We start from the raw sequence: 72,089 nt of genomic DNA, 5'->3' as shown, positions 1-72,089 counted from the left end.
ACATGTCCGGTGCACCAGAGGACTCCAAACTCAAACTCGTCACCTTCGGGAAATTCCAGAGGCAACTCCGCTATAATTCACCGGACTGTCCGGTGCACACCGGACATGTCCGGTGCTCCAAGGAAGAGCGGCCTCCGGAACTCGTCAGCCTCGGGAATTCATCTCAGCTGCTCCGCTATAATTCATTGGACTGTCCGGTGTAACAGCGGGCCAACGGCTACTTCAGGCGCCAACGGCTACCTGCGACGCAATAAATGCGCGCCAGCGCGCGCAGAGGTCAGGCACGCCCATGCTGGCGCACCGGACACTATACAGTACATGTCCGGTGCGCCACCGGACATCCAGGCGGGCCCATGTGACAGCCCTCCCAAGTTATCAGGCCCATATGCACCAATCCTTGCCTTAATGGCCTCAGATGGCTGTGCACATGTACCGGATAACTTAACAAGGCTATCGAGTTCGCCAACTGGAACTCATCATCCCAAGGATCTCCCACATAACAGGTATATTACAGTAATCACATTTGATACACACACATTGGAGATAGAGCGGAAGACTTTTACAAAGTACACTTTACATTCCAGAACTCAAGTTTTACATGGTAGAAAGAGATGTATTTATTACAAGTCCTGATAGTACTCGAAGTGCATAACTTATTACAATAATTGGAAGGGTGAAGCCTTTCCATAAAATATATACATAAACATTCTAAGCTTCAAGTCATCCACATGAAGTAACTAACCCAAAGATAAGGGAATAAACCTTCTCCTACAAAAACAACAAGGGATAAAACCCTGAGTACACAATTACTCAGCAAGACTTACCCGACTAAAGGAAAGACTCTCAAGGGTATGCTGGCTTTTGGGAATCAAGGTAAAGCTCATCAAAGTTCAAGGACTCATTTTGCAGAAAAACTTACTAGAAGTGGGTCCTTAAGCCAAGTTTTATTTCACAAGTTAGTTTATTACCTGAATCTTCTAGCCTGAATCTAGCATTTTCCTAATCTAGATCATTCACTTGACCTACACTAGGTTGCTTTTACAATCCAAATTTTGTTTCTCTTGTTATCTACGATGAAGGGCAGCGATCCAGTCTTCATATCCGAGAAGTAACGGCGATCCGAATCGATTAATACCCAGCTGGGGATCTCCAACCACACGACATATGCCTCCCTTAATTGTTTTGCACATGTCTACCATTCCCACGGATCCTTCACCACATGAACAGGTCCGCGCCACCCGAGAGCACACCACCCCTTTTAGGCGGTCCTTTGCCAGGAGGGTACGTGCCACTCTCGCCATCTCTCCACTCCCAGTGCGCGATTGTCTTTTCATGTATGGAATAGCCGGGTTCAGGCTTGCCCATGACGAGGTATGTGGCCAGATAAAAGGTCCTAGATCATCAGGCCAACAATCGGTACAGTCCTTAATCGACACAGACGGGCGACCTTTCCTGCTCAACGTCTGGTCCCATTTTAAACTATTTCAAAACTTTGGCGCCTGACAGAGGGGCCATGCCTGGATAATGAATTTATCAACGTCTTGATGCCTTCATTATCCCAAGCCCATTTTCTTTTTGTAAAAACATGAGTCACAGATCAAAAAAAATATTTTTTCTTAGTCTATCAGCATGACTAAGCATCTCTAGTTTTTATAAAACAGGTGACAAGGTGTGGTAATCAACCTTTCAAGGATGGTAATGCATCAAGAGTTTAATCAATCAACTCCTATAACCTAATGCAGCATATAAGTGATAAAAATTTTGTAAACACAAGGAAGGTGGCAAATGCACCGGGGCTTGCCTTATTGAGGAGAAGATCTCAGAATTATTCTACTCTGGTAAGTAGTTAGATGAAACTCCACCACTGGATCAACAGGCACTGAAGTGAACTCCTTCAGACATCACTTCTTTTAGGTGTTCTACAAGTCAATACATGTAGATGAATGCTTGCTATGGTATGGAAATGCATTTCATAAAGAAGGTGACAAACAACACATCATGAGTACACTTTTCTACAAAGTGCACGAAACTAGCCAAAACACTAGAGGATTTCCAAGGGCACTTCAAGACATCTTCACTTACAAATCTCCAGGGAACTAATCCATGTTAGACTTAATCCAAAACTCAAACCTTCTTAAGCAACTTCATTGCTTAATTACCCAAGGGTAAAATCCTCTTCCTTTTTGTGGCAACAATCTGTTTACTGAGCAAATCACTTCTAAACAAATTCTAACTTGAACCAAGTGCTCAACTGGTCAATACAAGGTTGTCCAAAAATTTTCATAATTTTTGGAACACAACTTTTATTTCTAAAAATCAAATAGTCCTTCTAAGAGCATTTGTTATTCCCTAAAATTTAGTGTATGCTGTAAAAACTCTAAATCCATTTGTAATAGGAAGTATATGATTTTACACACCTTGATCGGGGAACCATGAGGAGACCGGTCGATGGAGAACTGCGATGCGACGACGTACACTGGCGGCGAGCCCTCCGTTCCAATAACCATGTAAAAAATTTGGCCACAGTGAGGAGGAGAATTTGGTCACCATTATTGTCGATACCATGGTGACGCCGTGACGACGGCCTGGCGCAGTCGAGCAGTGAGTCGATGGCACGGCATAACAAGTGGAGCACACAATGATGCGAGGTCGGACGAGGGATCGATGGCCGACGACCAACAACAAGTGTGCAGCGACACACAGCACGGACCGGGAAGAGCCGGAGATAACGTGCGTGAACCCCAGGGGATTCGCGGCGTGGACTACACGCCAGGGCGAGGTCCGAGAACGCCAACGAAATTCTGGACGTCTAGAACGGTGGATCAGGGACGAGCGCCGGGGAGCTCACGCGTGTGAAGAAGCTCGACACCAATATGATGCTGTTCTGGCGTCGAGAGGCGAGGCGATGGAGAGCCGGCGTGAGGGATGGATGAACACGAGCGACGGTGATGAAGACCGGGCGTCGGTGAGGTGACAGGAGTTGGTACACAGGGCCTGGCAAACATGGAGATAAGAACGATCCCTTCCTTTCCCCCCCCTCCGGCTGCTCTTTATATGGACACAGAAAAGCTCCAACAGTGGCTGGTTTCAGGGAATAAACAGCGAAGGATACTTAGGAGATGTGGGCAACTGCATGGGCGTGAGTGCGTGGCTCCATTCCAAGCATCCACGCTGGTCGCATGGACACAGCAAGGCAGGAATAGGGTAGATTTTTTTTTGCTGTTACCTCCCACCGAGCACAACAGATTCAGTCGCCAGAATAAATGCCTTTCAATTCACCTAGGATATTTCAGTCCTGGTTAAAGTCTGAACCGACCCTGCAATTCATCTCATCCCTATCTCTTCCTCTGCACAAAAGTGAAACACGGCAGTGACCAAGAAATCTTCTGCAGATTAATAACGTGAACTCCATCACATGACTGAACCTTCTCTGTTCAGCCCCCCTTTTCCTTTTGGACTGATTTCGAGTGCCATGAAATTGTGGCAAATGAACCCCCCTTTAACACAGATCTTCTTTAGCATAATACACACCAGAACTCCCTAGAAAAACTAGTGAAGGTACAATGTTTCTGCTGTTTTCAGTGTGCACTTAACTGCCCTGAACTTCTTCAGTTTACTGCAGAAGCAAATGCAGTCCTCTATTTCTCAAATTTCTCCACACAAACAAAGCTACCCTCCCACAGCAAACCTGTTTACTGGACATTAGTCTTTCACTTTGTTGTAAACTTCCAGGGTCAATACCTCACAGGTTTCGAGTTATAGAACCCCAAAGTGAGGCATATCACCCAAGGACCATAGTTTCAGTTTACTGAAAACTGAACCCAGAATTTCAGACTGTCAAGGCAACTTTAGGGGTATTTTACTACTTATTTTGCATGGTACCAAGCTAATCATTGTTAAGTAAACTTGTTCATCTTACTTTGCTCTCAAACTTTTCTACACAAGGTAGGACTCAGAACCTCATAGAACAATTTCTATAAGACGTCAAAGTTGGGCCAATAAATCTGAAATCCACACCTGATGGCTGAACAAATTTCAGACACATCTATTGACATTTCAATTTTTGGGCAGCCTTTCCTCCCCTTTTTGTGTGGAATCAAACCCCACTCACTTAAATAAAGTTGTTCTCTAATATATGGTCTTCAAGTTTTCTGCAGAAATTTCAGTCCAAAACCATATAGATTAATCACAACAGAGCTCCAAACCAAGCACTAAAATACTGATTTCAGACTTGGGCTATTGTTCCAAATCTGAAAATTCAGAATTCAAACAGCACCACTTTGAGCCACTTTTACTCCAAGTTGCATATGGTTTTAGGGTTACTACACTTAATAAAGGTTGTTCTCCTATAGTTACTCTACAAGTTTGTTATAACAACTGTTTCTAAAATACTCATGGATTAAAAGTTACAGGGATTCAAAAACAAATAAACAAAACTGTTCTGGGCTGATTCCAACTGACCCAAATCTGAATTTTTGCAAATTACTTCAAATTCTCCCACATCACTTGGAGAGCTCCAAATATGAAAATTGTTCACTTTTCCAAGCTCCACAATTTTGATATATGAACTTTTAGCAAAACATAGCTAGATCTTAAAATCCACTTTTGGGCTAGTTTAGAGTTGAAATTGAAATTTTGGACCTAGTAAAATGTATTCTAGATGTATCAAGCAAGATGATGCTAATGCATATGATGACATGTCAAAGTTTTAGTTCTCGTAACACCAGGGGTGTTACATTCTTTCCCCCTAAAAAGGAATCTCGTCCCGAGATTAAAACTCCAGGCTAAGGAATGGAAAAGGAAACGCGTCACGATCTTATTCTACCTTTGTTCTTACAAGGCAGAGGTGTGCCCCTGTTGGTTTACATCAAAGACAAATTACGCAAGGCCTAAGTTTTACAGGAATCTAAAAACTGAGGAAAATGCTCCATTAGATAGTCTTTTGATTCCCAAGTAGCCTCATCTTCGGAATGTTGGTTCCATTGTACTTTATAAAATTTGATGATTTTTCTTCGTGTGACTCTGTCTTTCTGGTCCAGCACCCGGATAGGATGCTCAGAGTAAGTCAGATCAGGCTCGAGGTTGACATCTGAAACATCTACTACTTGTTCGGGGAGTCGGAGACATTTCTTCAGCTGAGATACGTGAAACACGTTGTGCACAGCTGAAAGACTTTCTGGCAGTTGCACCTTGTAAGCCACAAGTCCACACCGCTCAAGCACTGGAAATGGACCAACATAGCGAGGTGCGAGTTTTCCTTTGACACCAAATCGAGTTACGCCTTTCATAGGTGACACCTTTAGATACACATGATCACCAACATGGAAAATCAAAGACCGACGTCTCTTATCGGCATAACTCTTTTGACGAGATTGTGCCATTTGCAAATTCCGTTGGATCACTTGAACTTTTTCTTCAGCATCCTTTACAAGATCAGGCCCAAAGAAGTATTTCTCTCCTGGTTCTAACCAATTTAACGGTGTTCTACACCTTCGACCATAAAGGGCTTCAAAAGGTGCCATCTTAATACTTTCTTGATAGCTATTATTATACGAGAACTCAGCCAAAGGCAAGCATTCATCCCACTTAGCGGAGTAAGCGAGAACACAAGCTCTTAACATATCTTCTAGGATCTGATTCACCCTCTCAGTTTGACCACTGGTTTGCGGATGATAAGCTGAACTGTGAATCAGCTTGGTACCCAAAGATTTGTGCAACTCTGCCCAAAACTTAGCAACAAATTGCGGACCCCGATCCGACACGATGGTCTTGGGTACACCATGCAAACTCAGAATACGAGCAATATACAACTTAGCATATGCAAGTACTGAGTTGCTTTTGTTTACTGGCAGGAAATGAGCCAACTTGGTGAGACGATCCACAATCACCCAGATAGAATCATACCCTTTTGATGTTTTGGGTAAACCAACAATGAAGTCCATGCTGATATCTTCCCATTTCCAGGCTGGAATGGGCAAAGGTTGTAATGGCCCGGCAGATTTCAAATGAACGGCTTTCACACGTTGACAAATGTCACACTTAGCCACATACCGAGCAATTTCTATTTTCATCTTAGTCCACCAAAACCTTTGCTTCAGATCTTGATACATCTTATTACTTCCTGGGTGAATGGAATACCGAGACAAATGAGCTTCGTCTAGTATTTGTTGACGCAATTCAGGTACTTTTGGAACTACCAAACGGTTTTGGAACCAAAGAACACCATCTTCATCAATTCTAAAACATGTAGCCTTTTCTGCTTCAACCCGTTCTTTAATATGGGCTATACCCTTATTCACTTTTTGAGCATCAATAATTTGGCTCTGGATAGCTGATTCAAGAACAAGATTGGCTATAGTTCCATGCTGAATTATTCCCAAATTCATCCTTTCCATTTCCTGACACAAGGTGACAGTTAAAGGTTCTGCCAAAAGACAATTACACTGAGATTTTCGACTTAGAGCATCTGCCACCACATTAGCTTTGCCAGGATGGTAATGAACCTCGAGATCATAGTCCTTTATCAACTCTAACCATCTTCGTTGCCTCATATTCAGCTCGGATTGGGTGAAGATATACTTTAAACTTTTATGGTCTGTATATATATGACATGTATTACCCAGCAGATAATGGCGCCAGATCTTGAGTGCATGAACAACAGCAGCCAATTCAAGATCATGGGTTGGGTAATGCTCTTCATGACGTTTGAGTTGCCGAGATGCATAGGCAATCACCCGCCCCTCTTGCATAAGTACACACCCAATGCCAATGCCCGAAGCATCGCAATAAACATCAAATGATTTCTCAATATCGGGTTGAGCCAATACTGGTGCTGAAGTCAACAACTTCTTTAGCTCTTCAAAAGCTTTGTTGCACTCGGATGACCACACAAACTTGACATGATTCTTGAGCAACTCAGTAATAGGCTTAGCTATCTTAGAGAAATCTGGAATAAAACGACGGTAATATCCCGCCATTCCAAGGAAACTTCGGACCTCATGCACTGTAGTAGGTGGTTTCCATTGCAAAATGTCCTTGACTTTACTTGGGTCGACCGCAACACCTTCGGCAGACAAGATATGACCCAAGAACAGAATTGTGTCCAACCAAAATTCGCATTTACTAAACTTGGCATATAGTTGATGTTCTCTTAACCTTGTCAGAACAATACGCAAGTGCTCTGCGTGATCTTCTTTGGTCTTGGAGTATATCAAGATGTCATCAATAAAGACCACCACAAACTTGTCAAGCTCGGGCATGAACACCGAGTTCATTAAGTACATGAAATGTGCTGGAGCATTGGTCAGACCAAAATACATAACCAAATATTCATACAAACCATATCGGGTAGTAAAAGCAGTCTTAGGAACATCTTCAGGACGGATTCTTATCTGGTGATAACCCGATCTAAGGTCAATCTTAGAAAATACTTTGGCTCCAGAAAGTTGATCAAACAACAAATCAATACGAGGGAGAGGATATTTGTTCTTAATGGTCACCTCGTTAAGTGGCCGGTAATCAACACATAACCGGAGTGTTTGATCTTTCTTCTTCACAAAAATGGCAGGACAGCCCCAAGGTGATGAACTTGGGCGAATGAACCCTTTGTTGAGCAAGTCCTGCAATTGAGTCTTTAGTTCTGCTAACTCCTTAGGTGCCATTCTGTATGACCTTCTAGATATAGGTGCAGTACCTGGCTGCAATTCGATCACGAATTCAACGTCCCTTTCTGGAGGCAAACCAGGTAAATCTTCAGGAAATACATCAGGAAATTCTCTGACAACAGGTATATCTTTCACCTCTTTAACGGTAGCAGCACATACTCTTTCTACTGCTCTCCTTGGTGTCGATACCTGGATCAACAACTTATACTTACCATTAGGTGAGTCCAACTGTATTGTCCGTTGCAATGCATCGATCACCGCCCCATGCTGACGAAGCCAATTCATACCAAGAATCACATCTATATCTTGATTTTGAAGAACTAGCATGTTGGTAGGGAACATGTGACCAACCAACTTTATGGGTATCTGATATACCATCTCTTTAGTATGCAAGAGTCCTCCAGGAGATTGTATACAATACCCAGTATTCACCACTTCCATAGGCAACTGGTGCTTCAACACAAATGTCCGATTTATGAAGGTGTGTGAGGCACCAGAATCAAATAAAATACTTGCCAAATGATTGGCAACCGGAAAAGCACCCATCATAACTGGTTCACCCTCAGGAATAGCTTTGATTTTGGTATAATGGACCTGACCCAGTTTAAGAACAATCTTATTCTTCCTTGCTTTTTGCTGGCTACTTCGAGGGGGATTCACAAGTGATTGCCGCGCATCCACTAGCTTAGAGAAGCGACAATCCTGAGTAGAGTGTCCTGACTTACCACACTTCTCACATGGTTTGGCACTGGATGGAATATTTTTAGAACGGATGTCTAGGACATCCGGCTTAGGTAGAATGAAAGGGATAACAACCTGCCTTTCGCATGACTGCGGTGAGCTAGGCAGCTGGAGTGGAGAAGAAAGAGGATAATAAACAGGTTGATAAACAACCCTCCGGTACCGTTTGACTTTACCAGAGGATTCCTCCGCAAATTTCTTTCTTTTAGACTCTTGATGAAGCCGAATCTTGTTATCACCCAAAACAGCCTGACTGACCACTTCATTATATTTTTCAGCCAAACTGGTTGCCATCAAGCACTGGAGCTTCTCATTAAGGCCACGCAGGAAGTAGAACTTTTTCTTCTCATTGGTATTCACAAAATCCAAAACATATTGGGATAACCGGGTAAACCTCTCAAAATATTCCATTACACTCTCTTCTTCCCCTTGCTTCAAATCTAAGAACTCATTGAATTTGATTTCCATCAGGGCTTTCGGAATATAACGTGTCCGGAATACTTCCTGGAATTCGGCCCAAGAAATTTGATGCCCGTCTGGCTGTAGCGCAAGGTATTCTGCCCACCAGGCTCCAGCTTGACCCTGAAGTTGTTGTGCTGCGCACTGAGTTTTCTGAACATCATCACAACAGATGAGTCCCAATTTCTGTTCAATGGTTCGAACCCAATCTTCTGCCTCCAACGGATCTTCCGCTTTGGAGAATACCGGTGGTTGCGTGCTGAGAAACTCTTTATAGAGGATAGCAGCATCAGAACCATGATAACCATATGGAGTTGATGTTGTAGGCTGAGCTATTTGCTGTAGAACAGCACTCACATTCGCAAGTTGAGCCACAACATAACCCAAAGTTGATGCCAGAGGTGGATTGGGTGCATTGGCATTCCTCTGGGAAGCACCATGATCCTTTCTAGAACGAGTCCTCATTCTGCCAATTAAAAAGGCAACTTAGCTTCCAACCTTCACGAATAGGAAAGACAGGATAGAAAAGTAAAGACAGGTAGCATGAACAAGGTGGATAAAACACGCACTAAGTCGGTTACACTGGGGCTTAACTTAAAAGTTATATGTCATGATGCATGCTCGGCCTATTCGTCCTCACAATTCTTGCCAACTCAGTGGCTATCATGTTCTATGGCGGTGGCATACCTACTCACTCCGTCATTGATCACTAGTCGCACTTTCCTATTGTTTAGTTAGTGTACCTGCAGAAAATTGCATTATAGTTGTGGGTTAGTGGTTAGCATCCTAAACTAAGCCACCTTATAGTCATTAGTTTTAACCACATACTATTTGCACTTCTACTATCAGGCTTTGCTTATCCATTATTAAGTTTTCCAAAGTAATTTGGACTCAAAATCATTTTGAAGTTTATCAAAGGATTACTTTAATATCCATGCTAATGGGGGATCGCTCCGATACCACGTTGTGACAGCCCTCCCAAGTTATCAGGCCCATATGCACCAATCCTTGCCTTAATGGCCTCAGATGGCTGTGCACATGTACCGGATAACTTAACAAGGCTATCGAGTTCGCCAACTGGAACTCATCATCCCAAGGATCTCCCACATAACAGGTATATTACAGTAATCACATTTGATACACACACATTGGAGATAGAGCGGAAGACTTTTACAAAGTACACTTTACATTCCAGAACTCAAGTTTTACATGGTAGAAAGAGATGTATTTATTACAAGTCCTGATAGTACTCGAAGTGCATAACTTATTACAATAATTGGAAGGGTGAAGCCTTTCCATAAAATATATACATAAACATTCTAAGCTTCAAGTCATCCACATGAAGTAACTAACCCAAAGATAAGGGAATAAACCTTCTCCTACAAAAACAACAAGGGATAAAACCCTGAGTACACAATTACTCAGCAAGACTTACCCGACTAAAGGAAAGACTCTCAAGGGTATGCTGGCTTTTGGGAATCAAGGTAAAGCTCATCAAAGTTCAAGGACTCATTTTGCAGAAAAACTTACTAGAAGTGGGTCCTTAAGCCAAGTTTTATTTCACAAGTTAGTTTATTACCTGAATCTTCTAGCCTGAATCTAGCATTTTCCTAATCTAGATCATTCACTTGACCTACACTAGGTTGCTTTTACAATCCAAATTTTGTTTCTCTTGTTATCTACGATGAAGGGCAGCGATCCAGTCTTCATATCCGAGAAGTAACGGCGATCCGAATCGATTAATACCCAGCTGGGGATCTCCAACCACACGACATATGCCTCCCTTAATTGTTTTGCACATGTCTACCATTCCCACGGATCCTCCACCACATGAACAGGTCCGCGCCACCCGAGAGCACACCACCCCTTTTAGGCGGTCCTTTGCCAGGAGGGTACGTGCCACTCTCGCCATCTCTCCACTCCCAGTGCGCGATTGTCTTTTCATGTATGGAATAGCCGGGTTCAGGCTTGCCCATGACGAGGTATGTGGCCAGATAAAAGGTCCTAGATCATCAGGCCAACAATCGGTACAGTCCTTAATCGACACAGACGGGCGACCTTTCCTGCTCAACGTCTGGTCCCATTTTAAACTATTTCAAAACTTTGGCGCCTGACAGAGGGGCCATGCCTGGATAATGAATTTATCAACGTCTTGATGCCTTCATTATCCCAAGCCCATTTTCTTTTTGTAAAAACATGAGTCACAGATCAAAAAAAAATATTTTTTTCTTAGTCTATCAGCATGACTAAGCATCTCTAGTTTTTATAAAACAGGTGACAAGGTGTGGTAATCAACCTTTCAAGGATGGTAATGCATCAAGAGTTTAATCAATCAACTCCTATAACCTAATGCAGCATATAAGTGATAAAAATTTTGTAAACACAAGGAAGGTGGCAAATGCACCGGGGCTTGCCTTATTGAGGAGAAGATCTCAGAATTATTCTACTCTGGTAAGTAGTTAGATGAAACTCCACCACTGGATCAACAGGCACTGAAGTGAACTCCTTCAGACATCACTTCTTTTAGGTGTTCTACAAGTCAATACATGTAGATGAATGCTTGCTATGGTATGGAAATGCATTTCATAAAGAAGGTGACAAACAACACATCATGAGTACACTTTTCTACAAAGTGCACGAAACTAGCCAAAACACTAGAGGATTTCCAAGGGCACTTCAAGACATCTTCACTTACAAATCTCCAGGGAACTAATCCATGTTAGACTTAATCCAAAACTCAAACCTTCTTAAGCAACTTCATTGCTTAATTACCCAAGGGTAAAATCCTCTTCCTTTTTGTGGCAACAATCTGTTTACTGAGCAAATCACTTCTAAACAAATTCTAACTTGAACCAAGTGCTCAACTGGTCAATACAAGGTTGTCCAAAAATTTTCATAATTTTTGGAACACAACTTTTATTTCTAAAAATCAAATAGTCCTTCTAAGAGCATTTGTTATTCCCTAAAATTTAGTGTATGCTGTAAAAACTCTAAATCCATTTGTAATAGGAAGTATATGATTTTACACACCTTGATCGGGGAACCATGAGGAGACCGGTCGATGGAGAACTGCGATGCGACGACGTACACTGGCGGCGAGCCCTCCGTTCCAATAACCATGTAAAAAATTTGGCCACAGTGAGGAGGAGAATTTGGTCACCATTATTGTCGATACCATGGTGACGCCGTGACGACGGCCTGGCGCAGTCGAGCAGTGAGTCGATGGCACGGCATAACAAGTGGAGCACACAATGATGCGAGGTCGGACGAGGGATCGATGGCCGACGACCAACAACAAGTGTGCAGCGACACACAGCACGGACCGGGAAGAGCCGGAGATAACGTGCGTGAACCCCAGGGGATTCGCGGCGTGGACTACACGCCAGGGCGAGGTCCGAGAACGCCAACGAAATTCTGGACGTCTAGAACGGTGGATCAGGGACGAGCGCCGGGGAGCTCACGCGTGTGAAGAAGCTCGACACCAATATGATGCTGTTCTGGCGTCGAGAGGCGAGGCGATGGAGAGCCGGCGTGAGGGATGGATGAACACGAGCGACGGTGATGAAGACCGGGCGTCGGTGAGGTGACAGGAGTTGGTACACAGGGCCTGGCAAACATGGAGATAAGAACGATCCCTTCCTTTCCCCCCCCTCCGGCTGCTCTTTATATGGACACAGAAAAGCTCCAACAGTGGCTGGTTTCAGGGAATAAACAGCGAAGGATACTTAGGAGATGTGGGCAACTGCATGGGCGTGAGTGCGTGGCTCCATTCCAAGCATCCACGCTGGTCGCATGGACACAGCAAGGCAGGAATAGGGTAGATTTTTTTTTGCTGTTACCTCCCACCGAGCACAACAGATTCAGTCGCCAGAATAAATGCCTTTCAATTCACCTAGGATATTTCAGTCCTGGTTAAAGTCTGAACCGACCCTGCAATTCATCTCATCCCTATCTCTTCCTCTGCACAAAAGTGAAACACGGCAGTGACCAAGAAATCTTCTGCAGATTAATAACGTGAACTCCATCACATGACTGAACCTTCTCTGTTCAGCCCCCCTTTTCCTTTTGGACTGATTTCGAGTGCCATGAAATTGTGGCAAATGAACCCCCCTTTAACACAGATCTTCTTTAGCATAATACACACCAGAACTCCCTAGAAAAACTAGTGAAGGTACAATGTTTCTGCTGTTTTCAGTGTGCACTTAACTGCCCTGAACTTCTTCAGTTTACTGCAGAAGCAAATGCAGTCCTCTATTTCTCAAATTTCTCCACACAAACAAAGCTACCCTCCCACAGCAAACCTGTTTACTGGACATTAGTCTTTCACTTTGTTGTAAACTTCCAGGGTCAATACCTCACAGGTTTCGAGTTATAGAACCCCAAAGTGAGGCATATCACCCAAGGACCATAGTTTCAGTTTACTGAAAACTGAACCCAGAATTTCAGACTGTCAAGGCAACTTTAGGGGTATTTTACTACTTATTTTGCATGGTACCAAGCTAATCATTGTTAAGTAAACTTGTTCATCTTACTTTGCTCTCAAACTTTTCTACACAAGGTAGGACTCAGAACCTCATAGAACAATTTCTATAAGACGTCAAAGTTGGGCCAATAAATCTGAAATCCACACCTGATGGCTGAACAAATTTCAGACACATCTATTGACATTTCAATTTTTGGGCAGCCTTTCCTCCCCTTTTTGTGTGGAATCAAACCCCACTCACTTAAATAAAGTTGTTCTCTAATATATGGTCTTCAAGTTTTCTGCAGAAATTTCAGTCCAAAACCATATAGATTAATCACAACAGAGCTCCAAACCAAGCACTAAAATACTGATTTCAGACTTGGGCTATTGTTCCAAATCTGAAAATTCAGAATTCAAACAGCACCACTTTGAGCCACTTTTACTCCAAGTTGCATATGGTTTTAGGGTTACTACACTTAATAAAGGTTGTTCTCCTATAGTTACTCTACAAGTTTGTTATAACAACTGTTTCTAAAATACTCATGGATTAAAAGTTACAGGGATTCAAAAACAAATAAACAAAACTGTTCTGGGCTGATTCCAACTGACCCAAATCTGAATTTTTGCAAATTACTTCAAATTCTCCCACATCACTTGGAGAGCTCCAAATATGAAAATTGTTCACTTTTCCAAGCTCCACAATTTTGATATATGAACTTTTAGCAAAACATAGCTAGATCTTAAAATCCACTTTTGGGCTAGTTTAGAGTTGAAATTGAAATTTTGGACCTAGTAAAATGTATTCTAGATGTATCAAGCAAGATGATGCTAATGCATATGATGACATGTCAAAGTTTTAGTTCTCGTAACACCAGGGGTGTTACAGCCCAGAAGTCAGAGCTCCAACGGTCGGAACCCAACGGCTTTGGTGACGTGGTTGTCGCACCGGACATGTCTGGTGTGCACCGGACTGTCCGGTGCACCATCGAACAGACAGCCTCACCAAACGGCTAGTTTGGTGGTTGGGGCTATAAATACCCCCAACCACCCCATATTCAAGTCATCCAAGTTTTCCACTTCCCAACTACTCACAAGAGCTCTAGCATTCAATTCTAGACACACTCAAGAGATTTGCTTGTGTTCTTTCGAGCTCTTGCGCTTGGATTGCTTTCTTCTTTCTTTGATTCTTCATTGCGATCATACTCACTTGTAATTGAGGCAAGAGACACCAATCTTGTGGTGGTCCTTGTGGGAACTTTGTGTTCCAAGTGATTGAGAAGAGAAAGCTCACTCGATCCGCGGGATCGTTTGAGAGAGGGTAAGGGTTGAAAGAGACCCGGCCTTTGTGGCCTCCTCAACGGGGAGTAGGTTTGCGAGAACCGAACCTCGGTAAAACAAATCCACATGTCACACTCCTTATTCGCTTGCGATTTGTTTTGCGCCCTCTCTCGCGGACTCTATTTTATTTCTAACGCTAACCCGGCTTGTAGTTGTGATTATTTTTTGAGAATTTCAGTTTCGCCCTATTCACCCCCCCTCTAGGCGACTTTCAGCATGCCCCTGCCCGGCGCCGCCCCGCCTCGCGTTCGGTGGCCCGTCGTCATGGTGCGCCGTCGATGATGTTGCCCATAGGTGCAGACGAGCCATCTCATGCACACGCTGCCCCTCCCCTCTATCCTCCAATCCAACTTCTCTGTCGTCGACGGCCTTGCCAGCTCCGCCGCGGGTAACCCTGGTGAGTGATCATTCAACGCTGTTGTGGCATCTCGTGTCTTGCATGTGGTTTGCTACAAATTTCATGGAGCTCACCAAAATTATGCCTGCTCGACTGATCTATTGCAGATGAGACCAAGCTCTTCCCCAACCTGTTGGGCCAGCCCTCGGTGTCAATGGTGTCGTAGACCGAGCCCGGGGTGATCGGGCCGCTAAAGGTCAGTGTTGTGCTCTCTGGTGGATAGACGTCGGGCGACCACATGTCATCTGCGACATCTTTGGTGAGTATGTGTTTGCTTGTTGAGCTTTTAATAAGATAGGCACCAACTATAGATTTACATGTCATAAATGTTCAGTGAGCGACACATTCTTTTCTCTAAAATAGTGTAACTGAAATACTAAGTGTGCTTCTGCTAGGCTGAGCCGGATACTCAGGGAAAAGCAATTTGGGATTGAGATGAGCCGGATACAAGGTCTACCAGGTGGGAAGAGAATCAAGGTATGTGCAATCTCATGTCGTTCTAGATACAGTACTAATGATAGTGCAACATACAAAGCATGCTACCAATTAAAAGCTACGTAGAAGTTCAAAAAAAACTCTCATGACACAAATGTATGATGGTTGAAGCTTTAAAATGTATTCCAACTCCAAGAGATACTGAAGTTCAAGACATATATATATTTAACGAGAAAATTTCACTTATAAACTAATCAAAGCCAAGCCCTGCTACTGTTTTTTAAAGAGTGCTACTTCATTTTTTTAAAACAATTTTTTCTTCTCAAGTTTTTTCTTCAATTTAGTTGTGCCCATAACAACTGTGAAAGTCACCAAAAAATGATTGAGAGAGATCCTACATGGCAGTTGTTCAGACACCATAGAATTTAGCTTTTTCAAAGTAGAACTATTCAAAGTAAACAACCATCTGTATCCATGTTCCGACCTTAAGTAAAAATCACTGCTCCGCCTTGGAAATTATCACTGCCTGAGTTGTGTGCTACATCCCGACAACTATGTCCCTGCTGAACATCCTTCCAGTCCCAAAATTATTTCCATTTATCGTGCCTTGTATCCTGTTTGAGAATACCATGTCAGTAACCAAGTTCAATGCCATGATCTATGGCTTGTTCTAGCTAGGGAGTAACCAACCTTTTGTTTTGTGATCTATTATGACTTGTTTTCTATATGTTCTTTATGTCTTCTACTTGCATTGTAATCCTTGTTTTTTCTTTGACAGAGCTACAGCCGTGATTTGTTCATGTTTCTGTACATTCTTCTCATCATAGCCAGTGGCGAATCTAGGATTTAAAGTTAGGGTGGTCCAATCTTATAAAAATCAAAACAAATAAATGAGTTTGCATTTTAAGTCCTACAACATATGAGAATCAAAAGAAAATAAATCAAAATCATCTATATACTGTAGCAGATTAAAATTAGAGGGTGGCCCACCCTGTCCACCCTCTAGATACGTCACTGATCATAGCATCAGTGCTTACATCACTTAAGAAGCATCATGAAAAATCAGCATTTTCATGAAAGTCCATACTCTATCTTAACCACCACCAAACCGAGGAATGGAAAGGGTGGATGCTGGTTAGTGAGCGCCTACTCCATCGAGACCACCTGCCACGCGCCCAGGCTGCAGGATGCCTACGGCGAGGTCTACTGCCGTAAGTAGGCTAATTGAGGTGATTCGCCACCTGATTTTTAACTATGTTCTGCCATTCCTTAAGTGCAAAGAGGAACTCGAGTGTGGTGGCCTATCAAGTATTGGTCCAATACATGAACATAATCATTAATCTTCTGTGTAGATTGTGTGCTCTGTTCACAGCCCATTGGTTCTAGGCTATTAGAACACATTACTCATTTGTTCGCTTTTCAGCTAATAGTTTAGCTCATTAAACTACTTGTGGTCCTGGTGATCATAATAGCTCCATATGTTAGCAAAATGTTAGCAATGTCTGCTGGTGGGTGTCTGTGATTTATTATTCATATGCACTAGGCGTTCTTATGATATTTGTAGTTTTCTTTTGTATATGAATTTGGCATTTCTGCAGGGTGAACACAAATTAGGGAACATAAGTTTATGATAGCAAATGAGATCATTGAGTTCTTCTGTGATTTGATGGTTACACGCCTTCCCATCATCGCAAAATAGAGGTTTGTCTTTCACTATGATCCCAATCTTATGCCAACCTTTTATTCAGGGAATGTCCAATAGACTGGAAAGAAGGTATCTGTAGTTTGGTATTTGCAGCTCCAAGGTGATCCGAGCTCCCTGAACTTGGTCACACGCATGACGTTTTTGAAAAGATGACAAAAAATGTTTCCGCTGCAGTTGACGTGCCTAGATGCTGTTGTTAACAACCTTGTAAGCATGAATGTATTTTTGATGCAAATTCAACCAAATACTGAATTGTGTATATTGCCTATGTTCGTTCTTCTCCACTCTAAACATTTGATCCCCTTTTGAAGCTGGTTGAGAAGCCGCCAGTTAAGAAACCTTCTAAGCGAATTAAGCTGGAAGTTCTAAAATATATAGCAAAAGAGCATTAGATTGATTAGGATACCACTGAGAGTGACCATGAGCTTGTGAGACATCCTAAATAGTTGATTGTTTGTGCTACTGAACCCCGACATGCTTCATGGGAACAACATAGTTGATGTGTTGTACGTGCAGTGGCTTGTGCTACCTTATCCATTTTTTAATTCTGATTTTGATTCCGGGAACCCCTTATTATTATACTCAGCCTTCTTGCTGAGTATGTCCAGTTTGCTCTTCTCAAGTTCGGAGCTAGCTAGAAAAAGGAAAGTAATTTCATGACCCACCTGATTGCCATGCTATAGAGCTTGCATTATTTCTGTGACCAAATGTAATAAATTTTCCATTCCCATTATTACCCTACATGGTGCACGTAGGTTCAGAGTGGCCATGTTGTCCTGGTCTATGCCGCTATTGGCCATGTCGGCTAGCTCCTTTGTCAATGCTCAAGCGAGCTTGGTGCCACTGTTATTGGGACTGTTTCCAAACAAGAAAAGCCACTCAGGCAGCTCAGGCTGGATGCCACCATCCCATAATTTACAATAGCAAAGATGTCGTCGCAAGATCAGTGACGTATCTAGAGTTGCAAAGAAGCTGTAGTCGTCGCAAGATCAGTCTTTGTAATTTTTCTCTCCTCCAACTGCATTTGCATTTTTAAATACATCACGTGTCCCATAGTCTATTAGCTAAGTGCTAAGGCAAATAGGAAAGTATGGCTATTGTTATAAGTGATTTTAGCTTTTCAATGCAGCAACTACAGCTTCTTTGCAACTCCATTTTCCATCTCATGTTTTCAGTATAGTTGATTTTGCAAACTGAGGGAGGTGCCGGAGGAGCAAAATTTTCTCAGTTTGGCGCTGATTTATCAAGGTACGTACATGCTTGTGTTCAGTTTGCTTGTTGTTCAGTGCTTGCTTGAGCCTAAATACAAAATCAACTGTACTGCAAAAAAGTATTGAAATGGCATACTTGATGCCAATGTGTTCAGTGTGCTTGCTGTTCAATGTGCCTTCTGTTCAGTGCTAGATGTGTTCCTTGTTCAGTCATATTTCAATATTGTAAACATTGATGGACACAAACTCATATTGTACTTAAAACAAGGTATTGAAATGGCATGCTTGACAGGTAACTGACTGTTGTAGTATCTTTGCTACCATGCGTGCCAGTTTTTTCAAGTTGACAGGTAACTGTATTGCAAAAGAATATGGTACTTATGCACCTAAGGAGAAAGGGAAGAAGCATACTTTTTTGGCTCTGGTATGTGTAGCTCCCATTTTAGATTTTACCAAGTATCAAATGTACACTTTTTATTGTTTGATGACTAACATCATGCAGAGGTATTAATTTTTAAAAAATGACGCTGAACCTTAAAACATATTCAAACCATTCCTTTACATCATGCAGAGGTACGATATTAATTCCATGGATCGATGAGTTAAATGGCTATTTTAAGCTAAAGCTTGTTTTCCTTTACAAGAGGGGTTTTTATCTAAAAGAATATCTTTGGAGTGGTTCTTTGACATTCTATGAAACCATCCTTTTTATTTGATGCCACATGTCAGACGTCATATTTAAATGTGCATACACAAATATACTAATTGTTTTAGCTGACCTAGAGTTTATCTAAAAGACTCTGATAGGCTGAATGTATGAGTTGTTTCTTGCTGTAAATATGGATTGGTAATGAATAGAGAAAATAGGTAGTGTCATCACTTACACAGTCAAATTTCTTGTAGGGAAGCATGTGATCTGTAGTGTTTAAAATTTGCTCATTAGTTCTCTAAAAGCTGAACAAGTTCCTTCGCATTTGTTTTGGATTGCAGAATGAATACTTCTTCAGGTACAGGGATGACCGGAATGCAGCAGAAATTTTCAGAGCTAATGGTGATATAAATGTACTTAAATCACACTGTAATAGTCAGGTAAATCACACAACCTGTCTTCAATATGTCTGCAGTTAATATATCATTTAGGAGTAATGAGTTGTCAGCTAAAATGCAGTTAATATGCATGCCACTACTTTGTTAAAGCGAAGATGCATGCCACTTCTTCTAGAGCAAGTGAATGGGGTATGAGTTGGATGTTTTAAGTCTCTGTTTGATGTGATGACTCTTGCTCAATGTTCTTTTTTAAGAGCAATCAAGTGAAGAGTGGGTCGATGGATGCGGGCGGGTGGGGCGCGTGGAGGGGGAGGCTGCTGGAGCAGCGCCGAGGCAGGGGGAGCGGAGTCGAGGGGCAGGGGCGTGGGCGCGGACCTAGGAGAGGCAGCGCGGGGGATAACGAAGAGTGTAGCCGCGGTATCGCGAGCGCCCACTCTAGGCACTTAATTAGTAGTAGGGATGAAAGAAGAACCTTTTGACCAAATTTAGAAAAAAAATCTTTCGAGGCCCCAAAAGTTACACCTTGGCATTGGTTAGCAACTTTATAAATATTTTTGAGATTGATAACTATGATGGTTAACAGTGAAGTGTATTGGGGCCACAGGACTAAATTCAAGGAATGCTATTGAACAAAATTAACAAGTCGAGACTGAATTAGTTAATTATCTTGCCAAGCTTTTTTCCCTTTCTTTTTTTTGTGTAAGTGCGTAAAGGTGTGTTACATGAACTCTGGGAAACTTGCCTTTTAATCTTCTCTTGCAAAAGAAATTGCTTCTTAGTTCAATTGATATAGTTACTGAAACTCATATTCTGTTAAGCAAATATCTTGTTATCTGAAGCATTCCACAGAGCCATTCTATTCTTCAAGTTGATGACAAATATAATTTAAGTTTGTTTCGTCGTGCTATATACTTGTTCTATATATTCAGCTCATCCTTTGGGACATTTTGCTGCTAGGAAGAAGACTATTTACCCACCTCAAGGTTTACAAAGGGGGAGAACATCCGCACCAGGCTCAAAAACCTGTCCTCCTCCCTATCAATGAAAACAGAATACAAAAACCGGCTAGAGAACCCCATGAATTGAAAAGGATGTAGTGTCCTGTTGATGACAAATATAGTTTAAGTTAGCTTCGTCGTGCTATATACTTATTCTATATATATTCTGCTCATCCTTTTGGGACATTTTGCAACTAGGAAGAAGATTATTATAGTTGGTCCATCGGATCAATTGTTGTAGATTTCATAATAACTTGTTTGACTAACGTGAAAAACTGGAATCTTCATTGTTTTTGAGCAGCCACCTAGGTCTTCATGTGTGCCCCCAAGGTCCTCAGTCACGATGACACAAGGCATCACAAGGCTCAAGGTCAGAACCTCATAAAGAAGCTGAAAATTAAAAGAATCATCATCTGTTCAAGGTTAGAACTGAATCTAGACATTGAACATCTCATTCAGAAAAAAAGAAGGAAGCGTCTCTTTAGATATGCTGCTCTACGTATAACCTGTACACAAATAGAACTATTGGTCTATTCTAGAATGAAAAACTAAACTAAGTTGTACAAGAACATGTTAAAGCAAGTTGTGGTTCACCAGTGTTGTGCAGGTTTAGCTGGTACTCAATGGAAAACACATCTCCACCAGGTATACTAGAGATCTGCTATGTTAATTACCGATGATCTACTGTCATTGACCTTAGAACCATATTTGGAAATGACTTGGTGAATACAACTATTTAAATACACTATCTAAACTCAAACAATTGAAATTGTTGCAACCTATAATCTGGTGATAACGATTTTTATATTGATAATTAGTACTTCATTGGTTCTTCATTTAATTGGAATTCAAACAATGATTTCGTAAATAATGAGTGTCAACTTTTGCTTTGCATTCTTCTGTATAGTACAACACATTGTTTATTGCATTTGAAAGTTGTTGGTCTCATGTAGGACACGGTGGCGCCAAGGTTCCACCATGGAACAAATTTACTAGAAATTTTCATTTTACACCATATATTATTGTATATGTACTAGATTCATAGAATTTTGCACCACCAGATTTTTAATCGTAGCTCTGCTCATGATCCCACTATTGCAAATAATGTCTGAATATTTGATCAACTTGTAGGTTGTAAAGGACTTGAACCAAATATTTTTCTAACTAAAATTCTTTTGCTTAGATATGCGCCAACAACACAACTTTGGAGAGGCATACTTCATGTGATGGGTGGCAGCAAGGAGGATAGCCATGAACATGGGCTCGAACCCTGGAAGCACCTTTGCTGTCACTTTCCAAGTATATTTATTATAAAATTTTACTATACCATACCAAATCTTATAAATGTAGCAGCTTGAGACATAATAAATCTTGATTGAATTATTTAAATCAGTGGTTATCTTAACCTCAAGAATTATTTTTAAAAATTATGAACTTAATGCTAGATCAAATTTTGCATCATAGATATATTAGTGCATATATCTTTTTTGAAGCCTTATTTGTCTACTATGTGGTTGATTGATAATATGATCTCTGTATTTTGGGGCCAAAGGAGCTCACTGGCGCTATTGATTTGATCAGCCGCTACAAACTACAGCCATTTTTGTTTGGTCCCAGAAAAAAATAATCTTTTGTTTTTAGGCTAATTCTCAATTGTGTTGTAGTGTAGTAATAGCCTTTTACTTCTATAGCTAGGCAGCTGGTAGCCCCAAAAATCTGTGCAGCAACTGTGATCCAGTGAACTAATGGTAACCTTACATATATAATCACAGTTTTATGTGCTTTCCCACGTGCAATAATTGGATCATCACATGACTAGCAGTTTAAACCATTGATGCTTGTTTAAGTGAGTTACATTGCTCCCCCCGCATGGCAGATGTATACATGCAAACCATTAATAATTCAAGTTTTTTTAGTATAGATCTACATAGCATTGAACTGGACAACTTGTTGTGTTACTCTGTGTAAGGAATGATCTACTGCTGATCTGTATTGTTCCTTGTTTTTTCTCTTTTCTTCTTTTTATGGGAAGCGGGACTGAAGATAAGATGGTTGCCTTATCATTGGCCACCACTAAAGCATGTGATGCTAATGCTGCTTTAATTATGAATGGTGATCTTCATTCTCTCCATCCTATCTTCCGAATCTATATTTTTCCTGGCCCTGTTGTGACACTGAAGATCTTTGAAGATAAAGTTCTGCTCAGTGTAGTAATAGCCTTTTTCTATGATTTTTATTACATATAACATAATTGGCAAAACAATATTATGTATGATTATCATTAGCTATCTCTTTCTACAAGTTATAGCCATGTGGGGGAATTTGTAGTAGTGAAACAACTAAATTAAAATAGCCCACAAATAGATTATGGAACATTTTGTATATAACACACATTTTGTATATGAAAGTGCATTCATCCCTTTTGTGAGTTTTGGTGATTTGGATAACAACACATTTAAAGGTCTAACAAGTTTGCTAAGTGTTGAACAGGAAATTCAGTATGATGAACATACTTGAATAGTGTATAATGATCAGTGAACAAGGTTCAACACAAGGTCAAATAACCAGTGAGACAATGCAAATGGATATAATATGGTCTCTATATTGGTTTGAATATATGGACAAGTCCTGAGAAATCACTATGCATAAATATGATCATAATAGAGGTTGAAGTGATTAAGAGGATTGATCAAGCCAAAGTGAATAAGATATGAGGAATCGTGAATTGGCTTAACCATATTACTATTATTCCATATATGAATATATGAGAATCAAACTAGAGCTTGATTGATCTTAGCAGTTATATCTAGATGACATTCAAGCAAGGTTCACAATATTGAAGAAATGATTCTCTCAATGGATGCTCAATAGGATGTGACTCAAGAATGGCTTGATAGGGTGAAGATAGCAAGGAAAGGGCTTCGAGGAACTAAGCGAAGGTGAAGGCCAAGCGACGGCTTGTAGACCGAGGTACCATGGCTAAGGTGAAGAAGAGAGTACTTGCACTAAGTCGATGAACTAATCAGCTATGAAGAGTTATAACATGTTGATGCATCAGTAAGGTGACTTGAAGCCATGATTTGAACTCATATATGGTGAAATGGCACAAGTCACAGGCTCGATTTGTGTTTGCTTCAAAAGGTGAGACAAAGATGTTTGTGATCCTTATGAAGCAACACCATGGAGAAATCACACTTGAGACACCAATGACTCAAGGAGTTTACTTAATTATATTTTATTTAACTTGAGTATAGGAATCGTCGTACTATCAAGGGGGATCCAAAAAGAAGGTTGGTGTTGGTACTAAAGCTCAAAAATCCTTGATCCAAAACTTCCATTTTACCCTTGTTAATCCTTAGTGAAAGTATGTAGTACAACCTTTTAAAGTCTATCTTGGCCAAAATTGATTTTTGGAAAAACAGGTTCAACCGGTTTTTGCACTGTTCACCCTTTTTCAAAATACTGGTTCAGCCGGACACTCAACCGGACACTCAACCGGTTTTTGTCTGGTGGAAACCGGTTCAACCGGTTCTAAAACCGGTTCAACCGGTTTTTGCACTGTTCACCTTTTTCTGCCAGTCTGCTGTGTCAGCCAAAAAGCTGTACGCAGCTTTTTGAAAACCGGTTCAACCGGTTTTGGGACCGGTTCAACCGGTTTTTGGGCAGAAAAGTCAAAAACGGCTAGTTTTGGAGCCCCACCTATATATACTCACTCCTACCTCTCTCCCCACAGGAGAGCACGCACAAAACTTCATTCCCAACCTGAGAAACACCTCCCACTCTCTCTCACACACCTCTTGCCTCTCCCATTTCAAATCTTTGGAGAAGAAATCTTTGAGTGAGTTTGAGAGCTGCGGTTTTTGTGCTTCATCTCCAAATCTCTCTTACTCTTCTTCATTCGAGCTTTGGTACTACATCGAGTTCTTTGTGGATTCATTACTCTTGGAGCTTCTAGCTCCTAGACGACTAGGTGTCTCTTGTGAGTCTCCAAATCTTGTGGAAGACCACAAGAAAGTTTGTATTACCCGCTCGTTTGAGCAAAGATTAGTGTGTGAGCTTGACCTTTGTGGTCGGCAAAGGGAGGATTAGGGTTGAAAGAGACCCGGCTCTTTGTGGGCGCCTCAACGAGGAAGTAGGGCACCTTGGTGGTGTGACCGAACCTCGGGATAAATCTTGTGTCTCTTGTGTTCTTGCTCATTGTGTTTGTTTGTGTTCTTCGTTCTCTCACCATTGTGTGGAAGATTTGTTTATATATTTTTAGTGTGTGGATTTTGAGAAGTGCCCTTCTCAGATCTACTACTTTGAACCCTGTGGATCATTTAGAACATCTCATTTCCAAAGTTAACCGGGTGAATTTCGAGATCAATTCAGTTTTACCCAGTTTGCTTTTAGTTTTTGTTGAAAAAGTTTTAACTTGCCTATTCACCCCCCCTCTAGGCAACTTTCAATTGGTATCAGAGCCTAATCCTCGTTCTAACGCTTAACCGCGTGAGGAAAGATCATGTCGGGGGGACTAAGAAACGAAAGTGCTTCTAAGCTTGAAAAAGTTGAGATTGTCTCGACTTCATCTTTTGGTGCAGATGTTGATCCTAGGGCAATAGATCTTGCCATGAGAATCGCCGAAAGGATGTTCCTCAAAATGAAGGAAGATGAGGCGAAGAAAAGTATTGAAGAAGAAGAAAATGATCGATGGAGACCAAACGACGAATCCACCTCTTCACAAGGTTCGTCTTTCAAATCCACTTCTCATATGTGCTTTGTTGCTAATGAGAGTGACAGTGAAAGCGAAAGTGAGGATGAGGAGGAGCATGAAAGTGATAGTGAAGATGAGGATGATCTTCAAAAATTCTACGCTCAACTAAGCAAGAAGAACCGGATGAGCTTGCTCAAACTCATGAAAAGAGCGGAAGAACAAAAGGAAATGCTTCATAAGCAAGAAGATATCCTCATCGAAAAAATCAAAGACTTGGAGAAGTTGACCAAAGAGCATGAGAAGCTAAAGTGCTCTCATGATGATTTGGTCCAAAGGTATGAAGACATTTCAATTGAGCAAATTAAAGTTGTTAATTATTCATCATATATTGCTCAATTAGAAAATAAAAATGCTATGCTCAAGAACACGATAGAAAAGCTAAATATTGAAAATCTAGCTTTACAAGAAAAACATGATATGCTTGTGTGCTCTCATAATAAATTTATGGATTCACATATCATGTTAGAAATGGCTCATGAGGTTATGTTAACTAATTTGAAATCATACCAACCTCACATATGCACATGTACTCAAATAGAAACTATATTATCATGTGCTAACAAATGTTGCTCTCAAGAAAGCCAATCTTCCATTGAGCTAAAATTTTTAGGAACAAGTAATGTTTCCTATGCAAAAGAAAACAATGAGCTCAAGGAAGAAAATGGGAGGCTAAAAAGGAGCTTGATTCAATTGAAGGGAAAGTGTCATGCTCAACCTTCTCAAGATAACCGTGATAATATGGTGAAAAAGCTTGAGAAGGGGACAATAGTAGCATGCACAAAACCCCTTCAAAAGAATATCAAGCTTTCCAAGAAGGACATGAGCAAACATCAAGAGAAGAAAGCCAAAGCTCATGACAAGTGCCTCAACCACGCCTCCACATGCTCCACACAAGGTAACAAACAAGTCACTCTTCCAAATAAGAGAAGATGCGCTAGAAAGTGTTATCAATGTCATGAGAAGGGACATGAGATTAAGTCATGTCCCTACACAAAGGATAATGGCTTAACTTTAGAAAGAAAGAGGCTCACTAACCATGTAGCAAACAAGAAGCAAGGCAAAAAGGAGTATTGCAAAATTAAAAATCAGATTTGCTACACTTGCCGAAGAAAGGGACACCTATGCAAGGATTGTCCCATGAGTGAGTATCCTAAGCCTACCGTGTCAATTCATTCATATTCACTTAGGAGACCCAAAAATGACACTTGTGCTAGAAAGATATTTAGTTCACCTAAAACTAGCACAAAGGCCATTTGGGTGCCTAAGTATTTATTAGCTAACCTTGGCGGACCCATCCAAAAATGGGTACCAAAATGTACTTAATAAGTCTTGCAGGTACCCAGAGATGATATGAAGCTTTGGGGTGCTTGAGCAGTTCAACTCAATTCTTATCTCAAGCTTTCAATCTTACATTGTCTATCCTTTAAGATTGACCCAAAAGATGAATTGAGTTGTTATATCACTAACTTCATATTCATCTCTAGCAAGAACTTGTGTTGTAGGGAATAAGGATTAACCTTTGTGGGAATCAAGCAAAAGGCCTACAACCAAGTGATATCCAAAGGATGGTAACAATTAATTCTTAAGTGCACATTGCTTTTAATTAGTATATTCCTTTGTGTCTTTTGTAGCCACAAAGGAAAAATGAAGCACTTGAGAATGAACTTAAAAATATTTTTACCTTGCTTTGGAAAAGATCTAATTATATGGTAGATTGCAAGTTCATATTTTTATATTGTGACAATCTACATGCTTTAAAATTGGTTGTATGTATCTTGTGGCATATTTCAAGTTAATCATCATATTATTGCCATGACCTAGACATAAAGAGTATTATCCCATGTTCTTAAATGAATAGAGTGCTAAGTAAGAAATTCAAATTCTTAAAGCACTTATCAAAAGGGGAATTCTCTATATGACTAGAGTTGTGAGACTAATGTTTTTATCTAAGTGTTTATGTAGTTTCACAACATGAGAATGTGTTTCCCAAATGGAGTGTGTCATTAAACATTCCAAGAAGATCGAACCAATACTATGTGATGTATTCATTCTTGTTTAAATTGGTTTTGAGTCTTCTATATTAATCACTCACCATGCTATGAATTAAACTTGCCATGTAAACTTAATTAAATAATCATGCTACTTTTATCTTTTTTACAATTGATGTTATGCATGATGCTTGTAAGGGTAATTTAGTTCATATCATGAGGTTTCCTTGTTTTAGTAACCTTCTTGTCATTCATATACTAGAGGTTGCTAAATAGGAAACTATTGCTTGTGTTACTAATACAATCTCTTTTAAAATATTTCATGGAAATTCATAAGTAGAGATTGTGCTCTTTCAATTGATAAAATCACAAGCTTTAAAGGTTAATCTTCACCTAAAAGAAAGATTAGGAATGCTCAAGGCAAAGGTATGGAACAAATTGCTTCAATTGGTAGTTGATCAATAGTAGTTCCTTCCAAGTGGCATTCTTTCAATTGGTAATAATATATTCTATGAAAAGGAATGTCAATATGAAGGTTAAATTTCTTTTGGCTTAAATTTGTAAATTAGTGCATATTGTGAATTCATTGCTCCATGTGCATTAACTTAAAAGGAATTTAATTTATGCCTTTACACCTCATAAATGATGATTTGTTTGCCATTCATATATAGATATCATCATTCATTAAATACTTCCTTGTACTACTAATACCTCTTTTCAAAGTGTTTTATCGACTAGTTTTAAAAGGAAAAGAGATAACAAAGAAGGAAGTCTCCACAAATGATGAAAAGAAGAATACTAAGGTGACACCACCACAGATAGTAAGATCTGTCAAATTGGTATAACAAATGGTACATTCTATATGGTGGTAAGTATTCTTAGGCATAAGTTAATTCATTGCAAATTTGTCATGCCTTGACCAATATATGTAATGTACTCCTCATGCGACTCCTAATTGAATTGAAAGTGCATTTGACAAGTCATTCAAATACTTGATGCACATATCTAGTGGGAGAACATTATATATCTTGTGTCATAGAGAATAAGTTTCACTTGAGTAAGCTATACTAAGACAATCCAAAATGGTAAATTTGTATCTCATTCATATGGATTGTAATCTTTGTTTTCTAAATAGCTACTCTTGATGCAGTTTAAAATTCCCTTATCGTTAATTCTAAAAGTGCATAAGAATCTTTTTGTTGATATTCATCACATACATATGCACTAACATGGATATGATTTTTAAACTGTAAAAGGTACAATTAGTGATCCATACTCTCTAAATTTTGGAAACCCATATTTTGATATCTTAGAAATCTACTTCAATCGATATCTATATGCTTCACATTGAATTGGATCACTAAGTTGTAAATTCCATGCATAACTTGTCTTTATGATATCAATGCTTGTGCGACTAACCTTGATAAGCTAGGTGCACCCAAAGTCAAGGTAGGTTCATCATCAAGAAGGCAACACAATGATGTATTAATAAAAGGAGAAAATGCTCCTATTCTTAACTCTAGTTTTTATCTATGTGATTAAATATTGACTTGAAACCATGTAAGATGGTTGTCAAGTATATGTGGGTGCCTACACAAAGAGAAAGGCCACAGTAAGGATTGTGTGGGTACTCAAGGCTCTTACTACTAATCTCAAAGGACCCAATTCAAATTGGGTACCAAAATACGAAGCTTAAACTTGTTTTGCAGGATCACTCCTTCTATGGATCAAGTTGGGTGCTTGATAATGGATGTATAAATCATATTTGGAGATAGTAGCAAGGGTGGTAACAACTGAATCTCAAGTGCATATTATTTTCAAATCTTATCTCTTTTGTGACTTGTGTAGCTACTAAGGGAAAAGAAGCACTTGAGGATATACATCAGTTGTTGATTATGAAATAAAGGTCCAATTGGAAGAAAAATGAATCTTATCATATGATCAATAATTCAAAAACTATGTGATGTATTATCTCTCTCTAATTAATTTGGATTTGATTCTTTCATATTAGACACTCACCATAATATGGATTAAGTCAACCCTTTAGACTTCATTGAATAACCATGCATATTATCCATGTCATTCAAAATATATTGTGCATGAGGGCTCAAGGGAAATTTAGTCCATATTATGAGGTTTCTCTATTTTAGCAACTCGCTTGCCTTCCACATATAAAGGGTTGCAAAATAAGAAACTAGTGCTTGTGCTACTAATGCCATCTCTTGTGTTGAGTTTATCCATAGAAAATCTATGTTGAGAGATGGTGCTTATTATTAAATTGGATAAATCACAAGCTTAAAGGATACTATTCAACTAAAGTAAGATGGAGTTGATAAGAGGCCAAGGTATGAAAACTTCGTCTCCTTCAGTTGTTTTAGTATTCTATCCTTAGTGGGATGTACCATAGTATAGGTTAAATTCCTTGCAATATAAAATGTTCAATAGTGCATATAACTTTGACATCAACTATATGTGTGCACTAATTTAAAGGAATTTAGTCTATCCTTTTGGGTTTCAATAATGATGATTCATTTGTCATCCACATATAAGGATCATCATTTGTGAAACCCTCTCTTGTGTTTTTAATGCTCTCTTTTCTAAGTGTTACAACGAGGTCCTTCCAAGAGCTTTCAAGATGAATTCAAAACCAAGCAAAGATGAATAAAGTTCAAGATCACTTGATTGGATGAAATCATAAAAGAAAAGAAAGCACAATCATTCAAGAAGGGAGTTACATTTTTGTCAACCAAATAATGAAGATGTAGTGACATATTTATGTGATATCCTTCATTATGAGGTTTGAGGTTCATATTAGCATGTTTTACCATTTAGGATTTCAATTGATATACTTTCAGTTTTTAAACTTTCAATTGGTTTGATTTTCATCATCTATGTAAAGCATGTTATGTTAAACCAAGATATAGCGCAAACATCTCCTTTAACCTCGTATTGTTGATGTGCATAAGTGTACTTTGTGTACTCTTGCATGCACAAATTGAGGGAGAGTTTAGCCTATATCTTGTGAGACTAATGATTTCTTTCAAGTTCATGTTGTGTAGTCTCACACCTTGGTGAAAGAAGAACATCAAATGAGGATGAGTGGTTCCAAAGAAATGATCAAATAATTACCACATGTCACCCCATGGATTAGTTCTTTTGGGGAACGATATGTGTTCTCTTGCATGATTTCAATTGTTGCAAATTTATTATGCCCTGACCAAGATATATGATGAACCCCTCTAAGAATCTTAATTGAATCAAGTGCATGTTACAAGTAATTCGAGTACTTGATGCACACATTTAGGGGGAGCTCATTCTATATCATGTGTCCTCAAATACTAACATTTTCTTTTAGTGAACTTGTGTAGTTCTTTGAAAAGAATGGGTTTCTCTTGATCGTTTAAAGAGGATAAGTTTCTCTTTGAAATGTCAAGCCTATCAAAAGCTAAGATAGAAATTCATGATTATAATGAAGACCATATGGCATGGAACAAAGGTGTGTCACTCCATGAACTATTGTATTACATTTCTGTATCTAGGCTCTTACAAGTTAGTGTATGCATGTATATGCAATATCTTAAGTCACATCATAAAGTTGCACTTGAATCTTGGCTTAAAATATTGCATATCATGTCTATTAGTATACCTTTTGATTATGAGTAATTCCTTCAATTGGTGCAATTTCATATTTTCATACTTTATTTGTACCAAGGTTCAAATTGTAGAACTTAATCCCCTGGCCTCACAAGTCCAAGTGCATAAGCTAAACAAGTATTCATCACTTGTATGCATACATTTAGGGGGAGAATGGTCTATAATTTGAATCTTTGAGACTAACTTCATTTTCAAGTCTATTATGTGTGGTCTCAAATTAGAAAGGAATCTTCAAGCAAAGACAATCGCTTCCACTGCAAAATTTGATGGGTATCAAAGATTCTTTGCTCCAATAAATGTATCTTCTATACATTTCATAAGAGAATGAGTTTCTCTTGTATATGCTACTCCAACGTCATCTAAAATTGGTAAATATGTATCACATCCTTTTGAATTGCAAATGTCTGAAGTAGCATAGCTTATAAATTCTCCTGTCTAGAACTTAATTGATTAAATAGTGCACATGTTTATTATGTTGCATGATTATGTTCAATTGATACTCATTTTATGCCAATGGTACTTTAAGTTACAAATAAGTACTCTCAACAGATATCAATTGAATTCATATATATGTGTGCACTAAAAGTTGAGGAGAACTTAGTGTAATATGCTATTAGTGATATTTTTATCTACCAAATTATATCAATTGGTGTTTTTCAATTGATATTCTCGTAAATGATCACTAGTTGTATAATCCATACTTGTGCAATTTTCATGTTGCCTCTTGTTATGATAAGAAAATGCTAGGTGACATCTAGACTCCAGGTATCAAGATTTATCCTTCAATTAGTATGACAATATTCATTTGATATCTTGGACCTATGTCAAAATTATACCAACAAGAGCTTGTAAATGAATTGTAAATCCAACACAAGTTTGGAACTCCCCTTGAAAAGGTAAAATGCAAAGGTACATCACTTCATGTCACTTATCCATTACCTTTGTGTCATCTAAGGACCCTCTTCATGATAGTGTGTTCAAATCTTGCTTAATCATAATTTCTACCCTTTATATTCTTTGTATCCTTTTTGGAGATTTATGACAAAGGGGGAGAAATTGTGCATTAAAGCTTACCTTTAGTCTTATGTAACTAAGTGTAAGAAGACTTTTGAAAAGGGGGAGAAATAATTGACAAAAGGGAGGTTGAATCATAAGTAAAACATAAGATGAAGGAAATTGATGAGTGCATAATATGTCATGAGCATCACGTTTATTTATGACACAAAGCACCCTATGAATAGTATGATATAAGTTGTCTTCACCCTTTGACCCAAATATGTGGTTTTGGCATTTTAGTACAAAATTGGTATTTTCTGAAATGCACATATTTAGGGGGAGGAAACTATATCATAGGATTCAAAATCTTATTTATCAAATCTTATGTAAGCTTTAAATGTGTTGTCATCAATCACCAAAAAGGGGGAGATTGAAAGTGCATTCATCCCTTTTGTGAGTTTTGGTGATTTGGATAACAACACATTTAAAGGTCTAACAAGTTTGCTAAGTGTTGAACAGGAAATTCAGTATGATGAACATACTTGAATAGTGTATAATGATCAGTGAACAAGGTTCAACACAAGGTCAAATAACCAGTGAGACAATGCAAATGGATATAATATGGTCTCTATATTGGTTTGAATATATGGACAAGTCCTGAGAAATCACTATGCATAAATATGATCATAATAGAGGTTGAAGTGATTAAGAGGATTGATCAAGCCAAAGTGAATAAGATATGAGGAATCGTGAATTGGCTTGACCATATTACTATTATTCCATATATGAATATATGAGAATCAAACTAGAGCTTGATTGATCTTAGCAGTTATATCTAGATGACATTCAAGCAAGGTTCACAATATTGAAGAAATGATTCTCTCAATGGATGCTCAATAGGATGTGACTCAAGAATGGCTTGATAGGGTGAAGATAGCAAGGAAAGGGCTTCGAGGAACTAAGCGAAGGTGAAGGCCAAGCGACGGCTTGTAGACCGAGGTACCATGGCTAAGGTGAAGAAGAGAGTACTTGCACTAAGTCGATGAACTAATCAGCTATGAAGAGTTATAACATGTTGATGCATCAGTAAGGTGACTTGAAGCCATGATTTGAACTCATATATGGTGAAATGGCACAAGTCACAGGCTCGATTTGTGTTTGCTTCAAAAGGTGAGACAAAGATGTTTGTGATCCTTATGAAGCAACACCATGGAGAAATCACACTTGAGACACCAATGACTCAAGGAGTTTACTTAATTATATTTTATTTAACTTGAGTATAGGAATCGTCGTACTATCAAGGGGGATCCAAAAAGAAGGTTGGTGTTGGTACTAAAGCTCAAAAATCCTTGATCCAAAACTTCCATTTTACCCTTGTTAATCCTTAGTGAAAGTATGTAGTACAACCTTTTAAAGTCTATCTTGGCCAAAATTGATTTTTGGAAAAACAGGTTCAACCGGTTTTAAAACAGGTTCAACCAGTTTTTGCACTGTTCACCCTTTTTCAAAATACTGGTTCAGCCGGACACTCAACCGGACACTCAACCGGTTTTTGTCTGGTGGAAACCGGTTCAACCGGTTCTAAAACCGGTTCAACCGGTTTTTGCACTGTTCACCTTTTTCTGCCAGTCTGCTGTGTCAGCCAAAAAGCTGTACGCAGCTTTTTGAAAACCGGTTCAACCGGTTTTGGGACCGGTTCAACCGGTTTTTGGGCAGAAAAGTCAAAAACGGCTAGTTTTGGAGCCCCACCTATATATACTCACTCCTACCTCTCTCCCCACAGGAGAGCACGCACAAAACTTCATTCCCAACCTGAGAAACACCTCCCACTCTCTCTCACACACCTCTTGCCTCTCCCATTTCAAATCTTTGGAGAAGAAATCTTTGAGTGAGTTTGAGAGCTGCGGTTTTTGTGCTTCATCTCCAAATCTCTCTTACTCTTCTTCATTCGAGCTTTGGTACTACATCGAGTTCTTTGTGGATTCATTACTCTTGGAGCTTCTAGCTCCTAGACGACTAGGTGTCTCTTGTGAGTCTCCAAATCTTGTGGAAGACCACAAGAAAGTTTGTATTACCCGCTCGTTTGAGCAAAGATTAGTGTGTGAGCTTGACCTTTGTGGTCGGCAAAGGGAGGATTAGGGTTGAAAGAGACCCGGCTCTTTGTGGGCGCCTCAACGAGGAAGTAGGGCACCTTGGTGGTGTGACCGAACCTCGGGATAAATCTTGTGTCTCTTGTGTTCTTGCTCATTGTGTTTGTTTGTGTTCTTCGTTCTCTCACCATTGTGTGGAAGATTTGTTTATATATTTTTAGTGTGTGGATTTTGAGAAGTGCCCTTCTCAGATCTACTACTTTGAACCCTGTGGATCATTTAGAACATCTCATTTCCAAAGTTAACCGGGTGAACTTCGAGATCAATTCAGTTTTACCCAGTTTGCTTTTAGTTTTTGTTGAAAAAGTTTTAACTTGCCTATTCACCCCCCCTCTAGGCAACTTTCAGTATATAAGTTATCGTGATATTATATATTCCCGTTGCAACAATGCACTGTCAATATTGTATGAGTCTTTGAGTTTAGCAGCAAAAGTCTTGGCACATCATTGTTTTAGTTATTATGATCAGAACAACCCATTTTATACATGGAGCTCGTGGCAATGGCAGCCCCGCAACACGACGATGGAGCTCGTAGTGCGCTCAGGCTCGCGCTTCTCTGCAACAATGCACTATTTTCCCATGTGGGCTCCCGTCACTATTGCGTTCACGCCGTCCGTCGCTAGAACCTTCTCGTGAATCCGTCGCTAGAACCTTCTCGTGAATTTGTGTTCCGTCGCAACGCACAGACACATACCTAGTATAGTATTAAACTAGCTCGCCGTTGCCCATGTCCACGGATTCGTACGCAGAAGGCGGAGAGCAGCGCGCAGAGGCCGGCAATGGCGTAGAGCCGGGCCCCGCGTAGAGGCGGGCAACGCGGCCCGTGGTCACGAACATGCCGGCGCCCACCATGCCGCCGAGCCTGAGCCCCACCAGGCTGCGCGCATGGCCGGGGGTGGCTGTGCGCATGGCGGCCGGGGTTGGGGCGGGACGCGGCCGGTTGTTGGGGGCATGGCTGCGCGAGATGGAGGCGGGTGCAGGAGCGGCTGCGTGCATGGTCGGTGCCCGTGGCGGCGGGTGCGGGTGCGGGTGCGGCTGCAGGAGCGGGAGCAGGAGCGAGAGCGAGGCAATCGGACGGTTGGGATGAAGGCGAGATTGATGCGACAATCGGACGGTCGAGATGGAGATGGGGGTATGGTTGTGTCTAGTCTACATTATTGCCTTAAGGATTAGTAGAGATATAGAGTTAATTATAATTAATAAATTTATCACGTCTTTTAGTCTTGTTACGTAATGAATTCTAAAATTAGACTATATTTAATATCTGTAGTTATCATTTAAGTATTTGATGCTAAAATTTAGCCGAGGGCAGCCACAACATCAAGCACCAAACCGCAGGCTCGGCAGCAGACGAACACCAAATGAAGCGCGAATCCAGCCGCCGCCGGGGTGATTCCATCGGGGAGGAGCACGTACGCCGCGCGACGCATGAGGCATGCTCTTGCTGCCTGATCAGCTCCACGCGCGGCGCCCAACCAGCCGCTGCTACTGCTACTGCTACCACCTAAGCTAGCTAGCTGCCGCCGGCAGGCACATGCGGTCGCCGAATCGGTTTTGGCTGTAGCGCTAGCGACACCGGCAGGCTTGCCCCACGACCCAACCACCGTCGGCTTTCCCGGGCGCGAGTCCTCGTCTTCTTCCTCTCTCCCTCCCTCCGCGCCATCGTCCTCTTCTGCGCTACGGTTACAACTACTGCTCCAGTCAACTCTATCGACCTCCGATCGAGGTTTAGTTGAGAACTCAGGATTAATTAATTAATCAATTAGTACAGCTACTAGCCGGGGATTTTTCAATATTTTTTTTGGTCAAAAACAAATTGCAACGATCCGCGAAAAAAAGGGCAAGAAACGTGAAAAACATCTTTCTTCTTGCAATAAAGAAAGCCCAGTTAAGAAAAGCACCCGCGACGATGAGGCGGCCGGCCCACCGTCCACGCCGCAACCCAACCACAGCACTAGCTAGCGCAGGCATGCAGGCCCTTTGTTTAATGCAATTTGAGACGACCTGCAGTCAATGCCCTATCCTACTCCTAATCCACTGTCTCTCGTTAACAGAATCTGACTCTTTATCGAGTGTCAAGCTCTTTATCGGCCTCACTAGCAAAACAGCTGTGTCCGACAGGCGACGGTACCTCACATTGTCTATGTTAAGTAACTCTAGTTAGAGATGCGTGACAAATAAATTCTGACTTTACTCCTAAGGAGTCTCACGCCTCTATATAAAGGAACTTATACCCTTTCATAATGTATCAATGAGAAAGAGGACAGAGGCCCAATTCTACATCCAGGGGCGGACTTACGTTGATTGTAGTGAGGGCACATGCCCCTGCTCGTTTTTCTCCCGCAAGTAGTAGAGCACAAATTTTCACAATTATGTCCCCTGCTAAATTTAACTTAGATGCCCTTGCTATGTTATTTTGGAACGTCTTTACAAGTGTGCTGACACTCGTTTTGTGCTGGGTCTATCCTTGCCTACATCTCATATGTTTCTCTGTGTTTCTGGGATGTGAAGAGAGACGGGGTCTTCAACTCTATATCGAAATCTAGCTCTTTGCCGAATGTCAAACTCTTTGCTGGTATCACTAGCAAAGTCCGGCAGTTCCTTATATTGTTTATAATCTGCTATCCCAGCAGCAATCATGTAATGTGAGTAGCAGAGATCAGAAGAGAACAAGTGCACATGGGCGCCCGTCTACCATGCATCTGGATGTACATGTACTACCCAATCAGTTGCCCGGTCCGGAGCGATCAGACACGTACGTGTCTATGATGTGGAATGTGGATCCTTTTCTTATACGATGGACTATATTTATTACCAAAATAGATTTGAGTAGAGCCACAGTGTTACGTTCTCTGTCGTGTAAAAGATTATATACTTCGAGTACAAATACAGAGACGTTCGTTGGTATGTCTTACAGAGGGTGCAACGCTTTCGGACACCTTTGATTCTTTTTTTCCCTTTCTGACATTGTAATCAGAGCCGCTACTTAGACTCAAGTATTCGGCAGCATACAATTCCGTGGCTATCTTTTTTTTTCATCCTTAAATTTTGTTGCATTCCATTCCATTCTTCTTGCAAGCTGCTCAAGTTTTGTTGCATTCCATTCCATTCTTCTTGCAAGCTGTTGCCGTGCACTACAGCAGCACTGAAGACTGATGGAGAGACAGACGACTACTACAACAGGGGAGAACAACACAAAGGCTTTAAAAAAGAAAGAAAGAAAGAAAGCTTGTTGTACACCGGCATGCACGGCCGGGATCTACGCCGGCCGGTCGGGTGCAGGCATGGGAGGGGGGAGCGTGCGCCGTCGTCGCCTCGCTCGCCTCTCAACCCCAAGTCTCTGCAGCTAGCTCCTTCTCCTTCCCTTGCTCGATCTCCAGTCTCCTAGCACCACCAGATAGATATCAAGCAGGCCGCTTCTGTTCTGAGCTTCAATTCCACATGGGGAGCACGGCACCTGTCTAGTGGGGGAAAAGCACATGGCCGGAGCTAGCTAGCCACGTTTATATAAACAAAACGACGAGAGCTCATCGACCCACACCGGTCTCCTAGAGGCCTAGACCCTACGATGACTCCTCGGGGATGCTGGCCAGCGCCGGCCGCCACGAGGCACCGGCGGCCACGCGGCGGCGGGCCTCCATCTTCCTCATCTCGGCCACGATCTGCGCGGCGGTAGTAGTGTGCTTCTGGCCGCCGCCGACGGTCAGCGACAGCAGCCGCGCGGCCTCCTCCTTGGTCAGGACCACCTTCACGCGCACGACGCCCTGCTTCCCGGCCTTCTTACCGAGGCCGGCGCCGCTCCGCCGGCCGTGGAGCCTCGACCTCAGCACGGCGCCCTTGGGGTTGTTGGTGCTCCGGGCGGCCTTGTTGCTTCTGGCGGTCTCAAGCGCTTCTGACGACGACGACTTCTTGCTATCTATCTCGGGCGCCTTGCCGGGACCGGCGGGCATCTTCTTCACCCTGTGGATTCCTTTCACAAGGAGATTGAGGGAGATGAGCCTCCGCTTGGGGTTCATGGCCGGCAGAGCACCTGCTGCTGTGCCTTGTTGCACCACCAGGCATGATGGCAGCATGTTGCCCATTTATTTCCGTCGATCCACAGCTATACTACCTTAGCCTTGTGCTCCTATGGCGGCTGCTTCAGCCTTCAGGCTTGCCGGAGCTAGCTAGGGGGGTGGGGTGGGGTGGGAGAGAAAGGGAGAGGAGTACTAGTAGTTGTGCATGTCTGATTGTCTGTACAGGAATGGTGCTTATATATAATCCCAGTTGCAAGAAAGACGGAGGAGAGGGGAGCAGGGCCGACTTAAACTATGAGAGGATTAGGTCTCGATCGCATGCACTGCCCAATGGAGTGATTTACATCGCAAGAGTTTGAGGTCAAACGGTCCTTTCGGTTCTAGCTTGACAGTTAGCGGTTGTCCATGCGTGCCTGCAGGCACGTACGATGAACATGCAGACAAACGGACCCCAATGCAGCACAAAGTCAGCCAATGGTGTGATATTTTTGCAGCTTTGGGGGGGCTTGCAATTGCATGCACGCCGCGTGCTGGGGTCGTGTGGCGTGGATCATGGATGACTACGTACACTGAGTAGTTCATCTTTTGGTTTGGTTCATTTCACAATGCTTGCTTGTCTGTACCAGGATCAGGCCATCCATTCACTGCATTTTGCATGGCTAGCCGTCCGTCATCTACTCCAAAGGCAAGGAGTCTTTAATTTGGGTTGGAGCTGGATACCCTTGGATTAGGCTTGCTAATAGCAATACAATGCAAGTTGGAAACAGCTGCTCTGCTCAGCCTGCCAACTAATATAAAAGGCCACCGTGTGTGGCAGGGCTATTGCTACTTGGCCCAACTCATGTGGTTAGATGTGTACTGATGTGTTTGTTTGATGTCAAAGTAAGATGAAGCGAGGTCATTCTTGGTTTAGTGGCAGAGTCATCCACTACATTCATCATGTTTTTATTTGGTAGAAGAGATGAACTTGGATGAAACCATTCCAGTTTTTTGTTTGGATGGTGGTCAGCTGTCACTGCTCGAGAATGGCAGTCATCCCAGTTTTCAGGACCACGAGAGGGATGGGGACGACACCGTCTCCTTAACTTTTTGGGACAGCGCCACCTAGTGGCAAAGCTAGAGCAGATTAGAGGTGGATGCAAATGCTTTGAGGATACGTAGTAAAAATTTATAGATGGTGCATATATGGTGAAAATGATCTAAATCACTAGTTTTCAAAATTTCGTGGGTGCATGTGCATCCACCACCTCCTACCTAGCTACGATACGCCCCTGGCGCTGTTGTGAATCATCTAGGCCCCTTAGTGATGTTTTGGTAATTAATGACAACTATTTGTGGACTAACGGATCTTGGAGAAATAAGAATGCAGGTTGGACCACAGAGAACAAAAAATCTTGAAGACTTATAAGCATTGGTTGTGGATCAAGTGAAGGCAAAGGTACAACATAGGTTTTTGTTTTTGCCGGTCTCCAGGAGTTTAGAGAAGATATTTGACCGGATTAGTAGGCTAGATGGCCGTACTATTAAGAGGGGTCAATGACTTTGGTCTGTGTAAAGCTTAGTGCCTCATAGAGCATCTAGTGGTTGCATTTGCATGAGGTCTAAAAGCGCTTCCAGATTCGAGAGTTAAAAATCTTTTGAAAAGCGTGTTTGAAAAGTTGCTAAGTCTTGGGTTTGGCGGACCGTCCGGGCCAAGTGGCCGGACCGTCCGCGCTCTATCCAGAGGGGTCCGAAGTATGTTCACTTCGGACTGGTCCTGCATGTTTGTACTGCGGACCGTCCGGGCCTTGGAGCTGGACCGTTCGCAGTCCTGACTAGAGAGGGTCGCTCTCTGTACAGTCCCTGTATTATTGTGCGGACTGTCCGGCCAGGGTGGGCGGACCGTCCGCAGGTGCCAAATTGGTTTGGGCAGAGACTGTGTGTTTTTGGGTGTTTGTATTACGAACTGTCCGGGGCCTGAGCCCGGACAGTACTGACTTCCAGGTCGCGGACCGTCCGGCCTTGTATGGCGGACAGTCCGCGTGTGTTATCTCAATGTAGTTAGGGCTCTGGTGCTCCATGTTACCAGGTGTCGGACGGTCCGGCCAAGGTTAGCGGACTGTCTGGACCTCGCTTTTCTGACAGCTCTGACATATTTCAAACGGGAAAACTAGTCGTTACTTGTACGGCAGACCGTCCGGCCTAAGGGCGCGGACCGTCCGCGTGTGCGCAGAAATTGTGCTAGTTGCACATAACGGTTAGAATTTTGAGGTGGACTATAAATAGCAGGGGAGCTCGTGTGTGAGGGCTCTCTTGGCCATTCCTTGCACACATTGAGCTCATTTGTGATCCTCCCACTCATTCTCTCACACTCCTTGCTTGAGATTGCATTCTAGTGAGAGATTGAGAGTTCCTAGTGCATTTGCATCCATTGGTGATTCTTGAAGCACTAGGTGGTACACCGAGCAAGCGTCATCGGCTTGTTACTCTTGGAGGTTGCCGCCTCCTAGACGGCTCGGGTGTTGTCTCCGTCGAGCTCTCCAAGAAGATTATGGAGAAGCCGCGGTGTCGATTGTGAGGGGTTCACGCCTACCTCGCCGGAGCGGCAAAGGCGACGCTAGTGGAAACGAGGTATTGAGTGATTTCTTATCCACTTGGCTCAAAGATCAAGCCATGTCTTGATAGATGAGCAAGTGAGAGCTTGAAGTCCACCTCAACGTGGATTAGGGGTGATCGGCAAATCAACGATACCACGGGATAAAATCCGGTGTCTTTCTCTTCTCGCATTACTTATTACCGTGCAAGTAATTAGTATTTCGCATATTGTCTTTCTTGTATACAATTACCATAGTTGTTTCTCATATATTTCTTACTTGTTGTCACTAGAGAATTTATACCTCTTGTCATATTGATTAAATTTATCTAGTGTTTTTTATTTTAGTCAAAACCATCTATTCACCCCCCCTCTAGCCGGTGTCCTAGATCCTACAAGTGGTATCGAAGCCGAGGACTCCATTGTTTGTGGATCTAATCATCCCGGAGTTGGACAAAATGGCTAGTAAGAACAATGTGCACATTGGGAAGCCATCGCATTTTGATGGGAATAACTATGACTATTGGAAAATAAGAATGGGTGGAAAAATTTAGTCAATTGTTAAGGATGGGTTGTTGTGTTGAAACAAGATGAACCATCGGCTAGTGACAATGAAAACATTTTTACAAATGATCAAACCATGAATGTATTCTATGATGCTCTTGACATAAATGAGTTCAACCGTATCAAGAATCTCACAACTGCTCATGAGATTTGGATTAAACTAATGGAAATTTATGAAGGAACTACAATTGTGAAGAGTGCAAAGATATATGTGTGCAAAGGAAAATTTGAGCAATTCATTATGAAAGAAGATGAAAGTGTATCCGATATGTTCAACCGGTTAAATGAGATAGTGAATGAGCTCAAGGGACTTGGTTTTGATGTACTGGATGTGGATTTCACTCATAAGTTTCTTAGATCTCTTCCGGAGAAGTATGAGATTATTGTGACCATGTTAGTAAGAAGTGATCTATCTACAACTTCTCCAACCGAAGTATTGGGGGAAATTCTTACTCAAGATATATTCAAGAAATCTCAAGCTGATGCTATAAGTCTGGCAAAGAAAGTGAAGAATGAATCAATCGTTCTCAAAGCTAAAGCTTCTAAGGCAATTGAAAAAGAAGATAGTGATGATGAAGAAAATGAAAGTGAGAGTGATGGAGATATGGCTCTATTTGTAAAGAAATCAACAAATTTATGAAGAAGAAGAGGGGTCAACCTAGAAGAGGTCAAACATCAAGAAAAAAATGCTTTCAATGATAGAAAGTGTTTTGAGTGTGGGGAACCCGGTCACATCGCCATGAATTGCCCTAACAAGAAGAAGAAGGGCAAAGATGGAGATGATAAGAAGAAGAAGAAATTCTACAACAAGAAGAAAGATGGCAAAGCCTACCTAGTTGAATGGGATTCGGATGATAGCTCAGATGATGATGATGATGACACCTCATCCAAGCTTAATGCCGGAATTGCCATCAAGGAAGCCCCTTCACTTTTCTCATCCCCTCATTGTCTCATGGCAAAGGGAGATGCTAAGGTAAAAATCATCACCGATTTAAATGATATAGATGATGATGATGATGTTGATGATGATGGTTATTCATATGATGATCTTGTTAGTGAAAGTCTCCTAGAGGAGGGTGGATAGGCGGAATCTAAAATTTATAAACTTAAGCACACACTACAAGCCGGGGTTAGCGTTAGAATTAAATTCGAGTCCGAAAGAGAGGGAAAACAAATCAATCAAGAAATAAAGCGGATGAACACGGTGATTTGTTTTACCGAGGTTCGGTTCCAAAGAACCTAATCCTCGTTGAGGTGGTCACAAAGACTAGGTCTCTTTCAATCCTTTCCCTCTCTCAAACAGTCACCTAGACCGAGTGAGCTTTCTCCTTAATCAAACGGGTCACTTAGACCCCACAAGGACCACCACACAATTGGTGTCTCTTGCTTTGATTACAAGTGTTTGAAGAATAAGAATGGGAAAAGAAGAAAGCACGATTGCAAAAGCCAAGCGACAAGAGCGACAAATAACACACAGATCACTCTCTCTCTCTCTCTCAAGTCACTAATCACTAATGATCACTTGTCTCAATTGTGGAACTTGGAGAGATTGGAAGCTTTGATTGTATCTTGGAATGGATTGCTAGCTCTTGTATTGAATGTGGAAGATTGGAATGCTTGGTCAAAGTGAATGGAGGTGGTTGGGGTTGTATTTATAGCCCTCAACCACTTCCTAGCCGTTGCTTCTTTTCTGCTGACCGCGGATGGTCCGTGCCCCTGGTCCGAACGGTCCGCCCCTGCACATCAACGGCTGAAATCACAACGGTCAGCAGTAATGGCTATATAGCATTTAATGCGTCGTCAGATGTCAGATAAAGGCAGTCGTGGACGGTCCGGTCGTGCACCCCGGATGGTCCGCGAGGAGGCTAAAGTTCATTTTACTGAACCCGTCACCTTCGGGTTTTTCGGTTCTTCACCGACCGGACGGTCCGCGCTTGAGGCCGGACAGTCCGCGCTTGGTCTCGGACGGTGCTCGCTTCTCTATCGAACGATCCGTAGTGTAGATTTGCGTTTATGCAGTGTTCCTGTCCGAGGGTCACTTTGGTGTCACGGACGGTCCGCCGCAAGGGCCAGAACAGTCCGCGCTTAGTCTGTTTTTCCAAAAAGCTTCTCCTGTCTGGAATAATCTACGATATTCCGGACAGTCGATTTAGAATAGTTGTAGATGAACTTATGTACCTGTGAAATGATCAACTAGGCAAACTGGTTAGTCCACAAGGTTTGTGATGGTCGTCAAACACCAAAATCGATTATAGGAAATGTTGAGACTGTTTCTCTTTCAATCTCCCCCTTTTTGGTGATTGATGCCAACACAAACCAAAGTAAATATAAAGTGTAGAAATGTAACTAGATTGCATTTTGACAGATGTGCATAAGTTATGAAAGCATTTCTAAGTATAAGTTTGATTTGATATTTAACATTTTGGACCACATTTGCACCACTAGTTTTGTTTTTCCAAATTCTTTTGGAAAATCTTTTCAAAGTCCTTTTGCAAATAGTCAAAGGTATATGAATAAGATTGTGAGAAGCGTTTTCAAGATTTGAAATTTTCTCCCCCTGTTTCAAATGCTTTTCCTTTGACTTAAACAAAAACTCCCCCTGGATGAATTTCTCCTCTTAGTGTTCAAGAGGGTTTTACCAATATGAAAGAGATTTAAATACCAATTGAAAACTTCTTTAAAAATTAACTTTGAAATTGGTGGTGGTGCGGTCCTTTTGCTTTGGGCTATATTTCTCCCCCTTTGGCATTAAACGCCAAAAACAGAATCATTTGAGAGCCCTTGTTACTTTCTCCCTATTGGTACAAAATAAGAGTGAAGGATTATACCAATTTGGAGTGATGTGGAGTGATAGCGAAGGGTAAATAATACCGATAGAGTGGAGTGAAAGCCTTGTCTTCGCCGAAGACTGAAAGGGAAATGTGCCCTTGGGCCATTTCTATTATATTTTGGTGATTAAGTGACCAACACGTAGTGAGTGAGTTATTATGTGCCAAATGAAGAGAGAAGTGCAAATCATGTAACAAGGTATGTTTCTAGACTTAGTACATTGTTTTGAGTACTAATATATGTTGTCTAAGTGCTAGAAACATAGAAAAGAAAAGAACCAAAAGACTTGGCTCGGTGCAGCAAAATCTTTGCTCAGTCTAGCACACCGGACTGTCCAGTGGTGCACCGGATAGTGTCTGGTGCGCCAGGCTGAACTCCAGTGAACAGGCCGCTCTCGGGAAATTTGGCGGCGTACGGCTATAATTCACCGGACTGTCCGGTGGTGCACCAGACTGTCCGGTGAGCCAACGGCCGCCAGCGCAACGGTCGGTCGCGCAATCCGCGGGCGACGCGTGGCCCGTGCCAACGGTTGGCAGGGGGCACCGGACTGTCTGGTGCGCCAACTGCCATGAATTTGCAATGGTCGGCTGCGCCAGAATTGGAAGGAGATCGCACACCGGACATGAACAGTGGCTGTCCGGTGGTGTGCCAGACTGTCCGGTGCGCCACCCGACAGAAGGCAAGGATAACCTTCCTTATTGGCCTCCAACGGCTCCTAGCTGCCTTGGGCTATAAAAGGGACCCCTAGGCGCATGGAGGAGTCACCTAAGCACACTCTAAGCATTCCAAGACTTCTAGTCCTCACTTTCACGCAATCGTTCATCGTTCTTGAGATTGGAGCACTTTTCGAGTTGTAAACTCCCCACGCGTATTTTGTGTGCTCATCTTCTCACTTGTGTGCGTGTTTGCGGTGTGGATTTAATTCTAGTGTGCATTGCTCTTCCCAACCTTACTCCGTGCTTTCTTTGTGATCAATCTTGTAAGGGCGAGAGGCTCCAACTTGTGGAGATTCCTCGCAAATGGGAAGAAAACTATAAGGAAGAATACCGTGGTATTCAAGTTGATCATCGGATCACTTGAAAGGGGTTGAGTGCAACCCTCGTCCATTGGGGCGCCACAACGTGGAGGTAGGCAAGTGTTATACTTGGGCGAACCACGGGATAAACCACTGTGTCTCTTGTGTTGTCTTTCTCTGTGATTATTGTGATTCGCAAGAGCTCGCTCTATAGCCACTTGGTTCTATTGCACTAACATCTTTATAACCAAGCTTGTGGCTATTTAGTATTGAATTTTACAGGATCACCTATTCACCCCCCTCTAGGTGCTCTCAATTGGTATCAGAGTCGTTCTCTTCACTTAAGGGACTAATCGCCCGAAGAGATGGATCTTAAGGGAAAGGGGATGGTGGTCAACGATAAGGAGAAGGAGTCCATCTTCAACGAGCCAAGGGACGACAAGCCCACTGACTCTGGCTCGAGTCACAAGAAGAAGGATGGGAAGAAGAGGCGCATCAAGAAGATCGTGTACTACGATAGCGACGAATCTTCTTCACCAAGAGACGACGACGACGAGAAAAAGAAACCGGTTAATTCAAATTTTTCATTTGATTATTCTCGTATTCCTTTTAATTCCAATGCTCATTTGCTTTCAATTCCTCTTGGTAAACCTCCACACTTTGATGGAGAGGACTACTCTTTTTGGAGTCACAAAATGCGTAGTCACTTATTTTCTCTCCATCCTAGTATTTGGGAGATAGTTGAAAATGGAATGCAATTTGATAGTACGGATAACCCTGTATTTATTAATGAGCCAATTCATAAAAATGCACAAGCTACCACTATTTTTCTAGCATCTTTGTGCAGGGATGAGTACAACAAGGTGAGCGGCTTGGACAACGCCAAGCAAATCTGGGATACCCTCAAAATATCACATGAGGGAAACAACGCCACCATGATCACCAAAATGGAGATGGTGGAGGGTGAGCTGGGAAGATTCGCGATGATCAGGGAAGAGGAGCCAACACAAACGTACAACAGGCTCAAGACCCTGGTCAACAAGATTAGGAGCTATGGAAGCACAAGATGGATGGACCACGACGTCGTCCGACTTATGCTCAGGTCTTATACTGTCATTGAACCTCATCTTGTGAACCTCATCTGTGAAAATCCCAGGTACACAAAGATGACACCCGAGGAGATACTCGGAAAGTTTGTGAGCGGGCGCATGATGGTGAAAGAAGCCCGATATGTAGACGACGCGCTTAATGGTACGAGCCTCAACCTGTTGCTCTCAAAGCAACAAGCAGCAGGGAGGCGCTACCAAGCAAGGTGGCACAAGTTAAGGCGGTCGGGCTAAACGAAGATGAGATGGCTCTAATCATCAAGCGTTTCAAGACCACGCTAAAAGGACGCAAGGAGTATCCCAACAAGAGCAAAGCAAAGGGAAAGCGCTCATGTTTTAAATGCAGTAAGACTGGTCATTTTATAGCACAATGCCCCGATAATAACAATGACTAGGAACAAGAAAAGCATGGGAAGAGGGAGAAGAAGAAGGCCTACAAGAAGGCAAAGGGCGATGCTCACCTTGGCAAAGAATGGGATTCATATTGCTCTTCTTCCGACTCCGACGACGAAGGACTTGCTGCCTCAGCCTTCAACAAGTCCTCTCTCTTCCCCAATGAACGCCACACTTGCCTCATGGCAAAGGAGAAAAAGGTAAGAGTTCGAGAAACCCCAAAGTATACTACTTCAAGCGATGATGATTCTAGTGATGATGAAGTAGATTATACTGATTTATTTAAGAGTTTAGATAGAGCAAAAGTAGATAAAATTAATGAGTTAATTGATGCTCTAAATGAAAAAGATAGATTGCTAGAGAAGCAAGAGGACATTTTATATGAAGAACATGACAAATTTGTTAGTGTACAAAAGTCTCTTGCTTTAGAAACTAAAAGAAATGAAATGTTATCCTTTGAATTGTCTGTGTGCCATGAATCAATCTCTAGTTTAAAGATTTTGAATAATGATTTAAATGCTAAGCTAGAGGTAGCCAATAAATCTAGTTCATGTGTAGAACATGTTGCCATTTGTAATAGGTGTAAGGATTTTGATGTTGATGCTTGCGTTGAACACCTTACTTCTATTACCAAATTAAATGATGAGGTGGCAAGTCTTAATACTCAGCTTAAGACTTGCAAAAATGATTTTGATAAGCTAAATTTTGCTAGGAATGCCTACACCATTGGTAGACACCCCTCAATTAAGGATGGGCTTGGTTTTCGAAAGGAAGCCAAGAACTTAACAAGCCAAAAGGCTCCCATTCTCGCCAAGGAGAAAGGGAAGGTCCCTATGGCTAGTAGCGTTCAAAAGAATCATGCTTTCATGTATAATTGAAAAATGGCTAGTCATAATAGGAGATATGATCATGATGCTTGCGAGTCACATGCTATGTTTGCTTCAAGTTCTAATTTTAATGGTAGGCCTAGGAGAAATTTTGTGTCTCATGCTCCTAGGAAAATGTGTAATAAACCTACTACTGTCTTTCATGCTTGCAACACTACGTTTGTACTTTCATGTAAAAATGAAAAAGTGTTTGCTAGAAAATTGGGATCCAAATGCAAAGGAGACAAGGCTTGCATTTGGGTACCAAAAGCTATTGTGACTAACCTTATAGGACCCAACAAGAGTTGGGTACCTAAAAACCAAGCCTAATTTGCCTTGCAGGTTTATGCATCCGGGGGCTCAAGCTGGATTATCGACAGCGGATGCACAAACCACATGACGGGGGAGAAGAAGATGTTCACCTCCTACATCAAGAACAAGGATTCCTAGGATACAATCATATTTGGAGATGAGAATCAAGGCAAGGTCAAAGGTTTGGGAAAAATAGCCATCACAAGCGAGCACTCTATTTCCAATGTATTTTTAGTAGAGTCGCTAGGCTATAATCTCCTGTCTGTAAGTCAATTGTGCCACATGGGCTACAATTGTTTGTTTACAAATGTTGATGTATCTTTCTTTAGAAGGAGTGATGGTTCATTAGCGTTTAAGGGTGTACTAGATGGCAAACTCTACTTAGTTGATTTTTCGAAAGAGGAGGCCGATCTAGATGCATGCTTAATCGCTAAGACTAGTATGGGCTGGCTGTGGCATCGCTGTCTAGCACATGTTGGGATGAAGAACCTTCACAAACTTCTAAAGGGAGAGCATGTGTTAGGACTAACCAATGTATGTTTCGAAAAAGATAGACCTTGTGCAGCTTGTCAGGCAGGGAAACAGGTGGGAAACACTCATCACAGCAAGAATGTGATGACAACATCAAGACCGCTGGAGCTTCTTCACATGGACCTCTTCGGACCCGTCGCCTACCTTAGCATCGGGGGAAGTAAGTATGATTTAGTAATTGTTGATGATTTTTCCCGCTTCACTTGGGTATTCTTTTTACAGGATAAATCAGAAACCCAAGGGACCCTAAAGCGCTTTCTAAGGAGGGCTCAAAACGAGTTTGAGCTCAAGGTGAAAAAGATAAGAAGCGTCAACGGGTCCGAGTTCAAGAATCTGCAAGTGGAGGAGTACCTTGAGGAAGAAGGCATCAAGCACGAGTTCTCCGCTCCCTACACACCACAACAAAATGGTGTGGTAGAGAGGAAGAACAGGACGCTTATCGACATGGCGAGGACGATGCTTGGAGAATTCAAGACGCCCGGGTGGTTCTGGTCGGAAGCTGTGAACACAGCTTGCCACGCCATAAATCGGGTCTACCTTCATCGCCTCCTCAAGAAGACCTCGTATGAACTTCTTACCGGTAACAAACCCAACGTCTCATACTTTCATGTATTTGGGAGCAAATGTTACATTCTAGTGAAGAAAGGTAGAAATTCTAAATTTGCTCCCAAGGCAGTAGAAGGGTTTTTGAGAGCACCTAGAGGGGGGGGGGGTGAATAGGTGATCCTGTAAAACTTAAGCTTATAGCCACAAAAACTTGTTAAGTGTTAGCACAATAAATGCCAAGTGGCTAGAAAGGAGTCTCAACAAAACACAATACCACAAGAGATCAATCACAGAGATGACACAGTGGTTTATCCCGTGGTTCGGCCAAGACCAACGCTTGCCTACTCCACGTTGTGGCGTCCCAACGGACGAGGGTTGCAATCAACCCCTCTCAAGCGGTCCAAAGACCCACTTGAATACCACAGTGTTTTGCTTGCTTTTTCTCAATCCCGTTTGCGAGGAATCTCCACAATTTGGAGCCTCTCGCCCTTACAATTGAAGTTCACAAAGAAGCACAAAGCAAGGGGGAATGAGTAACGCACACAAGACTTCAAAAGATCAGAGCAACAACACGCACACAAGTCGCAACAAGAGCTCGCAACACAACTCCAAGAGTTCGCAACTCAACAAGAGCTCTAGATGCTATCACAATGAAACGAATGCGTGAGATCGATGTCTTGGTGCTTAGGAATGTTGTAGGAATGCTTGGTGTTCTCCTCCATGCGCCTAGGGGTCCCTTTTATAGCCCCAAGGCAGCTAGGAGCCGTTGAGAACAAATCTGGAAGGCCATCCTTGCCTTCTGTCATCGGGCGCACCGGACAGTCCGGTGCACACCGGACAGTGTCCGGTGCCCGATTCCTTTCCTTAAATGGCGAAGCCGACCGTTGCAGATCTGGGTGCCGTTGGCGCACCGGACATGTCCGGTGCACACCGAACAGTCCGGTGCCCCCTTCCGACCGTTGGCTTGACCACATGTCGCGCGCAGATCGTGCGGCCGACCGTTGGCCTGGCCGACCGTTGGCTCATCGGACAGTCCGGTGCACACCGGACAGTCCGGTGAATTTTAGCCGTACGTCGCCAGTCAACTCCCGAGAGCGGCCAGTTCGCCCGAGGCAGCCTGGCGCACCGGACACTGTCCGGTGCACCACCGGACAGTCCGGTGCCCCAGACCGAAACAGCCTTTTGGCGGTACACAGCCAACTCTCCTCTTTTCTTCTTCTTCCTGTTTCTGATACTTAGACAAGTATATTAGTACACAAAACCAATGTACTAAGACTTAGAAACATACCTTTGCTCTAGATTTGCACTTTGTTCATCCATGGGCATTGATTCACATTTAAGCACTTGTGTTGACACTCAATCACCAAAATACTTAGAAATGGCCCAAGGGCACATTTCCCTTTCAATCTCCCCCTTTTTGGTGATTTATGCCAACACAACATAAAGCAACTAGAACAAGTGCAATATCACTTCAAATAAAAACTCAAATTTATTTTGATTCAATTTTGGCATATATGGATCATCCTTTGCCACCACTTGGTTTGTTTTTGCAAATCAAACTCAAATCCCTATCTCTAAGTCAAACACACATGTTGAAGCATAAAGAGAGTCATTCCAAAAGAGATTGATCAAAGATTTCAAAAACTCCCCTTTTTCCCATAATCAATACTTCTCCCCACAAGAAGCCAACTTTTGACAAGAGAGACACTAAAAGAGTTTTGGCAAACCAAAAGCTCTATTCTACTATTTTCAAAGTTTCTCAAGTGGTAGCTGATCCATCTATTGCTTTGGCCTTTATTTTCTCCCCCTTTGGCATCAAGCACCAAAACGGGATCAATCTTGGCCCGATAACCCCATTGCCTCACCAAAGTCTTCAATTAAGAGCAAATGGCAATAAGATTTCATGAGATGAACTTGGAATAAGTTACCCTCTCATCGGAGTGCAGTGGAAGTCTTTCATGGTCCAAGTCCACCTTTTCCCTTTCAATCCTCCTTCGAGACTAAATCATCAACTCAAGCACATGGTTAGTCTCAAAGGGTCAAGTTGTAACACATCTCCCCCTAAACATGTGCATCACTTTGCAACGGACTTGTGAGGTCCAGGAAGTGTTTGTACAACTTGAGCACCATAATAAGCAACAAAATGCAAAAAGGAACATGATCAAAAACATAAATACATGTATGCTACAATTCAATCCAAGTTCCGCGAATCTAAGACATTTAGCTCACTACGTAACCTACAAAAGGTCTTCTCATCTAGAGGCTTGGTAAAGATATCGGCTAGCTGGTTCTCGGTGCTAACATGAAACACTTCGATATCTCCCTTTTGCTGGTGGTCTCTCAAAAAGTGATGCCGGATGTCTATGTGCTTTGTGCGGCTGTGCTCAACAGGATTTTCCGCCATGCGGATAGCACTCTCATTATCACATAGGAGTGGGACTTTGCTCATATTGTAGCCAAAGTCCCTGAGGGTTTGCCTCATCCAAAGTAGTTGCGCGCAACACTGTCCTGCGGCAACGTACTCGGCCTCAGCGGTGGATAGGGCAACGGTGGTTTGTTTCTTAGAGTTCCATGACACCAGGGACCTTCCTAAGAATTGGCACGTCCCCGATGTACTCTTCCTATCGACCTTACATCCAGCATAGTCGGAGTCTGAGTATCCAACTAAGTCAAAGGTAGACCCCTTTGGATACCAGAGCCCGAAGCAAGGCGTAGCAACCAAATATCTAAGAATTCGCTTCACCGCCACTAAGTGACACTCCTTAGGATCGGATTGAAATCTAGCACACATGCATACGCTAAGCATAATATCCGGTCTACTAGCACATAAATAAAGTAAAGACCCTATCATTGACCGGTATGCTTTTTGATCAACGGACTTACCTCCTTTGTTGAGGTCAGTGTGTCCGTCAGTCCCCATCGGAGTCTTTGCGGGCTTGGCGTCCTTCATCCCAAACCGCTTTAGCAGATCCTGCGTGTACTTCGTTTGGGAGATGAAGGTGCCGTCCTTGAGTTGCTTCACTTGGAACCCAAGGAAGTAGTTCAACTCGCCCATCATCGACATCTCGAATTTCTGCGTCATCACCCTGCTAAACTCTTCACAAGACTTTTGGTTAGTAGAACCAAATATTATGTCATCGACATAAATTTGGCACACAAACAAATCACCATCACATGTCTTAGTGAACAGAGTTGGATCGGCTTTCCCAACCTTGAAAGCATTAGCAAGTAAAAAGTCTCTAAGGCATTCATACCATGCTCTTGGGGCTTGCTTAAGTCCATAGAGCGCCTTAGAGAGCTTACACACGTGGTCGGGGTACCGTTCATCCTCGAAGCCAGGGGGTTGCTCCACGTACACCTCCTCCTTGATTGGCCCGTTGAGGAAAGCGCTCTTCACATCCATTTGGTACAACCTGAAAGAATGGTGAGCGGCATATGCTAGCAAGATACGAATTGATTCTAGCCTAGCCACAGGAGCAAACGTCTCCTCAAAGTCCAAACCTGCGACTTGGGCATAACCTTTTGCCACAAGTCGAGCCTTGTTCCTCGTCACCACCCCGTGCTCGTCCTATTTGTTGCGGAACACCCACTTGGTTCCCACAACATTTTGCTTGGGACGAGGCACCAGTGTCCAAACTTCATTGCGCTTGAAGTTGTTGAGTTCCTCCTGCATGGCCACTACCCAATCCGGATCTAGCAAGGCCTCCTCTACCCTGAAAGGCTCAATAGAAGAGACAAAAGAGTAATGCTCACAAAAATTAACTAATCGAGATCGAGTAGTTACTCCCTTGCTAATGTCACCCAAAATTTGGTCGACGGGATGATCCCTTTGAATCACCGCTCGAACTTGGGTTGGAGGTGCCGGTTGCGCTTCTTCCTCCATTACTTGATCATCTTGTGCTCCCCCTTGATCACTCGCCTCCTTTTGATGAACCTGTTCATCGTCTTGAGTTGGAGGATGCACCGTTGTTGAGGAAGAAGGTTGATCTCGTTCATCTTGTTCCTGTGGCCGCACTACTCCAATCGCCATGGTTCGTATAGCGGCCGTCGGAACATCTTCTTCATCTACATCATCACAATCAACAACTTGCTCTCTTGGAGAGCCATTAGTCTCATCAAATACAACGTCGCTAGAGACTTCAACCAAACCCGATGATTTGTTGAAGACTCTATATGCCTTTGTATTTGAGTCATAACCTAACAAAAACCCTTCTACAGCTTTGGGAGCAAATTTAGAGTTTCTACCCTTCTTCACTAAGATGTAGCATTTACTCCCAAAAACACGAAAGTATGATACATTGGGTTTGTTACCGGTTAGTAGCTCATATGACGTCTTCTTGAGGAGGCGGTGAAGGTAGACCCTGTTGATGGTGTGGCAAGCCGTGTTCACGGCTTTCGACCAAAATCGCTCGGGGGTCTTGAACTCTCCAAGCATAGTCCTCGCCATATTGATTAGCGTCCTGTTCTTCCTCTCTACCACACCATTTTGCTGTGGTGTGTAGGGAGCGGAGAACTCGTGCTTGATCCCTTCCTCCTCAAGGAACTCCTCCACTTGAAGGTTCTTGAACTCGGACCCGTTGTCGCTCCTTATCTTCTTCACCTTGAGCTCAAACTCATTTTGAGCTCTCCTGAGGAAGCGCTTGAGGGTCCCTTGGGTTTCAGACTTATCCTGCAAAAAGAACACCCAAGTGAAGCGGGAAAAGTCATCAACAATAACTAGACCGTACTTACTCCCTCCTATGCTCAGATAGGCGACGGGTCCGAAGAGGTCCATATGTAGCAGCTCCAGAGGTCTTGATGTTGTCCTCACATTTTTGGTGTGATGAGAGCCTCCCACCTGTTTCCCTGCTTGACAAGCTGCACAAGGTCTATCTTTTTCGAAATGAACATTGGTTAGACCTATCACGTGTTCTCCCTTTAGAAGCTTGTGAAGGTTCTTCATCCCCACATGTGCTAAGCGGCGATGCCACAGCCAGCCCATGCTAGTCTTAGCAATTAAGCATGCATCTAGACCGGCCTCCTCTTTTGCAAAATCAACTAAATAAAGTTTGCCGTCTAATACACCCTTAAATGCTAGTGAACCATCACTTCTTCTAAAGACAGACACATCTACATTTGTAAATAGACAGTTATACCCCATGTTGCATAATTGACTAACAGATAGCAAATTATATCCAAGAGACTCTACTAAAAACACATTAGAGATAGAGTGCTCATTAGAAATTGCAATTTTACCTAACCCTTTTACCTTGCCTTGATTCCCATCACCGAATATAATTGAATCTTGGGAATCTTTATTCTTGACGTAGGAGGTGAACATCTTCTTCTCCCCCGTCATATGGTTTGTGCATCCGCTATCAATAATCCAACTTAAACCCCCGGATGCATAAACCTGCAAGGTAAATTTAGGCTTGGGACTTAGGTACCCAACTCTTGTTGGGTCCTACAAGGTTAGTGCAAATATCCTTAGGGATCCAAATGCAAGTTTTGTCTCCCTTGCATTTTGCCCCTAACTTCCTAGCAACTATCTTCCTATCCTTTCTACAAATAGCAAAGGAAGCATTTAGGGCATGATAAATTGTAGAAGGTTCATGAACTTTCCTATGAGCATTAACAACATTTCTCCTAGGCATATTGTGAATAACATTTCTTCTACCAACCTTTCTATCATGCATAACATGAGAACTAGAAGCAGTCATAGTACAAGAATCATAAGCATCATAACTTCTAAAAGCATTTCTAGAATTTTTCCTATCATGATACAAAAAGGCATGGTTCCTTTTAGCACTAGTAGCCATAGGGGCCTTCCCTTTCTCCTTTTCGGGAATGGGAGCCTTATGGCTTGTTAAGTTTTTGGCTTCCCTTTTGAAGCCAAGTCCATCCTTAATTGAGGGATGTCTACCAATCGTGTAGGCATCCCTTGCAAATTTCAGCTTATCAAATTCGCTTTTGCTAGCCTTAAGTTGAGCATTAAGACTAGCCACTTCATCATTCAATTTAGAAATTGAAACTAGATGTTTACTACTAGCATCAACATTAAGATCTTTACACCTAGTGCACGTTTCAACAATTTCTACACAAGATGTTGATTTACTAGCTACTTCTAGTTTAGCATTTAAGTCATCATTAACACTCTTTAAAGTAGCAATGTTTTCATGACAAGAAGATAATTCACTAGAAAGCACTTCATTTCTTTTAACTTCTAAAGCATAGGATTTTTGTGCCTCTACAAACTTATCATGTTCATCATACAACAAATCCTCTTGCTTTTCTAAAAGCCTATCCTTTTCATTCAAGGCATCAATCAATTCATTGATTTTATCAATTTTATTTCTATCCAATCCCTTGAACAAACTAGAGTAATCTATTTCATCATCACTAGACTCATCGTCACTAGAAGAATCATAAGTGACATCTTTACGAGTGATTACCTTCTTCTCTCTTGCCATGAGGCAAGTGTGACGCTCGTTGGGGAAGAGGGATGACTTGTTGAATGCAGTGGCGGCGAGTCCCTCATTGTCGGAGTCAGACGAGGAGCAGTCCGAATCCCACTCCTTGCCAAGATGAGCCTCGCCCTTTGCCTTCTTATAATTCTTCTCCCTCTTGTTCCCTTGGTCCTGATCACTATCATTGTCGGGACAGTTAGCAATAAAATGACCAAGCTTACCGCATTTGAAGCACGAACGCTTCCCCTTGGCTTTGGTCTTGCTTGGCTGTCCCTTGCGACCTTTAAGCGCCGTCTTGAATCTTTTGATGATGAGGGCCATCTCTTCATCATTAAGTCCGGCCGCCTCAATTTGTGCCACCCTGCTAGGTAGCGCCTCCTTGTTACTTGTTGCCTTGAGAGCAAGGGGTTGAGGCTCGTTGATCGGTCCATTCAAGGCGTCGTCCACGTATCTTGCCTCCTTGATCATCATCCTCCTGCTTACGAATTTTCCGAGTACCTCCTCGGGCGTCATCTTCGTGTACCTGGGATTCTCACGAATATTGTTCACGAGATGAGGATCAAGAACGGTAAATGACCTTAGCATTAGGCGGACGACGTCGTGATCCGTCCATCGCGTGCTCCCGTAGCTCCTTATTTTGTTGATAAGGATCTTGAGCCGGTTGTATGTTTGCGTCGGCTCCTCGCCCCTTATCATCGCGAATCGTCCGAGCTCGCCCTCCACCAACTCTATCTTGGTGAGTAAGGTGACATCATTCCCCTCATGAGAGATCTTGAGGGTGTCCCAAATCTGCTTGGCATTGTCCAAGCCGCTCACCTTGTGATACTCGTCCCTGCACAAAGAGGCTAGCAACACAGTAGTAGCTTGTGCATTTTTATGGATCTGTTCATTAATAAACGAAGGACTATCCGAGCTATCAAATTTCATTCCACTTTCCACAATCTCCCAAATGCTTGGATGGAGAGAAAATAGGTGTGTACGCATTTTGTGACTCCAAAATCCGTAGTCCTCTCCATCAAAGTGAGGAGGCTTGCCAAGTGGAATGGGGAGCAAATGAGCATTTGAGCTGTGCGGAATGCGCGAATAATCAAAAGAAAAGTTTGAGTTAACCGTCTTTTGTTTGTCGTAGTCGTCGTCCTTGTGGGAAGAAGTAGACTCGTCGCTGTCGTAGTAGACGATCTCCTTGATACGTCTTGTCTTCTTCTTTTTCCCATCTTTACGTCTGTGGCCCGAGCCAGAGTCGTTGGATTTGTCATCTTTTGGCTCGTTGATGAAGGACTCCTTTTCCTTGTCGTTGATCACGATTCCCTTCCCCTTAGGATCCATCTCTTCGGGCGGTTAGTCCCTTTCTTGAAGAGAACGGCTCTGATACCAATTGAGAGCACCTAGAGGGGGGGTGAATAGGTGATCCTGTAAAACTTAAGCTTATAGCCACAAAAACTTGTTAAGTGTTAGCACAATAAATGCCAAGTGGCTAGAAAGGAGTCTCAACAAAACACAATACCACAAGAGATCAATCACAGAGATGACACAGTGGTTTATCCCGTGGTTCGGCCAAGACCAACGCTTGCCTACTCCACGTTGTGGCGTCCCAACGGACGAGGGTTGCAATCAACCCCTCTCAAGCGGTCCAAAGACCCACTTGAATACCACGGTGTTTTGCTTGCTTTTTCTCAATCCCGTTTGCGAGGAATCTCCACAATTTGGAGCCTCTCGCCCTTACAATTGAAGTTCACAAAGAAGCACAGAGCAAGGGGGAATGAGTAACGCACACAAGACTTCAAAAGATCAGAGCAACAACACGCACACAAGTCGCAACAAGAGCTCGCAACACAACTCCAAGAGTTCGCAACTCAACAAGAGCTCTAGATGCTATCACAATGAAACGAATGCGTGAGATCGATGTCTTGGTGCTTAGGAATGTTGTAGGAATGCTTGGTGTTCTCCTCCATGCGCCTAGGGGTCCCTTTTATAGCCCCAAGGCAGCTAGGAGCCGTTGAGAACAAATCTGGAAGGCCATCCTTGCCTTCTGTCATCGGGCGCACCGGACAGTCCGGTGCACACCGGACAGTGTCCGGTGCCCGATTCCTTTCCTTAAATGGCGAAGCCGACCGTTGCAGATCTGGGTGCCGTTGGCGCACCGGACATGTCCGGTGCACACCGGACAGTCCGGTGCCCCCTTCCGACCGTTGGCTTGACCACATGTCGCGCGCAGATCGTGCGGCCGACCGTTGGCCTGGCCGACCGTTGGCTCACCGGACAGTCCGGTGCACACCGGACAGTCCGGTGAATTTTAGCCGTACGTCGCCAGTCAACTCCCGAGAGCGGCCAGTTCGCCCGAGGCAGCCTGGCGCACCGGACACTGTCCGGTGCACCACCGGACAGTCCGGTGCCCCAGACCGAAACAGCCTTTTGGCGGTACACAGCCAACTCTCCTCTTTTCTTCTTCTTCCTGTTTCTGATACTTAGACAAGTATATTAGTACACAAAACCAATGTACTAAGACTTAGAAACATACCTTTGCTCTAGATTTGCACTTTGTTCATCCATGGGCATTGATTCACATTTAAGCACTTGTGTTGACACTCAATCACCAAAATACTTAGAAATGGCCCAAGGGCACATTTCCCTTTCAGTTTTTACTAGGGTATGACTCAAATACAAGGGCGTATAGAGTCTTTAACAAATCATCGGGTTTGGTTGAAGTCTCTAGCGACGTTGTATTTGATGAGACTAATGGCTCTCCAAGAGAGCAAGTTGATCTTGATGATGTAGATGAAGATGATGTTCCAACGGACGCAATATGTACCATGGCGATTGGAGATGTGCGACCATAGGAACAACAAGAGCAAGATCAACTTTCTTCCTCAACGATGGTGCATCCCCCAACTCAAGATGATGAACAGGTTCCTCAAGAAGAGTCATGTGATCAAGGGGGAGCACAAGAAGAACCAGCTATGGAGGAAGAAGCACCACAGGCCCCTCCAACTCAAGTCCGAGTGACGACCCAACGGAATCACCCCATTGACCAGATTCTGGGTTACATAAGCAAGGGAGTAACTACTCGCTCAAGATTAGCTAACTTTTGTGATCATTACTCGTTTGTCTCTTCTATTGAGCCTTTCAGGGTAGAAGAGGCCTTGCAGGATCCGGACTGGGTGTTGGCCATGCAGGAGGAGCTCAACAACTTCAAGAGAAACGAAGTTTGGAGCCTGGTGCCACGTCCAAAGCAAAACGTTGTGGGAACCAAGTGGGTGTTCCGCAATAAGTAAGACAAGCACGGGGTGGTGACTAGAAACAAGGCTCGACTTATGGCAAAAGTTGGGGACTTGTTCTCAAATGCTATGAATTAAGAACAAGGCAACATAAAATGTTAAATGATACTGTCCTTCATCCGTGAAGTATTATTCCTTTGAGGATAATGGATTTTGGACGAAGGTTGATGATAGTATTATTACGAAGTTGAACCTTCGTAATAAACTTTCAATAAACATTGTAAGATAATGCAAAATAAAAGGCATAAAATGGATGAATGAATCACAGATGCATTATATTATATTCACTTAATATATTGAATCATTAAATACAATGATACCTATGCCTTGACAAAGGTTGTATTCCGAGAGATGCGATTGCCAATACCAGAATGCGTGAACAGTAACGGAATACTGTTCACTATTTATAGGCACAGGACACAGCCTGTGAGAAATTACAAGTATGCCCCTTATAAAAACTTACAACATTGACTCAGACATTTATGGACTAAAAGGTCATTCTATCTTTAAGTCGGTTTACACTGTCGAAGCTTCATGGAAAGGAACCTTCGGCCGTCTCATGCAAACAGCCTCAGCCGAAAGCTGCTTCTCCCTTGAAGACCTTCGGCGACGAAGCATAGACCCAACAGTAGCCCCTTTCGCGGTGCTAGATCGTTTTTCGTAACGAGCTTGATCCGTGAAAAAAGTCTCTTAAGCTTCGGGGAGCCGAAGGTCCAAAAAACACCTTCCCTGAGCTCGTTGCCGAGAAACGATTTAATTTCCCAGCACGTAGCGGTCCCACCTTGCAGAGTTTACTGTTTGTCCTTGCGGTCCACCGCGCAGCGAGCGCAAGCGGGTGTGCGCCTGGTGTAAAGGCTCTGGCGCTTCGCCTTCTTACCTGCAGCACTATATAAACAGACGAGTAGGTGTGAAGTTACCACAGCATTCATTGCTATTTGCACTGTTTTCCTGCCAAAATTTTTAACCATCACCGAAGCTTGTCTGTTAGAATCGAACGAAGCTCCAGTTTGAAATCTGCTTCGGAGGAAGAAAATATTAAAGTTTCACAAATTCATAATTGAATGGCCAGAGTCCGCTCTACCGCCAGGGTGGAGCGCGAGGGGGAGGAAACTGAAGCTTCGGAGACTCTCCCCATCTCCGAAGCCATGCAACGATCGGGTCTAGTGACTTCGGAAAAGATCCCTCATGATGGTGCAGAACAAGCAGAACAAGCAATCGCTGAAGCAGAGGAAAAAGATATTGAGGAAACTGATTCCGAAGATGATTATCGCATTGCCATGCCAAGCAAGCCGAGCCACTTGGACTTCGGAAAATCTACTGTTTCGAAGGCTGATCTGTCCAAGATGGTAAAATCGGGCTTTTTCACTGAAAATCAGAAGAAGCTTTTGCGCTTCGGGGGAGAAGAGACTACCCCAAAACCGGAGAAAGATGAAATTGTTATTTTCAAGAGCTTTTTAAAGGCTGGATTAAGATTCCCCCTACATGGGATCATTGGAGAGGTGCTGAAGAGGTTCGGTATCTATTTTCATCAGCTGACCCCTAACGCTATCGTTAGGCTTATTGTTTATATCTGGGCGCTCCGAAGCCAAGCAGTGGAACCATTTGCGGACAGCTTCTGCCGGGTTCACGAGCTGCATTATCAAACAAAGGCTAGAAAAGATGGATTGCACGATAATTTTGGTTGCTATAACTTTGCCTATCGGAAAACTACCAAGTTCCCTGTAATTAGCTACCGAAGCAAGTGGGCAGCAGGCTGGAAATCAGAGTGGTTCTATGTCAAGGTTGATGACGACAAGGAAAAGCTTGTACAAAGCCCGCTGGAATTAATCTTCGGAGAAACCCGACCTCGCTGCGACATGACACCCGAAGGTCCAACACAACAAGCAATGAGTGAATTCAGAATTATTGCAGAGCATATCAGCACAAGGGACCTGGTTCAAGAGTTTTTAGCATTCAAAGTTTTTCCCAGTTTGAAAGAATGGGAAATGCCGAAGCTACAGGGGGAAAAGAAAGAAGGTGAACTCGTACGTTTACCTTACTATTTCAAGTTTAAAAAGTACTTTAAAGCACCTTGCCAAGAGTGGCTAGATACGATTGAAGCAATGTGTAATGAAATACTTGGCAATTATTCCAAAAAAGAAGATCAATTGATGACCGCAGCCTTCGGCACCCGTCCGAAGCGAAGGCTAAATCGAGTGTTGGACGCTCTGGAGTTTGAATACCCAGACTATGAGAATTTAAACAAAAATGCCCGAGGCCAGAAAAGGAAAAGAATGACCGAAGCTTCAAACAAAGATGAAGAAGAGACACCGAAGAAGAAGATTCCAAAGAAGAAGAAAGCATCTTCTCCGAAACAAAAAATATCTGATGAAGAAAAATCCCCCGCATCACCCTCTACCACTGATGTAGAGGCCATTCTACAGGTAATGACTGAATCCATGCCTGCGAAGCTAAGTCCACTAGGGCGTCGACTGACAAAATTTTTTCTGAAGGAAAAGGAGCCCGAAAGAATGAAGAAAACAACTAAAGTAAAAAGACAGAGGATGATCGGTGTGACAGAAGTTATCGACAAGACACCCCCAAGAGCTTCAGCTCAAAAAATACCAGCGGCTGCGGAAGAGACAAATATTGAAATTGCACCTTCGGAGGTCACAGCCGCCGAAGCTGCCTCAGTTGAAGATCTGAACCTAGAGAGCACATTTGAACATATTGACCAAATGCTGCTAGACATGACTACAGAAGAAGTTACCGCCACCGCCGAAGAGGCCGCGACCGCAGCATCGACGAAAGGGAAAGAAATTGCTGATGAAGCTTCGGAGAACGAAACCTTCATGTTCCGGAATTTAATCGGAGAACAATTATCAAAAGCGGAAATAAAAGAGCTTAAAGAATACGCCAAATCCTGCGGATACAAGCCTGGAGCGCTCCTCTTCGGAGGCGTTGATGATGAAAAATTGGGCTGTATCCGAGATCAAACTGGGGCCAAAATTATCAGTACTCTGTCCAAGAATATCGGATTTCCGAAGCTAGAAACGGACATCAGCCGCTACCGACGACAACATGTCGTTGGCAGCTTATTTTATTCCAACTTCAAGGTGAACTGCTTTTTTCCCTTAACCTTTATTGTTTCTAAGAACGAAAACATGTCTGACGAAGGTTGTTTTCGTGCAGAGTATGCTTCTGAGCAAAGCCTTGCAGATGCAACAAGATTTTGAAGATAAAAAGCACGAAGTTATAATTGAAAATTTGGAAAGCAAAATAAAGGAACAATCAGATGCCTTCGAGAAAAAGAACTTTGAGCTCCAGGCAACCGAAGGACTATTGGCGGAAGCTGAAGCAAAAATAACAGAACTGAACACGAAGCTTCTCCACCAGTCTGAGCAGTTCGAACAAGAAAAACAAGATCTTAATGCAAAACTTAAAGCCGAAGCTCAAAAGAATTCAGATTTGAAAAAACTACTGGCAAGTCTTCAAGAAAACTGCTTGGAATTCAGCAACAGATGCATTCATCGGTTGAAAAAGATTTTTTACTCAGTTGGAGCCAGCAGTGGAAAATTTGCCCCCTCGGCTGAAGATCTACCAAAAACCTTCGAACATATTGAGGGGGAGATTGACGAGCTCGACGAAGTCATAGCTGGGCATGGTGACTTCTGTGCCTGGGTGGCTTCTCGAGGCACTGCTGCGGCTTTCCTGAAGGCTGGCTGCGAGCATGGAAGGATTGTGAATAGGCCAAATTTCACTTTGTCGCCATCAATCCTAGACGACATTCCTGATCTTGCCCGAAGTATCTCGAATAGATTTATAAAAATGATATGGACAAAAGGTGGGCGAGAAAAGGCAGGAGACGAAGCTCGTAGCCACCTTGAACCAGTAAGAAACCATACCTTGTGCTTACCTTTTCTTGTAAACTCGATTTTGACTTACAACGATCTTATTCATGTAGGATGATGAAGCTGAAGTCGAAGGTCAAAAATGATGCCGAAGCCGCCGAAGCCGAAGCTCCTTGGGGATTAGATAGTAGACTGTAAACAATGCTTGAGAAACTTTTGAGAGCTTTTGTAAACGTAACTTTTGTAAATGTAAACAATGCCGAAGGTCTTTAATGAATTCTGTTCATACCTTATTATATATCCTTACCCTCCCATTGCTGTATAGGAAATGCTTTGATGTGGACGAAATTTTTCCTTTTTGAGCCGTCGGCGAAAAAACACCTTCCCTTCTTTTCGTACGCAGCGAAGCATAGGGAACAACATTTTCCCCTTTTTTGCGAAGCTCTCTTTTTTGTGCACGAAGCTCTTTCTTCCCCTTCTTTTTCCTCTTTTTGCTGAAGCAACCATTTATGCCATGAAGATGACTATCCTACTTATGCCTAGATGAATGTTTATGAATGCAAATGTTATGATGTAATGTGATGTGCAAATGCATGGCCAAACATGTATCCGAAGTCATATTCATAACCATTTTAAGAACCATCACACCTCAGCTCTGCATTCCCTTAGGAACGACTTTGGAGCTTCTTCGCCTTTACTTTTGGCGGAATCAGCGTTGACTTTTCGCTGTAAGCTCTGCATTCCCTTAGGAACGACTTTGGAGCTTCTTCGCCTTTACTTTTGGCGGAATCAGCGTTGACTTTTCGCTGTAAGCTCTGCATTCCCTTAGGAACGTCTTTGGAGCTTCTTCGTTTTTACTTTTGGGCACTCGATGGTGCGCTCTCAGCTTTTACATTTACATTCTTTGGGGGATTTTGCTCTTATAAGACTAAAAAAGGAAATTACACATGCTGGCCCCATTAAAAACCTTTCTCCCCCTTTGGAAAGGAAAAGGGTGCCATGAAAGGAAAAATAAAAAATATGAAAAATTACATCGAATTATACATAATATCGCCGAAGCTCATCCGCATTCCAAGACCTAGGAATGTCATTGCCGTCCATATCTTTCAATCTGTATGAACCGGGTCTTGACGAAGATGCTACTAAGAAAGGCCCGTCCCATTTCAACTGCAATTTGCCCACTGTTTCCGGGTTGGCCACCCTTCGAAGCACCAAGTGCCCTGGCTTAATATTTTTTAGTCGAACCTTTCTATCCCGCCATTTGACTGTTTCAGCTTGATACTTATTGATATTCTCCACGGCTTGCAGTCTGATCCCTTCTAAAGCATCTTTTTCTATAGAATAAGCAGCTTCGGAATCTGATTCTGCCGAAGCTACTATCCTTATTGATCCGGCTTTAGCTTTCTCTGGAGTTATTGCCTCGGCACCGAATAACAACTTGAATGGAGTGAAGCCTGTAGACCTTGATGTTGTCGTGTTGTGGCTCCACACCACTTTGGTTAGCTGATCTGGCCATTTTCCTCTAGGTTGATTGAAGATTAGCTTCATTATTCCTGTCATTATAATGCCGTTGGCTCTTTCAACGAGTCCATTTGACTCCGGGTGCCTGACTGATGCAAAATGAATCTTCGTACCAATTTGGTTACAGAAGTCCCTGAAAGCTTCGGAGTCAAACTGTGTCCCATTGTCCACAGTGATGGCTTTTGGCACCCCGAAACGACAAACAATATTCTGCCAGAAAAACTTTTGGACGGTGGCCGAAGTTATTGTGGCTAAAGGCTTCGCCTCAATCCATTTAGAAAAATATTCCACAGCTACTACAACATATCTCAGGTTCCCTTGGGCCGGTGGTAACGGACCTAACAAGTCAAGGCCCCACCTTTGCAATGGCCAAGTGGGTTGTATGAGCTGTGTTAAGGACGAAGGTTGTTTTTGATCTCTTGCACATTTCTGACAACCTTCGCACTTTTGGACCAATTCTGCTGCATCCGAAGCTGCCTTCGGCCAATAAAACCCTTGGCGGAAAATTTTTCCAAGTAACGGCCTAGGTCCGATGTGAGATCCACACAGGCCTGCATGTATTTCTTTCATTAACTCTATACCTTCGGTTCTGGATAAACATTTGAGCAACGGAGCACAAACTCCATGTTTGTACAACTCCCCTTCTATCATGACATATGGACGAGCTCTTGCCGCTATCCTCTTGTTATAAGCTTCGTCATCTGAAAGGAACTTACCTTGAAGGTAAGAGATGATCTCGGTTCTCCAATCTTCGCTAAAAACAGGAGAAATATTAAGAACTGCTCTTTCAAGAAGTTCCACCGAAGGTGCTTTTATTGTTTCGAAGAATACATCCGAAGGTAAAGGCAGCCCCTGTGCTGCTGACTTAGCTAGCAAATCAGCATGCTCATTTTGTCCTCGAGGGATATTTTTGACAGAAAACCCTTCGAAGGAAGCTTCAACTCTTCGAACCATATCCAGATATTTTTCAAGCTTCGGATCCTTAGCCTTGCAACTTTTGTCAATATGGCCCGAAACAACCTGGGAATCAGTTTTAAGTATGGCCCTTCTGATTCCCATTGCTTTTAGCTTCCGAAGACCTAGAATCAATGCTTCGTACTCAGCAATGTTATTTGTGCAGTTAAAATCAAGCTTTGCCGCATAACAAGTTTTGACTTTGGAAGGTGAAACCAACACAGCAGCCGCTCCTGCTCCAAAGGTTCCCCAAGATCCATCACAAAACACTGTCCAAGCTTCGTTGTCTTTATTCGTTTCGTCCTCCTGAGCCCCTGGCGTCCAATCAGCAATAAAGTCTGCCAGCGCCTGTGACTGAATCGAAGATCTATGAACATATTCAATACAAAATTCATTGAGCTCTGCAGCCCATTTTCCAATCCTTCCAGTAGCTTCTCGGTTCCTCATGATATCCTTCAGAGGTTGTGATGAAGGAACAATTATGTTGTAAGCTTGGAAATAGTGCCGAAGCTTCCTGGAGGCCATCAAGACAGCATACAATACCTTCTCCAGCTCTGTATAATTTTTCTTTGACAAACTAAGAACCTCGGATACAAAATATATTGGGGCCTGCCTCTTGATTTGACCATCAAGCTTCTCCTGGACAAGCACTGCACTTACTGCTGAGTGCGAAGCTGCCACATATAATAACAAAGGAGCCCCTGACATTGGTGGAGTCAATGTTGTTAGATCTATCAAATACTGTTTCAATTCTTCGAAAGCCTTCTGCTGGATTGGTCCCCATTGAAAGACTTCGGCCGACTTCAGCACTTCGAAGAATGGTAAATTTCTCTCTGCTGATCTGGATATGAATCTATTGAGAGATGCCAATCTTCCTGTCAATCTTTGAGCCCCCTTCTTTGTAGTTGGTGGCTCCATCCGAAGTATAGCTTCAATTTTACTTGGATTAGCTTCAATTCCCTTTGTTGAAATCAAGCATCCAAGAAATTTCCCTTTCTTCACCCCGAAGACGCATTTTTCTGGATTTAATTTTAAGCCGGCTTGCCTGAAACTGGCGAAGGTCTCCTGCAGATCAGCAATATGATTCTCCTGCTTCGTACTTTTGACAATGATGTCATCAACATAAGTTAGCACGTTTCTGCCTATTTGAGATTGGAGAACCTTCGCAGTCATTCGGCTGAAACTTCCTCCAGCGTTTTTGAGCCCCTCAGGCATCCGAAGATAGCAATATGTGCCACTTGGAGTTATGAAGCTAGTTTTCGGCTCATCTTCCTTCTTCATCCAAATTTGATGATAGCCTGAATAGCAGTCTAACAAACTCATGAGCTCTGAAGAAGCTGCTGCATCAACTAAAGAATCTATCCTGGGCAATGGGAATTCATCCTTCGGACAAGCCTTGTTCAGATCTGTAAAATCGATACACATTCGCCACTTGCCATTGGCCTTTTTTACCATAACAGTATTGGCTAGCCACTCTGGGTACTTCACTTCTCTGATAACTCCTGCACTGAGGAGTCTTTTGACTTCATTACGAGCACCTTCGGCCTTATCATCTGACATTTTTCGAAGCCTTTGCTTTCTGGGTCTGAAGGATGGATCGACATTGAGCGAATGCTCAATAACGTCCCTATTAACTCCGCAGAGATCATTGGCTGACCATGCAAAAACATCTTTGTTGTTGAACAAGAACCTTAGTAAGGTTTTCTCTTGTGTTTCGGATAACTGAGAGCCCAACAGCACCTTCTGTTCTGCTACATCCTCACATAAGAGCATGGGCTTCGGCTGATCTGCTGAAGCTGCTTTCTCCCTTCTGAATTTGTATTGTTCGCAAGCTTCAGCTCCATCTACGTTATGGATTGCTTTTGAATCAGTCCAGTTTCCTTCGGCCCTTCTGGCAGCTTCCTGGCTTCCATGAATAGCGATGGGTCCCTGATCCGAAGGTATCTTCATGCAAAGATAAGCAGGGTGAAGGATTGCTTCGAAGGCATTGAGGGTACCACGACCAATAATTGCATTATAAGGGTATTCCATGTCAACAATGTCAAACACAATTTGCTCAGTTATAGTGTTATTGATGAATCCGAAGGTCACTGACATGGTGATCTTTCCCAGTGCTACAATCTGTCTCCCTCCGAAGCCACAAAGAGGATGTGTAGCATCATGAATCTTATCTTCTGGCTCTTGCATTTGCCTGAAGGCTTTAGCAAATATGATGTCAGCTGCACTACCTGTGTCAACCAAGACATTGTGAACCAGAAATCCTTTGATAACACAAGAGATAACCATGGCATCGTTGTGTGGGTAATCTTTGAGCTGAAGGTCCTCTTGGGAGAAGGTAATAGGAATGTGAGACCATCTTGACTTGATGAAGGGTCCTTGCACCCCAACATGCTGTACCCTTCTCTGTGCTTCCTTCTTTTGTTTCTTGTTAGCTGGCTCTGAGGACGAGCCACCTGTGATCGGGAGCACCAGCTTCAGGTCCGAAGCAGCTCCAGCTTGGTTGTTGAACGAAGCCATCAGCTCAAAAAGTGGAAGTGAGTTCACCGGAGGTGGGCGCCAATGTTGGGGACTTGTTCTCAAATGCTATGAATTAAGAACAAGGCAACATAAAATGTTAAATGATACTGTCCTTCGTCCGTGAAGTATTATTCCTTTGAGGATAATGGATTTTGGACGAAGGTTGATGATAGTATTATTACGAAGTTGAACCTTCGTAATAAACTTTCAATAAACATTGTAAGATAATGCAAAATAAAAGGCATAAAATGGATGAATGAATCACAGATGCATTATATTATATTCACTTAATATATTGAATCATTAAATACAATGATACCTATGCCTTGACAAAGGTTGTATTCCGAGAGATGCGATTGCCAATACCAGAATGCGTGAACAGTAACGGAATACTGTTCACTATTTATAGGCACAGGACACAGCCTGTGAGAAATTACAAGTATGCCCCTTATAAAAACTTACAACATTGACTCAGACATTTATGGACTAAAAGGTCATTCTATCTTTAAGTCGGTTTACACTGTCGAAGCTTCATGGAAAGGAACCTTCGGCCGTCTCATGCAAACAGCCTCAGCCGAAAGCTGCTTCTCCCTTGAAGACCTTCGGCGACGAAGCATAGACCCAACAAGGTTATGCCCAAGTCACAGGTTTGGATTTTGAGGAGACTTTTGCTCCTGTGGCTAGGCTAGAGTCTATTCACATTCTATTAGCCTATGCCGCTCACCATTCTTTCAGGTTGTTTCAAATGGATGTGAAGAGCGCTTTCCTCAACGGGCCAATCAAGGAGGAGGTGTACGTGGAACAACCCCCTGGCTTTGAGGATGACAGGTATCCCGACCACGTTTTTAAGTTCTCTAAGGCACTCTATGGACTTAAGCAAGCCCCAAGAGCATGGTATGAATGCCTTAGAGATTTCTTAATTGCTAACGCTTTCAAGGTTGGGAAAGTCGATCCCACTCTTTTCACTAAGACTTGTGACGGTGACCTTTTGTGTGCCAAATTTATGTTGATGACATAATATTTGGTTCTACTAATCAAAAGTCTTGTGAGGAGTTTAGCGGGGTGATGACACAGAAATTTGAGATGTCGATGATGGGCGAGTTGACATACTTCCTTAGGTTCCAAGTGAGATAACTCAAGGACAGCACCTTCCTCTCCCAAACAAAGTACACTCAAGATATTCTCAAGAGGTTTGGGATGAAGGACGCCAAGCCCGCGAAGACACCGATGGGAATCGACGGACATGTCGACCTCAACAAAGGAGGTAAGCCCGTTGATCAAAAGGCATACCGGTCTATGATAGGGTCATTACTTTATTTATGTGCTAGTAGACCGGATATTATGCTTAGCGTATGCATGTGTGCTAGATTTCAATCCGATCCAAGGGAATGTCACCTTGTGGTCGTTAAGCGGATTCTTAGATATTTAGTTGCTACGCCTTGCTTCAGGATCTAGTATCCAAAGGGGTCTACTTTTTACTTGATTGGATATTCAGACTCTGATTATGCTGGATGCAAGGTTGATAGGAAGAGTACATTAGGGACGTGCCAATTCCTAGGAAGGTCCCTGGTGTCTTGGAGTTCAAAGAAACAAACCTCCGTTACCCTATCCACCGCTGAGGCCGAGTATGTTGCCGCAGGACAGTGTTGCGCGCAACTACTTTGGATGAGACAAAGCCTCCGGGACTTTGGCTACAATCTGAGCAAAGTCCCACTCCTATGTGACAATGAGAGTGCAATCCGCATGGCGGATAATCCTGTTGAACACAGCCGCACTAAGCACATAAACATCCGGCATCACTTTTTGAGAGACCACCAGCAAAAGGGAGATATCGAAGTGTTCTTTATTAGCACCGAGAACCAGCTAGCCGATATCTTTACCAAGCCTTTAGATGAGAAAACCTTTTGCAGGCTGCGTAGTGAGCTAAATGTCTTAGACTCGTGTAACTTGGATTGATCTATAGCATACATGTGTTTTATGCCCTTGATCAAGTTACTTTATGCATTTATGAGATCTGTTGTTTATTTATGGTGCTCAAGTTGTGCAAGGGATCCCCGGACCTCACAAGTCCATATGTGAGTGATGCACATATTTAGGGGGAGAAGTGCTACAACTTGACCCTTTGAGACTAACATTTGTGTTTGAGTTTACTTAATGTAGTCTCAAAGGTGAATTGAAAGGGAAAGGTGAATTTGGACCATGCAAAGACTTCCAGTGCACTCTGGTATTAGTGTACTCACCTCCAAGTTCATTCTTAAGCTCATATTGCCTTTTTGCTCTTAATTGACATTTTTGGTGAGGCAATGGGGTTAAAGGGCCAAAAATGATCCCGTTTTGGTGCTTGATGCCAAAGGGGGAGAAATTAAGGCCAAAGCAAATGGATTAGCTACCACTTGAGAATTTTGAAAATAGTAGAGCTAGAATTTTTTGGTTGCCAAAATGCTCTTATCGCAAAAATTGGTCTCTTGTGGGGAGAATTTTTAATTATGGGAAAAGGGGGAGTTTTTGGATCTTGTTCACTTTCACTTTTAGAATATCTCTCTTTATGCCTAAACAAGTGAGTTTGACTTAGAGATAGGAAAATGAATTTGATTTGCAAAAACAAACCAAGTGGTGGCAAAGAAGGATCCAAATATGCCAATTTAGAATAAAAAACAATTTGGTCTTCAATTTGAATCGATGTTACATGCTTTGCATTACTTTTTGATGTGTTGGCATAAATCACCAAAAAGGGTGAGATTGAAAGGGAAATGTGCCCTTGGGCCATTTCTATTATATTTTGGTGATTAAGTGCCCAACACATAGTGAGTGAGTTATTATGTGCCAAATGAAGAGAGAAGTGCAAATCATGTAACAAGGTACATTTCTAGACTTAGTGTTGGAACTTGCTCTCCTGAGCAAGTTGATCCAACGGGGGAGTGAAACAACGTAAACAGGGTTTTTGCTCAAGATGGCAATAGCTCTGTCAATCTAGCCTCTCAAGGGCACTGTGCGGGGGTATTTATAGGTATCTGAGTGCCCAGCGTCCAGTGTTAAGGACGCATGTGCCCTCAGGCACCTAGGTTATCCCCAGAATATTCCCATAAAGCAGGGTTACATACTGTAATTACAGGAAGACCTTTACAAATTAGGCACGTAATGCGCAGCGGCCACGCAGGGCCTGTTACAATGGGCCGGATCACACGTGGGCCTCTATGTTGGACGAGGCCACAGGGTGCGACGACCTCGTCGCAGGTCTTCGTCCGGTGACGCGTGGGACGAAGGGTAAATCTGCCAGTCGTCTTGCCTCCGGTAGCAGCCAGCGAGGTTGGCGAAGGCATCGAGCGAAGGGTGGCGTCTTCGCCTTCGCCCCAACACTTAGTACATTGTTTTGAGTACTAATATATGTTGTCTAAGTGCTAGAAACAGAGAAAAAGAAAAGAACCAAAAGACTTGGCTCGGTGCAGCAAAATCTCTGCTCAGTCTAGCACATCGGACTGTCCGGTGGTGCACCGGACAGTGTCCGGTGCGCCAGGCTGAACTCCGGTGAACAGGCCGCTCTCGGGAAAATTTGGCGGCGTACGGCTATAATTCACTGGACTGTTCGGTGAGCCAACGGCCGCCAGCGCAACGGTCGGCCACGCAATCCGCGGGCGACACGTGGCCCGCGCCAACGGTTAGCAGGGGGCACCGGACTGTCCGGTGTGCACCGGACAGTGTCCGGTGCGCCAACTGCCACGAATCTGCAACGGTCGGCTGTGCTAGAATTGGAAGGAGATCGTGCACCGGACATGAACAGTGCTGTCTGGTGGTGCACTGGACTGTCCGGTGCGCCACCCGATAGAAGGCAAGGATAGCCTTCCTTGTTGACCTCCAACGGCTCCTAGCTGCCTTGGGGCTATAAAAGGGACCCCTAGGCGCATCGAGGAGTCACCTAAGCACACTCTAAGCATTCCAAGACTTCTTGTTCTCACTTTCACGCAATCGTTTATCGTTCTTGAGATTGGAGCACTTTTCGAGTTGTAAACTCCCCGCGCGTGTTTTGTGTGCTCATCTTCTCACTTGTGTGCGTGTTTGCGATGTGGATTTAATTCTAGTGTGCGTTGCTCTTCCCAACCTTACTCCGTGCTTTCTTTGTGATCAATCTTGTAAGGGTGAGAGGCTCCAACTTGTGGATATTCCTCGCAAATGGGAAGAAAACTATAAGGAAGAATACCGTGGTATTCAAGTTGATCATCGGATCACTCGAAAGGGGTTGAGTGCAACCCTCGTCCATTGGGACGCCACAACGTGGAGGTAAGCAAGTTTTATACTTGGCCGAACCACAGGATAAACCACTGTGTCTCTTGTGTTGTCTTTCTCTATGATTATTGTGATTCGCAAGAGCTCGCTCTATAGCCACTTGGTTCTATTGCACTAACATCTTTATAACCAAGCTTGTGGCTATTTAGTATTGAATTTTACAGGATCACCTATTCACCCCCCCTCTAGGTGCTCTCAAATACTCCATTTCCCTTTCAATCTATGACTTAGTAGAAATACACTTGAATACACATTAGTCATAGCCTTGGTACATAAATAATACAAAATTTGCATTTGTACCAAAATGAAAGAGATATGATTGAAGGTATATAAATGAGCTATGTGTGCAATGTTTCAATCAAAATTCCGAGAATCAAGAATATTGAGCTCATTCCTAAGTTTGGTAAAGGTTTTCTCGTCTAATGGTGTCGGCGTTTCGACCCCGGGGGTCCCTGGACCGACGAGTGAATTGTCGCCGCGTGCCCCAGCCCAGATGGGTCGGCGCGAGACGGAG

General features: G+C 42.8%; 1 protein-coding gene across 1 annotated transcript; it reads right to left on the bottom strand.

Annotated features, from left to right (window-relative positions):
- Positions 1 to 37,514: 37,514 nt before the first annotated feature.
- Positions 37,515 to 38,261, bottom strand: LOC107546751 (uncharacterized). Its single transcript, NM_001322454.1, has one exon. The coding sequence runs from the start codon at positions 38,081 to 38,083 to the stop codon at positions 37,565 to 37,567; it is 519 nt and encodes a 172-aa protein (NP_001309383.1). The 5' UTR covers positions 38,084 to 38,261; the 3' UTR covers positions 37,515 to 37,564.
- Between the last annotated feature and the right edge of the window lie 33,828 nt (positions 38,262 to 72,089).

The sequence above is a fragment of the Zea mays genome, chromosome 8 (genome assembly GCF_902167145.1).
Source record: "Zea mays cultivar B73 chromosome 8, Zm-B73-REFERENCE-NAM-5.0, whole genome shotgun sequence".
In the NCBI taxonomy this organism is placed as follows: Eukaryota; Viridiplantae; Streptophyta; class Magnoliopsida; order Poales; family Poaceae; genus Zea; species Zea mays.
The sequence above is the reverse complement of the archived record's forward strand: the minus strand, read 5'-3'. Positions and strand labels throughout refer to the sequence as shown.

Excerpts from the sequence above, each read along its gene's own strand:
- LOC107546751 (NM_001322454.1), bottom strand. The coding sequence starts at position 38,083 with ATGGGCAACATGCTGCCATCATGCCTGGTGGTGCAACAAGGCACAGCA.